The sequence below is a fragment of the Crinia signifera genome, chromosome 3, assembly GCF_055691185.1.
Source record: "Crinia signifera chromosome 3, ASM5569118v1, whole genome shotgun sequence".
NCBI lineage: Eukaryota > Metazoa > Chordata > Amphibia > Anura > Myobatrachidae > Crinia > Crinia signifera.
In genome coordinates, this window is record NC_139219.1 from 308894536 (window position 1) to 308966624 (window position 72089).

The 72089-nt window shown below is 47.9% G+C and overlaps 1 protein-coding gene across 9 annotated transcripts; it reads right to left on the reverse strand.

Moving 5' to 3' along the window:
- Nucleotides 1–494: 494 nt before the first annotated feature.
- Nucleotides 495–60403, reverse strand: PUM2 (pumilio RNA binding family member 2). Of its 9 annotated transcripts, none has more exons than XM_083178597.1 (23): nt 60233–60402; nt 44407–44671; nt 38151–38219; nt 36765–36870; nt 35636–35823; nt 34613–34785; nt 34093–34363; nt 33140–33242; nt 32561–32701; nt 30967–31115; nt 29767–29896; nt 29539–29682; nt 28788–29096; nt 22118–22354; nt 19025–19292; nt 18324–18453; nt 17312–17440; nt 15479–15616; nt 13145–13270; nt 11466–11587; nt 10919–11111; nt 10473–10532; nt 495–3117 (listed from the first exon to the last, which is right to left on the reverse strand). In XM_083178597.1, the coding sequence occupies exons 2-23, from the start codon at nt 44656–44658 to the stop codon at nt 2986–2988; spliced, it is 3570 nt and encodes a 1189-aa protein (XP_083034723.1). In that variant the 5' UTR covers nt 44659–44671; nt 60233–60402; the 3' UTR covers nt 495–2985. The 9 variants fall into 9 exon arrangements, with proteins under 9 accessions (XP_083034723.1, XP_083034721.1, XP_083034722.1 ...); XM_083178595.1 differs by having other exon boundaries at nt 29767–29897; nt 30971–31115; nt 44350–44671; XM_083178596.1 differs by having other exon boundaries at nt 32576–32701; nt 44350–44671; nt 60233–60401.
- Between the last annotated feature and the right edge of the window lie 11686 nt (nt 60404–72089).

Below are 72089 nucleotides of genomic sequence, written 5' to 3' on the forward strand. Positions count from 1 at the left end.
TTTTTTTTTTTATTCTTGGTAACAATCTTTGGCCTAGGGGTGCCCTGAAAAATATTCTGATACTCTAGGGTGCCGTGATTCAAAAAAGTTTGGGAACCTCTGCCTTACAGTCTTCCACATAATTATGATAGCCATCCACAGTAATTATGTATCTATGTGATTTGGTATATTAAGTCCTTGTGTATAGTACGGTCAGCTTTCCCCTTGTATGGCACCATGTAACCCTTGTGGTGCCCAATAAACCATCAATCAGAAATGAAACCTGCGCTAGATTTGTTTTTTTTTGCTTACAATCTGAGACTTCAGGAGAGGTTTATCAAACCAAGTACCAATCAACCAACCGGCTTCTCGCTGCCACGTTACAGGCTGTATTCGAAAAAGGACAGGAGCTGATTGGTTGATTGTACTTTATGGCTCTACAAGGTTTGATTGTTGTCCGAAAAGGTCTTGTTCGATTCCGAAATAAACAAACTCGAAAAGAAAATGGCGACAAGTGAAAGGATTAAAAAGTATTTTAATTATACACATGTGGTCACAATTCTGCCTTTAAAAAGATCATTTGGGAAATGTACATAAGGCCGCTTGTAAATGTACATCCTTTATAGGTTATCGTTACACTGTTGTATGTTCACCAAAATGGACAAGAATTTACATACATTTTTTTTTTACTCCTGGCTTTTTTTGAGCAGGCTAATCAAAAATACAGTACTTTTATACAAAGCAAGCCGCCGGCCTTTCCGAGTTGAGAAAGAAATTTATATTATAATATAAATATCATACTCGTTTTTGTTTTATTTTCATTTTATCTATGCAAAATGTACTGCACCGGAATTCTATTAACATGTTACAGCTGTGGTATATAAACAAGAACAGGTTTTTTGTTTTTTTTTCAGCGGTAGATAAATAGATAGCTGGTATTTATATATTTATATATTTTACGAAGCTGTATAAAGGCTGGTTTAAAAAAAAAAACGAAACAAAAAACAACAACTTGATTTAGAGTAAAGAAATTTACATTATACAACACTATTCGCCAAGGCAAAATAGGGACACCCAAATGTACACTAAAATGCAAAATATGTTGCCCCCCCCATCCCTGGCGGGGAGGTGGAACACTTAACATGTACAGCAAAGTTACAAATGTACATCTGTACAACCAACTACAAAATAAGCAAGGCTCGTATTAAACATTGACGCTGTAAACGGTCATCTACTCATTAGTTACACTTCTACAATACAAAGCATATATTCATATAAACAGAAGGAAAATTACAAACAAAGCCATTTCAATAGATATTTTTTTTTCTTTATATTCATTTTATCATGCGTAAATGTCAAGCCGGCAAAAAGGGCTTTTTTTTAAACCTCTATCTAAAACCTACTTTTGTTTTGGCTAATCATGACAGCAAAAATTAAATTTCTAAGCTGCTATTAAAATGTCACACCATTTTATACGCAAGGGGTCAGGGGACGAAAATAAAGAGCGAGGAAGAAAAAAAAAAACTAAGCTAACATTACTACCATTGCAATGTTTTATCGTCAGTGCTTCAGTATGTGCTGAAGTTGTAAAGAGCCCTCCTTCTGGAGACTCCGGGGTTAAGGATTTCCATAGCAAACAAGAGGCTTTATAATATCTCATTTAGCAGCCTGAGGTTGCATTGAACCACGATAGTGGAATTAATCAAAGCCTCCCTTACGCGCTAGAGGTAACGGGCAGGATTATTTTTGCACCAGAACCTGTTCACGCTTGCACAGTGATTGCCGACTGAGTGTAAGGCTTTATTTTTATCTAGTTTCTTTACCATCGATCGCAGCTTAGGGTGGTGCCTGTAGAACTAGATTAAAAAGAATCGGAAAAAAAAAGGTTTGCATTTAAAAAAAAAAAAAAAATAAGTAAAAAAATTTGAGAAAATGGAAAAAAAGAAGCACCATGAATTAATTTCCTGCTGCTATGAGAATTAACATACTTGCATTAGTTGGTGGGGGAAAAACACGTTTTTTGTTTCGTTTACCGATGCGATGGGAAAGTGGGGTGCCTGTGATCAAGTCTCCCCAGCAGGTAAAGATTTATTCTGTTCTGCAATAGACCGAACTACACCGGACACTTATCTTGATGTGAGAGGAAGTCTATGATGTAGCATAATCAGTGGGCCACGAGAAGACAGCCTATCAATTAATTAGAAGCCAGTGACATTGAGGCGCTTTTCACGAGGAAACTGTGACACAATTCACCGTAAAACAGTCACACGACTGAGGTAGAAGGCACTCTGCGTACCGTGGCGCTGTGACATCACCCTTCCATAGAGAGCCGATCGGGAACGCTCTCTCATGAGCACACACACACAAAATGGCCGCCCCACCGTGACGTCACTGGTCCCTAGTGAACATGCAGGCTGCATCCTCTGATAGGTTCGTTCGTCTTGCAAAACTGGGTCTTGACTACAGTGTGTCAGTGATTGGTATGCTGTAAGCAATGGATCTATTATATTTTATGTGCCCATATCCAACTGCCTTCCTGTGGAAAGATACTTTAAAAAGGATATTAATAAAAAAAAAAAGTATAATATGCAAACAAAATAAGACTAGAAATCTATTTACAATGAACCCTCCTATAGTTAGAGGACGGGAGACGGACCCAACCGGAAAACCAGTGTATTAAAATACTTTACTTTTTTTTCCCTTTAAAAACTACCACTTTTTACAGAACTTTACAAGGTAAAAATTTACAAAATATGTGACAGTTTGATACACTTACATCATTTACAGGCTCTGGTTTCCTAATAGTGAGATGGTTGGGTAAGTCTCCCGCCGCAGTGAGGGGCCCCGAAATGTTGATCAGAGCCACAGTGAGATTGGGAGAAGAAATAAATAGCATGGTACACATCAGGTATTGGGATAGAAAGTGAGGCGGAAGGGTTGGATGGTTCCTCAAACACCAGAGGCGCCGTCTAAACACGTATTGTATTCCCCCTTTGCAGACCTTCCCTAGAGCATTCCATTTGAGGGTCCGATCATGGGCCCCAAATCAGTGCTTGTCTTCATGTAATACTTCTCCAGCTTGGCCAGTATATGTTTCCCGTACGTATATTTACGTAGTGTTGTGATGTGTGGTCGGATCTGCCAAGGAGAAAAAAAGGACATGTTCATTATTCTGAAAGGTTTACACGTGTCAAACATCAGACATAATAGTATAATACTGGTGCAACAGGCAGCGACGGTTCCGTTAAGGCCCATACACACGAGCTGATTTTGAGCTGAAAGCAGCTCCCCTTTCGCCGTTTGAGCTGCTTTCAGTTTAAAACCGGCTAGTGTGTATGGCCCGGCGATGACCGGTGATGTGTGCTCTCGCAATCATTCACCCCCAGGAAATATTACTCAGTAGTGTGTATGCGCAGAGGGATTTTCCAGCCAGCGATGTGATCATTATCGCTGGCCGTACACACTAGGAAAAAACGTTACCTTTAATGTACAACAGAGTTACATTAAGTAGACCGTAAACACGGGGACAACATATGGTCTACATGCAGTAGGTTAACAGATAAAAGCAAATGTTTAAGATCAACACTGTCTAAAGGTTGATATGACAATCGCGGACAAGTTTCTTGCGTTTTTCTGGTCACATCTTGTATATTCCATTTTATGTAGCAACCATCAGTAAAACGTGTGCCCTCGCTGGCTCGCTACAGGTTACTATTCCCAACAGGCAGCGAGGGTGCGTCAGGGAGAGGCAGCGAGGGTGCGTCAGGGAGAGGCAGCGAGGGTGCGTCAGGGAGAGGCAGCGAGGGTGCGTCAGGGAGAGGCAGCGAGGGTGCGTCAGGGAGAGGCAGCGAGGGTGCGTCAGGGAGAGGCAGCGAGGGTGCGTCAGGGAGAGGCAGCGAGGGTGCGTCAGGGAGAGGCAGCGAGGGTGCGTCAGGGAGAGGCAGCGAGGGTGCGTCAGGGAGAGGCAGCGAGGGTGCGTCAGGGAGAGGCAGCGAGGGTGCGTCAGGGAGAGGCAGCGAGGGTGCGTCAGGGAGAGGCAGCGAGGGTGCGTCAGGGAGAGGCAGCGAGGGTGCGTCAGGGAGAGGCAGCGAGGGTGCGTCAGGGAGAGGCAGCGAGGGTGCGTCAGGGAGAGGCAGCGAGGGTGCGTCAGGGAGAGGCAGCGAGGGTGCGTCAGGGAGAGGCAGCGAGGGTGCGTCAGGGAGAGGCAGCGAGGGTGCGTCAGGGAGAGGCAGCGAGGGTGCGTCAGGGAGAGGCAGCGAGGGTGCGTCAGGGAGAGGCAGCGAGGGTGCGTCAGGGAGAGGCAGCGAGGGTGCGTCAGGGAGAGGCAGCGAGGGTGCGTCAGGGAGAGGCAGCGAGGGTGCGTCAGGGAGAGGCAGCGAGGGTGCGTCAGGGAGAGGCAGCGAGGGTGCGTCAGGGAGAGGCAGCGAGGGTGCGTCAGGGAGAGGCAGCGAGGGTGCGTCAGGGAGAGGCAGCGAGGGTGCGTCAGGGAGAGGCAGCGAGGGTGCGTCAGGGAGAGGCAGCGAGGGTGCGTCAGGGAGAGTGCGTCAGGGAGAGGCAGGGAGGGTGCGTCAGGGAGAGGCAGGGAGGGTGCGTCAGGGAGAGGCAGGGAGGGTGCGTCAGGGAGAGGCAGGGAGGGTGCGTCAGGGAGAGGCAGAGAGGGTGCGTCAGGGAGAGGCAGAGAGGGTGCGTCAGGGAGAGGCGCGTCAGGGAGAGGCAGAGAGGGTGCGTCAGGGAGAGGCAGAGAGGGTGCGTCAGGGAGAGTGGGCTGGGGTGGTAGTGGCTGAAAGATAGGCAGGAGTGACAGGGAGATAGTAGATGACTGGGGAGATCGTGGGAGAGGCAGCGAGGGTGCGTCAGGGAGAGGCAGCGAGGGTGCGTCAGGGAGAGGCAGCGAGGGTGCGTCAGGGAGAGTGCGTCAGGGAGAGGCAGGGAGGGTGCGTCAGGGAGAGGCAGGGAGGGTGCGTCAGGGAGAGGCAGGGAGGGTGCGTCAGGGAGAGGCAGGGAGGGTGCGTCAGGGAGAGGCAGAGAGGGTGCGTCAGGGAGAGGCAGAGAGGGTGCGTCAGGGAGAGGCGCGTCAGGGAGAGGCAGAGAGGGTGCGTCAGGGAGAGTGGGCTGGGGTGGTAGTGGCTGAAAGATAGGCAGGAGTGACAGGGAGATAGTAGATGACTGGGGAGATCGTGGGAGAGGCAGCGAGGGTGTGTCAGGGAGAGGCAGCGAGGGTGCGTCAGGGAGAGGCAGCGAGGGTGCGTCAGGGAGAGGCAGCGAGGGTGCGTCAGGGAGAGGCAGCGAGGGTGCGTCAGGGAGAGGCAGCGAGGGTGCGTCAGGGAGAGGCAGCGAGGGTGCGTCAGGGAGAGGCAGCGAGGGTGCGTCAGGGAGAGGCAGCGAGGGTGCGTCAGGGAGAGTGCGTCAGGGAGAGGCAGGGAGGGTGCGTCAGGGAGAGGCAGGGAGGGTGCGTCAGGGAGAGGCAGGGAGGGTGCGTCAGGGAGGGTGCGTCAGGGAGGGTGCGTCAGGGAGGGTGCGTCAGGGAGAGGCAGGGAGGGTGCGTCAGGGAGAGGCAGAGAGGGTGCGTCAGGGAGAGGCAGAGAGGGTGCGTCAGGGAGAGTGGGCTGGGGTGGTAGTGGCTGAAAGATAGGCAGGAGTGACAGGGAGATAGTAGATGACTGGGGAGATCGTGGGAGAGGCAGCGAGGGTGTGTCAGGGAGAGGCAGCGAGGGTGTGTCAGGGAGAGGCAGCGAGGGTGTGTCAGGGAGAGGCAGCGAGGGTGTGTCAGGGAGAGGCAGCGAGGGTGTGTCAGGGAGAGGCAGCGAGGGTGTGTCAGGGAGAGGCAGGGAGGGTGTGTCAGGGAGAGGCAGGGAGGGTGTGTCAGGGAGAGGCAGGGAGGGTGTGTCAGGGAGAGGCAGGGAGGGTGTGTCAGGGAGAGGCAGGGAGGGTGTGTCAGGGAGAGGCAGGGAGGGTGTGTCAGGGAGAGGCAGGGAGGGTGTGTCAGGGAGAGGCAGGGAGGGTGTGTCAGGGAGAGGCAGAGAGGGTGTGTCAGGGAGAGGCAGAGAGGGTGTGTCAGGGAGAGGCAGAGAGGGTGTGTCAGGGAGAGGCAGAGAGGGTGTGTCAGGGAGAGGCAGAGAGGGTGTGTCAGGGAGAGGCAGAGAGGGTGTGTCAGGGAGAGGCAGAGAGGGTGTGTCAGGGAGAGGCAGAGAGGGTGTGTCAGGGAGAGGCAGAGAGGGTGTGTCAGGGAGAGGCAGAGAGGGTGTGTCAGGGAGAGGCAGAGAGGGTGTGTCAGGGAGAGGCAGAGAGGGTGTGTCAGGGAGAGGCAGAGAGGGTGTGTCAGGGAGAGGCAGGGAGGGTGTGTCAGGGAGAGGCAGAGAGGGTGTGTCAGGGGGAGGCAGAGAGGGTGTGTCAGGGAGAGGCAGAGAGGGTGTGTCAGGGAGAGGCAGAGAGGGTGTGTCAGGGAGAGTGGGCTGGGGTGGTAGTGGCTGAAAGATAGGCAGGAGTGACAGGGAGATAGTAGATGACTGGGGAGATCGTGGGTAATACCCCCCCAAATCTGTATGTGTGTGTGTGTGTGTGTCCAAACGGTGTTGCAGCACCACAGTAGTAAGGCTCAGCGTTGGCTTTTTTTTCTATATAGGATAGGGGAACTTTATTGTTTACCTTTGCCGGCACATACATACTACACTTAGGCTGGTTTCACACACTCCGGCTCCAGCCGGACGGTGAAATCCCGCACGGCCAGGGAGCCGTGCCGCACTCAGCAGATTACAATGGTGGGGATGGCCACAGCCCGGCAGCCGTCCCTTCCAGTGATGGGATCCGGCTGCAGCCGTGCGGCCGGGCCGTGGCCGTCCCGTGTGAATGGACACAATAGTGTCCATTCACAACTAATGTGTGCGGCACGGCTCCCTGGCCGTGCGGGATTTCACCGTCCGGCAGCAGCCGGAGTGTGTGAAACCAGCCATAAGGTACCATGTTAAATAATTAAATTTTTCTATTCCCCGTAAAATCTCCTCGAAGTCCATCTGGGTTACACTGTTATTACCACTGTATTAGAGTCTGGGCTATGGAGATTGGTATTAAACTCCTCCCCCTACAACCCCTCCCACCCTCCAGCAGCTCAGTCTATGTTTAGAAAAGCCACAAGGAGGAAGACAACCACAAAGGAACACAACCATGAATGAACCACCCCAAAGACAAATACAAATGGAAAGTAACCAAGAAATTATTTTCCAGTATAAAAATCTAATTTCGGCTTTCATCCATCTGGGGGATACTGTCCCATTACCACTGAAAATCCAACCCCCCCCCCCCCCCAAAAAAAAAAAAGCTAACTTGGGCAGATGGGTAGTTAGTGGTTTACATCTGGCAAAGGTGCATGTATGCCCAAAACTGGCAACTGCCTCCTTGAAAATGTGGAAGTGGTAGAATTTTGTTAGTGTGTGCAAAGATGACCAGGTTGATGCTTTGCACAGCTACTTCATGGCAAACCACCCAAGAAGCCTCCACAGCAGGAGTGGGGTTGGAACAGGAACTTCAAGAGAAACATGCCTGGCAGAAGTGACCCAACTAGTAATGTAATTTTTAGAGGATGACCAACCCCCGCTTAGGGGTGTCAATGGAAATCAACAAAGTTCAGGTGCATTGGATTGGGGCCATATTGGTGAGAACTGGTCTTTGACCAGCAACACAGAATCGGAGTCATGAAACTAGAAGAATGGGACAGCCTTTAAGGTCACCAGCATCTTGCCCAGGAGCTGAATGCATCTGTGAAATACAGAATGCGTTGCCACCTCTAATGGGAGGTTGCAGTGGAGGTCCACTTGTCCACTACCCTTTCTATTAGGTAATTTTTCCTCAAACTTCCCCTGAACCTCCCTCTTTCCAGTGTCAGTGCATGTCCTCAGGTTTTACTACTTTCCTTCATCTGAAGGTTTCCCTCCTGTACCTTGTTAAACCCTTGACATATGTGACAGTTTCTATCATGTCCCCCCTTTCCCTTCTCTGTTCTAAACTATACATATTAAGATCTTTTAGTCTTTCCTGGTACGTTTTGTGATGTAGGCCATGCACCATTTTAGTTGCCCTTCTTTGTACACTCTCCAATGTATTTATATCCTTCTGGAGATATGGTCTCCAGAATTAAACACCGTACTCTAGATAAGGCCGTACCGATGACCTATGAAGTCGCATTATTTTTTCTATCTACTGCTGCTGATACCTCTCCTTATGCAACTAAGCATCTGACTTGCCTTCTTCATTGCTTTGTTACATTGCCTACCTGCCTTTAAGTCCCCTCAAATAGTGACACCTAGATCCCTCTCTTCCTCAGTAGTTTCCATTAGTGCCATTTATACTATATTTATTCTTTGGATTTTTTGAGACACAAGTGCATGATTTTGTATGTTTTGGCATTAAATTGTAGTTGCCATTCTCTTGACCATTCCTCTAGTCTTACTAGATCAGTGGTAGCCAACCCTAGCCCTCGAGAGCTACCAACATTTTTCAGACAACCTGCTGCTGCACTCATTAATCACTGACACATTTTAAAAGATACACAGATGGAGCTAATTAGCTCACTTGTGATTCTGTGAGGAGACCTGCAAAACATGCACTGTTGGTAGCTCTCGAGGACTAGGGTTGGCTACCCCAGTACTAGATCATCCACCATTTGTTTTACCCCTCCTGGTGCATCTACCCAGTTGCACACCTTTGTGTCATCTGCAAAAAGGAATATTTTACCCTCAATTCCATTTGCAATGTCACCAATAAAAATATTAAAAAGTACAGATTCCTGGGGTACTCCACTGGTAACCTATCCCTCCCGTAACTGTACTTCATTTACTACAACTTTCTGTTTTCTATCCTGCAACCACGCTCTTATACATTCAACCATCTTAGTATCTAATCCCAAGCATTTGAGTTCATTTAGCAGTCTGCGATGTGGGACAGTGTCAAAAACCTTACTAAAGTCTAGATACTCTACATCTACAGCCCCACCTTGATCTATTACTTTAGTCACCCAGTCAAAAAAGTTAATAAAGTTTGATTTTTCCCAAACAAATCCATGCTGTATTTGAGAAACTTTTAAGAAAGATTGTTTCCATCAATTTCCCTACTACTGATGCAAGGCTCACTGGTAGGGAACTAAATGACAGGAGATACTGGACTCTGGACCTAACACCTTAAATATTATCCACGAAAAGAAAAACCCATGGACATGTGTTTCCGAACTGAAGACTTGGAAATACCACTAGCTGATAAGGGGCGAGAGTGAACTTAGAAGAGTTCACCAGCCAGCCAAAAGACTGAAGAGAGTCTACCATGAGTTGCAGATGCTAACGAAGGAGAGCATTATTTTTGTGAACACCTGTTGGACCATGGAAAAGTTCAAAGGGTAAGGCCTGCAACTGAAAATGCAACAGCCCCAAGGCAAAATGCAGAAGGTGACGATGACCCGTTCACATGGGAACATGGTGTTAGGCACGTTAGGTCTTTGGACCCAGAAAATACGAAGCCTCCATGACAGAACATATGGACTCCATTTTGAACTCTTTAGGTGAATCAGCTTCAGTTATCCGTTCCACTACAGTCAAGAATCAAAAAATCCTCAACAGGTATCAACCTATTAAAGCACTAGCCAAAATAGGCCAGAGTGACCCACCAAAAGAGTGGAAACAGATTTAAGAATGGCCTTTATCTTCCTATATGTAGGATCCATTAACAGTTACTCGCCAACAACGTAATGGATGTGACCACTTTTGGCTGAATCTCCCATGGTTTTGTGTCCTCATCAGCAATAGTATAAAGAGATTTACATTTTCAAAATGGGAACGCAGAAAACAGACCTGCCTCTTGTATTTTAAAGGATAAGCAGAACCTGACTCCACTATTCTAGAATTTGATAGTCATATTGCCTGACTTGAGGTGGCCATACACTATTGCGACTTCTCAAAGCAGTTTACGGACACCCGATCCCCCTTCAGCCGCCTGAGTCCTTCCTGAGCAGCAGGATCTCATGCTGTCCTTTGACATGTGATTTATTGCATTATACCCTGTTCCCCGCCACCAGTAGATGGTCTGAGTCGGAGGTCGGACATGCAAGCAGGGACCACGCATGGGATTTTAAAAACATGCGATTTTGGACGATTTCTCTGCCTCTTCCATCGGAATTGGGTGAAATCGTCCCAAATCGCAAGAGTGTATGGGGGCCTAAACGTCATCAATTACAAACTTGACTCTAGAACCTGCCGAGGAATCTTCTTCCCAATCAAAAGTATCTGGACCTTCATCTTGGAGAAGAAGTAGCTGAATCTGGATCATAAGATTAACTAGAGTACGCCATCATGTAATGTATCTTGGAGTCCGATTACAGGCCCCCTTCCCTCCCCAAAAGCAGTTTATGTGAGGAAGCAACAGATCACCACTACATAAATAAAGTGAACTGTTCCTACAGGAAATCAGAGTGGGCGTTCAACAGGAACCTGTTATAGTCCCACAATACTTGCCATTTTGAGTTCCTCGTTGTAGCCAGGAAGATGCAGCGATCCTCCACTCTGCTGTGCCGCCTGGAGAGAGAAGATGACGCAGAGTAAAGGGATCCTGTCGGCAGAGTGTTGGGGGGCAGGGCTAAGCAGATGCTGGGTGTAAGTGAGTGTAGGGGGAAGAGATAAAGAGACTCTCGTTCCCGCTATCAGCATAGGGAAGCGGAGCTAAGCACCGCCGGTGGGCACAATGAGGCTGTGTTTAAGGTAGAACACTGGCTGCGATAGTGACAGAGCCCCCGCGTCTACTCACCAGAGTGTAGGCTGTACCCTCCAGATGGATGGAAGAGGTTTATTTTAATATGCGCAGACGCGATAAGGAACGCAAATGCTTTTGTAAATAAGACCGAATTTCCCAAATCTCTGCCTAAAATAATGAACTTTCTATGCGTGTGTAATGATGTATTTACCTTATGCATGATGATTTTGCGCTGGGCGCTTTCAGCCATGTCAATCATCTTTTGCACCACGTAGTTTGCATACTGGTCCTTCATCATGGTGTATAAGGCACTGTGAGGACCATCATTTTGGCAGCAGACCTCATCAATCAGAAGGGCTCTCTCAGCACGGGACGAGTGGGTGACGCACTTCTCCACAACATTACTAAGGAGAGAGGAGCAAGTCTAATCAATGATGCGTACTCCGGCACATCTGTAGGTGGTAGCAGAGAGAGGACCTGCAACTTTAAACAGCTGCAGATCATCTAGGTACCTTGGTGCAAACCAACGCGTTTCACACATATCACTGTAATTGAGATTTACGGCATTTGTCTCTCACCCCCACACCTGAATACATACATTCTTGTTTAGTGGACAACAAATGTAACAGTTACTTATATCCTTACATGTGGGAGAACAAGTTAACTTCGTATTGGGGTAACTTTCTGAGGCTGGCCAAATTTTTCAAAAATAAATTTGGGTAGAATCACGGATTAATCTTACACAAGTGACACTTTACCTGGCAAACTTGTGCTGACTTAATGCTAGAACCTTCCCTCTGATTTCAGCCACAATCTTGCTCTTGTCTTCTGATCGGCCATGTTCCAGCACATGCTGGATGACGTAATTCCCATACTGGTCCTACAACAAAACGAAACAAAAGATTTGGTATCTGCACAGATGAGTTAGGGAATTAATATGCTACCTGCCCTCCATGGATTTCATAAAGACCAGCGTTACTTGCGCTAGCTGCAATCTGGTTGTGCATCCTCAAGACCCACTTAACCTGCACTGGTTCTGTGTTCCAGACAAGTGTTACTTACAGTATGTTCTAGGAACCAATAATAACAGCAGAGGCTGCATGTTCTAGGAACCAACAATAACGACAGATGCTGCATGTTCTAGAAACCAACAATAACGACAGATGCTGCATGTTCTAGAAACCAACAATAACGACAGATGCTGCATGTTCTAGAAACCAACAATAACGACAGATGCTGCATGTTCTAGAAACCAACAATAACGACAGATGCTGCATGTTCTAGAAACCAACAATAACGACAGATGCTGCATGTTCTAGAAACCAACAATAACGACAGATGCTGCATGTTCTAGAAACCAACAATAACGACAGATGCTGCATGTTCTAGAAACCAACAATAACGACAGATGCTGCATGTTCTAGAAACCAACAATAACGACAGATGCTGCATGTTCTAGAAACCAACAATAACGACAGATGCTGCATGTTCTAGAAACCAACAATAACGACAGATGCTGCATGTTCTAGAAACCAACAAGAACGAGCGATGCTGCATGTCCTAGAAACCAACAATAACGAGCGATGCTGCATGTTCTAGAAACAAACAATAACGAGCGATGCTGCATGTCCTAGAAACCAACAATAACGAGCGATGCTGCATGTCCTAGAAACCAACAATAACGGACGATGCTGCATGTTCTAGAAACCAACAATAACGAGCGATGCTGCATGTTCTAGAAACCAACAATAACGAGCGATGCTGCAGGTTCTAGAAACCAACAATAACGAGCGATGCTGCAGGTTCTAGAAACCAACAATAACGAGCGATGCTGCAGGTTCTAGAAACCAACAATAACGAGCGATGCTGCAGGTTCTAGAAACCAACAATAACGAGCGATGCTGCAGGTTCTAGAAACCAACAATAACGAGCGATGCTGCAGGTTCTAGAAACCAACAATAACGAGCGATGCTGCAGGTTCTAGAAACCAACAATAACGAGCGATGCTGCAGGTTCTAGAAACCAACAATAACGAGCGATGCTGCATGTTCTAGAAACCAACAATAACGAGAGGTGCTGCATTTTCTAGAAACCAACAAGAACGACAGATGCTGCATGTTCTAGAAACCAACAAGAACGACAGATGCTGCATGTTCTAGAAACCAACAATAACGAGCGATGCTGCATGTTCTAGAAACCAACAATAACGAGCGATGCTGCATGTTCTAGAAACCAACAAGAACGACAGATGCTGCATGTTCTAGAAACCAACAAGAACGAGCGATGCTGCCATGTTCTAGAAACAAACAAGAACGACAGATGCTGCATGTTCTAGAAACCCACAATAACGACAGATGCTGCATGTTCTAGAGAGAAGTGCTACATGCATTACCTGCACCAGCTGTGCTATTACTATGGAGGGGTCTAGAAGTATTACCTGCACCAGCTGTTCTGTGCTCTGATGCAATTCATCCAGGATAGGCAAGGTCTGCTCAGTTGTACAGTGCTCCAGAATACGCTGTATGACTCTACAGCCATAAGGATGAGTTGAAAGTACATACACCTGGGGAACAATACACAACAGATTAATAACACAGATCTACAGATAATCAACATTAGTGGTTCTCAATCATTTCCACTTCCCCCAACAATTGCAAAGCTATACCTATGTGGTGAATCCAATTGTAAAAGTGCTGCTACATAGGAATGCAATACGCACGCTATAAAAGTTCTTGTTTTTCAAAGATTTTTTTTTAATTGTACACGTTCCTCACATATTGCAATTCCCGAAAACTGTAAAACTGGCAATAAAACTAAAGTCCATATATTCTTTGTTTAAACATAGACTGTTTATTTTTTAAATGGTACAGATTCTTTTTTTTTGAGGGGGGGTTTGGCAGTTTGATGGTACATTACGTGTGTATGACCTATGTTGTTCAGCAGGGGTGGCCAAACCGGTCCTCGGGATCTACCAACATTCCACATTCCCCAGATCACCTAGCTGATGTACAGCTGTAGTCATTACTAACTGTCACATTCCCCAGATCACCTAGCTGGTGCACAGCTGTAGTCATTACTAACTGTCACATTCCCCAGATCACCTAGCTGGTGCACAGCTGTAGTCATTACTAACTGTCACATTCCCCAGATCACCTAGCTAGTGCACAGCTGTAGTCATTACTAACTGTCACATTCCCCAGATCACCTAGCTGGTGCACAGCTGTAGTCATTACTAACTGTCACATTCCCCAGATCACCTAGCTGGTGCACAGCTGTAGTCATTACTAACTGTCACATTCCCCAGATCACCTAGCTGGTGCACAGCTGTAGTCATTACTAACTGTCACATTCCCCAGATCACCTAGCTGGTGCACAGCTGTAGTCATTACTAACTGTCACATTCCCCAGATCACCTAGCTGGTGCACAGCTGTAGTCATTACTAACTGTCACATTCCCCAGATCACCTAGCTGGTGCACAGCTGTAGTCATTACTAACTGTCACATTCCCCAGATCACCTAGCTGGTGCACAGCTGTAGTCATTACTAACTGTCACATTCCCCAGATCACCTAGCTGGTGCACAGCTGTAGTCATTACTAACTGTCACATTCCCCAGATCACCTAGCTGGTGCACAGCTGTAGTCATTACTAACTGTCACATTCCCCAGATCACCTAGCTGGTGCACAGCTGTAGTCATTACTAAGTATCACATTCCCCAGATCACCTAGCTGATGTACAGCTGTAGTCATTACTAACGGTCACATTCCCCAGATCACCTAGCTGGTGTACAGCTGTAGTCATTACTGTCTGTCACATTCCCCAGATCACCTAGCTGGTGCACCGCTGTAGTCATTACTAACGGTCACATTCCCCAGATCACCTAGCTGGTGTACAGCTGTAGTCATTACTGTCTGTCACATTCCCCAGATCACCTAGCTGATGTACAGCTGTAGTCATTACTAACGGTCACATTCCCCAGATCACCTAGCTGGTGCACAGCTATAGTCATTACTAAGTATCACATTCCCCAGATCACCTAGCTGGTGCACCGCTTTAGTCATTACTAACTGTCACATTCCCCAGATCACCTAGCTGGTGCACAGCTGTAGTCATTACTGACTGTCACATTCCCCAGATCACCTAGCTGGTGCACAGCTGTAGTCATTACTGACTGTCACACTTTCATACATGCTGCATTCATTCCTCCTATAGATCCACAGGATCCAAATCCTCTCTCACCACAGACCAAAGACCTCCCAAGTCATTCTTCCATTGAAGTTCAATGTTTGGTGCGATGGGCTGCTTACCAGTGAGCAAAAGGTAATAAAGGGCAGAAATAAGTCCCTACAGGTTTAATTAAAGCCTAAAATATCAAGGGAAGTCAAAGCAATTGATGAAACAAGGGTGAAGAGTCTGTTAAGTGTTGTACAAAACCAATAGTGGGTATCCCAAATCTGATTTATATAGAACCCAGAGGAGTGCATTCGCCACAGATAATGAGGACTGTTTCATTTTATTACCAGCATCCTACTATGTTGCATGGAGCAATAGGTCCCTAGGACACTGCTTCCACAGTGTGTGTGTCATTATCATCTGGATGTCCCACACTGCAACGTGACAGCGTCTCACTGGAATCCCAGGATGGGAACCACTCTAGAGCAGTGGCAGAGTGATGTCACTGGTTACTAAGGCGGCCGTCTCAGATCTACATTGTTAAGTACAAGGATAAAGTGTCCACTTTTAGGAAATGGGTAGAGAGACTGTACCCACCTGTCCTTTGAAGGCATCGATAATGAACTGCAGGGCCTGCGGTTGGACACACTCAATACATTTCTGCACCACGTGGTTCCCGTTCTGATCCTTGACACACTTCAGCACGTGCCCGTCCAGCTCCTTCACCATCTCGCTCTAGGGTGACAGATTACACCACGCCGGTTACAGACGCCAAGCTCATAACTCACCCTAGTTCTACTTACGCGCAGAAATCTCAGCGGGCGTAATTAACCGCCTGCATTAAATGGGTTAAAGGCTAATTACAGCTACGCGAACCAGACAAAAGGAAATCTCAGATCTAGGAACAGGAGAGCCGTATCCACGGGATCATCCCATAAACAATTTAGCAAAAGATTTTATACAGCCGGTCATATTCTACCCACATTTTCTGCCAGCCCTGATCATATCCGACACTTGGCAAATAGATGCCAACAGTGATCAGCAACTGTCTTGGGGGCATATGTACTGGTATTCGTGCCTTTACAGCACATCTGCAGAATGATGATAGCACCCGCAGAAGGCGCTCAACCTACTAGTCTGGTCACCAGTAATCCCGTACTGGACACTTGGGACATGGTTAGTTACATTATAATTAGTTACAGTTGCACAAGGTTTCTGGCTGACCACAGATCATAGAGGAAGTAAAGTGGAAATACAGGTAGTGTTCCCGCTAGGCTGTTTTAGCGGGCAGCTGCCCCTCTGGCAGCGCCCCGCTAAACCAGCCTGCCTTTGTCCCCGCTGTTTTGACCGGGGAAGCCCGGCACCGCTGTACATAGCGATGCCCGGCACTTCCCCGGCAGTTTACAGCCTACCGGGTGGCCGGGTCCGCCCCCTGTGCATGACGCCGCTGGCCGCGCCCACCCCTGTGCATGACGCCGCTGGCCGCGCCCACCCCTGTGCATGACGCCGCCGGCTGGGCACGCCCCTTTTCGTCACGGCGCGGCCCGGGCACGCCTCTTTTGTGACGTTGGCGGCCCGGGCACGCCGAAAATAGTGACGTCGGCGTGCCCGGTCCAACCCCCCCCCCCCCCCGCCCTGCCCACCCTAGTTCCTAGAAGGAACACTATACAGGTACACCACCGATTTTCCGGCAACCGTTGGTCCGGAACCTCTTTTAATCCGGAACATTTTCTGTGCATGGGCGGAACACGCAATATGCGCAAGTGTCAGTGGGTGCAGCTTCCGCGCACACTGCAGGTGACACAGGAAGCATCGGTGGGGCTGTTATGGTGTCCAAGGTCACAGCAAGTACCGCACATGGGCGGAGCACACTGCATGAGCAAGTGTCACTGGGTGCAGCTTCCGCAGACACTGCAGGTGACACCGCAGGCATCGGTGGGGCGGTTATGGTGTCCAAGGTCACAGCAAGTGCCGCACATGGGCGGAGCACACTGCATGAGCAAGTGCCACTGGGTACAGCTGTAATAAACAGCTTGCATACACTACTGTGTTTATTCATAAAGTGATATTATATTGTATTATATATTTTACGATTTGTTGCTTTAGGAATGGACTGAAGTTGCAAAATTAGCAAAAAAAAATTACACATGAACAGATCCTCCTTTAATCCGGCAAAACCGATAATTTGGCACAGCAGTGGAACCGGTGATGCCGGAAAATCGGCGGTGTACCTATACATTCCTAGTTCAGTTCAACACAGTAGTGAAAGCCATATGCTGCTGCCCCCTTGTGGTTGTCTATAAGAAATGCTTTCTTGGCTATACCTTTGGTACACATTGAAATTTAATATGTGCCTTCTAGTAAACTGTTTACGGTTGTACACCTAAACCAGGGGCATGGGCTCAGTTCATGCGTATTCACATTAGTTACCTGCTGATCTGGAGATATGGATTCCAGAGCCTTCTGAATGACCCTGCACCCGTACATCTGTAACGCTAGTGGCAGCACGTGCCCCCGTATGCGCGTAGCCAACGCCAGCTTCTGATCCATGCTGCCAAACTGCAAAATAAATGAACACGGTTCTGGCATCAGTCAACTTTGCTTCATCTGAAAGGAGTTCCCACCAATCCACAACAACTATGACATATAGAGATATGCTCTTATCGCTAATCGTGTCAATGGGAGGACTATTACAGTATTAATGTAACTAGTTAATATGCCCGATTTTTACCGGCCAAATGTTTGCTGGGTGGAACATTTTACCCCTTTTCACCCCTCCTGGGAGTGGAATCCCTGCTTAGTGAATGGCTGCAAATAATGGTCACAGATTCTGTACCACCCAGCAGGTCACATGGTCCACATTACCCAGAAGGTGCATAGGTAGAGTTCACCAACTGTCACATTTTTCAAAGCACCATGGTGATGCATTGTAAATGGCAGGCAGGCGTTTGCCATGTGACTGAGGGGTAGATGTATGAAGCAGTGATAAGGGAGAATTGGTCCTTTATCACCGGCCAATCAGCTCCTAACTGTCCCCTTTTAAACCAAGCCTGTAACTTAAAAGTCACGAGCTGGTGACAAAGTGCCAGGCACTTTATCACTTCTCCCTTGAGTCGGTGTACCCTGAAAACATTGGGTTCATACGCATTATGCACTTTATTTAAATACACCGTTTGACACTTTATCCAGACTCCGAGTGTCACTGTTTTCCTATCTAGCTGCATCAATTACTTCAGAAGGCACCGGAGCGGCCACCCACAGGAAGGGTGAGTGCCTCTCCAATAAGTGACTATACTGGAGATATATATACTGGAGATGTATTTTCTGTGGATTTGCAGCTCTAAAAAGTAACAAACCACTATATACATAACCCTGTATAATTCTTATGCAATTACAGAACTGCTTTTTGTGGGGAATGACCAAAAAAATATATACTACTTACCTCAAAAAATTTCTGAATGACGTAATTCCCGAAAACATCCGTCATCAGCTGATAGGCGGCTTGCAGGATCTCACTAAACACCACCTGGCGCTCTGCTGGCGTGGCCCGTTCCAGCTTCTGCTGTATGAACCTGGAGAACATGAGAAGGTTACACCAACAATCTACAAATGCATCTGCAGTTTGTTTACAACCTACTGGAACTAGCCTTAAACAATCTGGCCAGTATTTCTAAATTCCTATTTAAAAATTAAAATATGTACCAACTGTGCAAAAGCAACAGGAGGCGTGTTGTGTAAGACGCCCACTGGCAGCTTCTGCGAACTCACCTAGGGCCAGATGTACTAAGCTTAAAAAGTGATAAAACAGTGACAAACCACCAATCCGCTCCTGTCATTGTTCTAACCCAGTCTGTTAATGGCCGTTATGAGCTGGTTGGCTGGCAGTTTATCTCTCTCCGCTTTAATAAACAAGCTTGGTGCACAAAGGATCTGGCAGGCCTAGCCAACCTATGGCTCTCCAGCTGTTGCGAAACTACAAGTCCCAGCATGCCTTGCCACAGTTTTGCTATTAGGGAATGCTAAAACGGTGGCAAGGCATGCTGGGACTTGTACTTTCCACAACCGCTGGGAGGAGTCACAGGATGGCCAGGCCGGGGATATGGGAAAGAGGAGAAAAACAGCGGACTCTCTAATAAAACTAACCTGGATCCGTGCTGGTCTTGGGAGAACTCCACAATGTGCCCGATGAGATCCCTGAGCTGTAGGCTGGGGAAGCGGTTGTTGCGGAAATCTTCTAATAATCTGCTGCGTCCGGAGGGCATGATGTCCGACCTGTTGTATCGAAGGCGCGAGGGTGGGAAGAGCTGGCTACTGGAACTGAAAAAGCTGGATCCGCTGGCTGCACTACGGTACTTGGCCTCTGCTCCGGGGGCTGCGGAAATATAGCGCCCGCTGCCGTTTGTCAGACCCCCTATATAACAAAGTGCTTCCGTTAGTGGGTAACATAGCAGGCGCCGATGGAGATCCAATAAGAATCCACAAATAAAAACTGTACGACTCATTTTAAATGACAGAGGGAGGTGACACGTGACTATCCCGGCTGTTGCGGAACAACTAGTCCCAGCATGCCCTGCCTTACCCTTAAAACAGTGCCATGTCTCCTGTCATAAAACGTACAGTTTGTGGAAGCAACTATACATTTAATTCATTCTCACAAACTTTAGACGCGCCACGGTCATTAGTCTAAGCCAGGCATGTCCAAACTGTGGCCCTTCAACTGTTGTGAAACTACACATCCCAGCATGCCTTGCCATAGTTTTAGCATTTCCTAATAGCAAAACTGTGGCAAGGCATGATGGGACTTGTAGTTTCACTACAGCTGGAGGGCCACAGTTTGGACATGCCTGGTCTAAGTCACCTGGGAAACATCTGTGACACAAAACTAATATAAACAATCCTACTGGATGCTCTGCTTAGTGCAGTGGTTCTCAAACTCAGTCCCCAGGACCCCACACAGTTCACGGTTTCCAGGTCCCCCTGCAGGTGCAGTCATTACCCATTGACACATTTTAAAAGATCTACAGGTGGACGAATTATATCACTTGTGAGGCGACCTCCAAAACATGAGCGGTGTGGGTCCTGGGGACAGACTTTGAGAACCTGTGGCTTGGTAAAATCAATTACGGGTGTACAACTCCGTAAGCCCAGCTAAAAGTAGATGCTTCTAGAACCTTGACAATCCAGATGTTGTTGAACTACACATCCCAGCATGCTCTGCTTCAGTTTTGCTATTTGGCCATGCTAAAACTGATGCAGGACATGCTGGTATGTGTAGTTCAACCTCATCTGGAGTGTCAAGGTTCGCCATGAAGGTTCTAGAAGCTGAAGAAAGGCAGCCATATATTCTCCCTTACAAAACATCTGTGCAAGCATTGAAGTGAAATCTCCCGACACTAGATTCCTAGTAATGCTAGTTATAGGTTTAAAACTAAGATTTCATGATGAAACCGCATGTAAACCTATGGCTAATTCCTAAAACCCCCAAAATATCCTACAAAAACAATTGTATATTTACATTTATTTCCCTTTATAGACTAGAACTGCAACCTCTTTATACCATGGCAGTGATTAATTAGGAAGAAGCAATGCACCGCCTGGTTAGGGAGCGCAGGCATTGCATCTCGGTAACACCAAAAGCTCGCACGGACCTGAGGATGCCTTATATGGGAAATTACCCACTAATATCAGCCCTTCTCTGTAAAGTTATATCACATGGGCATCGGGGCACTTTAATTTAAGCATCTCACATGAGTCCTATTCTCTGCAAACAATGCACTGAGAGGGGACGCTGCGGCAGCAAAGATCACCGGGGTTCCATCTGTACATACTAATTCGCAACCCATCAAAATGATGGATCATAATAGTTACGAATGGAGCCACACTTGAATTGCTCCATCAGATGCCACCTATAGGCCGCTGACCTGCAAAACGCTTAAACTCCTCCCATAGAGCTAAGGAGCAGCATTATCTTTTTATCATATAGGAATTTGGGGATTATTATAATTTCTAAATACAAGCCATGGACTTTTCTTATAAAGTAGCAGCAATGGTTGCAACGTGGTGAGGTTTCGGCTGTTTCTCCGGCACCCGCGACAGCCGACACTGCAGCCTTACTTTCCCATATACTGTAGGGATAATATAGGCGATAGGTGCGGCTAGACTATTCTCCCCTATTAATAAAAACAGCAATCTTAGTAGGGCAGACTGCATTTGATGGTCAGGACTCTTCAACACGTATCATCCTAAACCAGGGGTGGCCAAACCGGTTCTCAAGATCTACCAATGGTCCACGTTTTCCAGGTTACCTAGCTGGTGCACAGCTGTAGTAATTACTAACTGTCACATTCCCCATATCACCTAGCTGGTGCACAGCTGTAGTCATTACTAACTGTCACATTCCCCAGATCACCTAGCTAATGCACAGCTGTAGTCATTACTAACTGTCACATTCCCCATATCACCTAGCCGGTGCACAGCTGTAGTCATTACTAACTGTCACATTCCCCAGATCACCTAGCCGGTGCACAGCTGTAGTCATTACTAACTGTCACATTCCCCATATCACCTAGCCGGTGCACAGCTGTAGTCATTACTAACTGTCACATTCCCCATATCACCTAGCCGGTGCATAGCTGTAGTCATTACTATCTGTCACATTCCCCAGATCACCTAGCTGGTGCACAGCTGTAGTCATTACTAACTGTCACATTCCCCATATCACCTAGCCGGTGCACAGCTGCAGTCATTACTAACTGTCACATTCCCCATATCACCTAGCCGGTGCACAGCTGTAGTCATTACTAACTGTCACATGTCCCAGATCACCTAGCCGGTGCACAGCTGTAGTCATTACTGTCACATTCACCAGATCACCTAGCTGGTGCACAGCTGTAATCATTACTAACTGTCACATTTTAAAACCTGCTGCATTCATCCCTACTATAGATCCACAGGTTGCCTGGAAAAACATGCACCGTTGGTAGATCTTGAGGACAGGTTTGGCCACCCCTGTCCTAAAGTCTCCATTGCTTGGAAAATACAACTTATATAACTTATACTGTAAGTACAGTCTTATACTGTAAATAAAATCGACCTCCCCCAAACCCTACTGATCCAAGAGCATTTCTAAAACAAAAAGTTTCACATGTCACATGGCAATTTAGCTCAACATAAAACACACACACACGATCACGAATACACACAAAACATACAAAAAAAAAAAAAAGTTTGCTTTACCTAAATGCAAACTGGATGAAGATCCATGTGATGAAAGTGATGGCGGTGGCGTTAGTGAATGTCCGGGCGTTTGGCTTGGAAGAGGCATGCCTATTGGACTTGGAGAGGAGGAGAATCCCAGGCTATTGTAAAACGGCTGCACTATGGCCGCTAGGCTGCTGCTAGACCTTTTGTACAAGTCAGAGCTAGCAGACAGGGAATCTCTCCTTGAGCCACTACTACCTGCGGAATTGCCAACTGAATAAAAATAAAAAAACAAAAAAAACAAACAAACAAAAAAAAAACTAATTAAAACACAGCGCGTTAAATGGTTGAACATTCCAAACTTGTGTCCGGAAGACAATCGACAGAAAATAAAAATTATGAGAACGACGACTAAGGAAAGCGATGCAGCAGCAACAAATAGATTGATCATATTACGGGGGAAGCGCCATCATTGGGATGACGTTACTCGGAAAGCTAGGGTGGGGCTTACAGGAAAATCACTGTTACGAGTGTTTGATTCTGCCTCTGTGGGGTTTGCGCAACTTGGGGGTTCAGTCGGATAATAAGGGCATACTGGAATCGGTCAGGGTGACATCACAGCCTTCGCTGATTCAGTACTAGGAAGCACTTCTGACCAGGCACCGCGTGGGTTCGGGTAACAAAGAGACTTAAGAATCTATCGGACTTCAAAAGCGGGTATGTGTCATTGGATAGACCCAATTCAGGTCAACATGCATTGGGGGATGACCACTGAAGGTCAACACCTGACATAGGTTTATATGGGTAAGGTTTGACAATGGAAAGGTCAAAAGGTCAATGAGTTTTTACACGCCGTAGTGGATGGAAGGGCATGAAATACCGCCCGTCAACACACCGGCTCGAAAATAGAAAAAAAAAGGAAAAAACTCATATCGACCTTTTCACGGACGATCTGCACATTGGCAACTTAACGCTTATGACAACCTTACGACCTATTTCAGGTGTCGGCCAGTTGACCTTTAGTAGTTGACCATTAATAGGGTCAACCTAATGACCATATACACTTCAAACTACATCTCCCAGAACACACTGCTGCTCTTACGAGCTCCTCGCAGCACGCTGTGAACTGTCAATGTCAGGAGTGCTTCCGAACATAGGGGTTGTAGTATCAAGCAGTGGCAAGAGTGGAGAAGTTGCCCATGCTGACCAATCCATGTCTACCTATGACTTTATAAACCAGGGATGGGGAACCATTGGCCCTCCAGCTGTTAAACTACACATCCCAGCATGCTCTGTTACAGAACTGTAACAAGGCATGCTGGGACGTGTATTTCCACAACAGCTGTAGGGCCGAAGGTTCCCCCATCCCTGTTATAAACTGTACTTGGTGCTATGGAAACTCCACTGTTTCATACATCAACCCCTAGTCTGTGTCTGTAACGAATCAGGGAAGAACGTAGTCAATGGGGACAGGCAAACACATGTTACAGGCTGTGACCTAGCTGGGCAAAGTTGGCACAAATAATTGCAGGTTACTGTTCAATCTATAACATTTTCATTTAACTGTATATTAGAAAAAAAAACAACAACTTGGGAACGATTGCAGCAGAAATATCCTCAGATTGCACAAAGACTTTGATACATTGTTTTTGGAGACAGACACTAGTTGGTTGTATACCTTATCGAGGACAGAGCCCTAAAGAATGTCAAGCTGAAACACCGCCTTCCCCAGCCCCCCTCGCTGTTGGACACATAAGTCTATGAGAAACTGGGGGCTACTGAGAGGAGTTAACAGGGAAATACACTTTTTTCCTCCTACAAACCTAGTGATCAGACATAACTAGTGGATAATCATCATTTAACAAACCATACTGCAAGGTCCTCATGCAGCACCTTCCTTCCAAAACCATAGGAGGACGTCGCTATCGCCAGGATCATGTAGCAGCAACAAAGGACTTGGCTCAAACAAACATGAAAGACAGCTGACGCAATGTATGGGCCAACAGACTGCATTGCAATGGTTACACCACTATGTAACCTACAGATACTCCTCCAATTTAAAGGAATACATAACTTTCTCATTCATACTTTGGTCATCAGGAACTGCACCGACATGCTGGCACGCCATAGAACAACCCTTTGGGGTAGGTACAAGTTGGATAAAGCTTTGGCCGCACCAATGCCGAAATGCCCGCCACTGATGTGCTGGTAGATAGCTTTGCTTTTAACCCTCTTTCTATGATCTCAAGTCTACTTTTTCGGGGTAGTTCTTATGTAGTTTTAAGCCTGGTATGTTTTGGGTTATCATCTAGCTGTAGGATGAACCGCCGTCATTTCCCATTTTTTTTTAAGCCCAAACTTTAATAGGACAATGCTTTAATAGTAAAACATGGGTTATGTTGATTTTGAAGACACCCCCACAGCAGACACTTCCCCAATAGGCCGTCCATTGAAGTGCCAACATGCTAATGAGTCTGAAAGAGGATGTGGGCCGGAGTTCCTGAAAGTGGGAGGAGACATATAGAAAGTAGTATACATTAAATACACACCATATTCCACAGTGAGTGGAGGTGGCAGATAAGGTCCCCAAGAAAGAACGTGCCAATAAGTTAAGGAGGTATGGGAAGGCGAAGGAGCTCCTAGATAATTTAAGGCGTGCGTTTGCCTACAGTCTGAGCACCTTTATTCTGCTACAGATTTCCCCGTAGAGAAACAGAAAATGTAGCATTAAGTTCATAAAAATGTTCACAGCAGCATAGCGTATATCAGGAAAGGACTGGCGTCATGATGTGAGGAGGGGAATGGGGCAGCAGGAAGCCACAGACAGTTATATAGGCTAAGGATCAGGTTCCCCCAGCAGCACAGAACATATCAGGAGATGATGCGTTAGAACAGGGCTGCATGTGTCAGGGGCAGTGACATGAGGTGAGAAGCAGAATGGAGACAGCAGGCACGCACAGTTATACAGTGGGAGAAGCCGGGTCACCAGCAGCACAGAGTATATCAGGAGATGATCGATGTGTTAGCGAGGGCAAGGCTGCACGTGACAGGGACAGTGTCATGATGTGAGGAGAATGGAGGCAGCAGGAAGGCACAGACGGACAGTTATATAGTGCCCAGCAGCACAGAGTATATCAGGAGATCAGTGATGTGTTAGGGAGCATAATGGAAGCTTGTCGGAGGTACTAGTAATTGCATATTGGATATGGTTTAGCTTGGTTACGGTTAAGAAACTAGTGATTTCTATAATGTAGTGATATTAAAATATACCTGTCCTTTCCACACGATGGTAACAGACATTCTTGTTGGCCTAATAAGCAGTGTATCAAATATCTGAGCTAGGGACATCCCTGAGACGTGAGCCCAACGTGATGGGTCTAGTGGGAATACATCTGATTGCTGACACACAGGTGTGGTGGATTTATACAGCACGGTTAGTGGACCGGATTATGAACTCAATCCCAAATGTCAGATTTCCAGGTATGACCGTTGTCAATTGATTATTTAGCTGTGACTCATTCCACAGGGAAAAAGAACAATAAAAAAAAATAAAGTCCTTCAGAGAGCAGACGCTGCAAACAAGCGTTGATATAATCCTCTGCTGACAGGGCAGCAACTACACTATTCCCAGGTGATATAGAAGATGGAGAGAGCACAACCCCCACTCCACTGATGGTCACCTTGTTTTGCGCAAATCAGCACTGTACCGGCCTTGCGCTGTCAAGTAGCAAGGTGATATGATGCCAGTATCACAATTAGATGTCACCGAAAATAAACATTTTGTCATTGTGTGTAAAACAAACTCTGGAACCATCTCCCAGATGAGCAGACAGGGGACTAAGCCGTCATGTTGGTATTCCTATAATGAACAGCCCGTATCTTCCTACTACTAATACCCACTGTAACATGTGGAGAAAGAATTTAGTCAACACCCCATGATGTATAACCCAAGAAGTGCCAATTACACTTTTCAAGTATGCGATCAGTCCAGTGGGCATTGGTACCACTGGCAGAGAATAAGACATGCAGGGAAGAGGAACGTGCCTTCCAATGACCCATCGGTTCGGTCAAATGAACAAATTCTAAAACGCACAGGACTCTGAGATGAGGCTTCATTAGAGTTAGAGGCCTCTAGAACAGATCCACTGACTGTTGTCTGAAGAAACAAGTTGTTTTAATGGCCACACCGTTATAGAGATCAGCCTGGTGGCAACATTAGCAAGTACTTTGCCCAGCCGTTGATGAACAAAAGAAGATGGTTACGAGATCCAAGACAATGATCAGAAGATGACCATGTACGGTGAGCTCAATGAATAGAAAGTCTCCATTCTAGGAGAACAACCTCCATATTACCCCTCTGTCATATCAGAAATGGAAAAGGATCTTTCCATCATCCATTCAAACCACCACCGCAGGAAGGCATTCATCTTTATGACCGACACCTAGGGCTCTCAAGGTGCTCAAAAGATCTGGTCTACAAATGTAGAAGTGAACTTTTAAAGGATAGCATGCAGGGTTCTGTATGTGGCTTCACTTCCAGACCTGGAGACCATAATGATAATTAATGATAGCGTATGTGAAGACCACAAACCTTGTCCAGCACTATCAAGTATTTTGGCACCCAACATATAAATAATGCTGATGAATTTAGCTCCATAAATTCACCAGGAGATCATTCAAATATCGGGACGATTTATGGCCCTCTGATGACATAAGAGGGCTACCAGAATAGTGAGGACCTGCAGGAAGTCCTTTATAGTCATTTGTCAGCTATGTGGGAGAGTCCAAGCTGGAAAGCAAAAAGAAGAAATGCTGGTGTTCATACAAAGATACGCAGACAAGAATCCTTAATATCAAAAGACCTCAGAAAACTCTTTGGCTCGTGGGATAAATTTGAAAACTGAAGAGACTCCATCCTGAATCAATCCAGAATAAACGATCTGATAAGGGTCTTCAGCTCGGGCTTGGAACCTGTAGGCAATGTAGACTGGGACCTTTTGGAGGTATCGTTCTCCCATCAAGAGTGGTCATAAAACGCCACACTTATTTGGCCATTTACACTGCAGAATAAAGGCCCGAGCTCTCCCCATTGCAAGATACGTCCCAAGGTGTTGGAGACAACCTGCATCTGCTCCAAATGGAAGTGTCCTTCTGCAACTCATCAAGGAGTTGTTCCTCCAAGTAAACAAATGTCAGTCACCTGAGTGCAACGTGAACAACTCATATCAACCTTATTCATGTTGACCATGTCCATGTCAACCTTAAGCTGGTATGGACCTTCTGTCAATGTTGACCATTCTTAGGTGACGATCTAGTCACTCTCGGGCCATAAGTGGTCGACCTAGTGACTTTCGACCTAGACATTGCGACCCAGGGACCGCATACCAGTGAGAATTAGAATATTACGTGTCTATAGCCTTGGAGACAAATAAAGCGAATGAAGATGAAGTACCAGCCGGTAAAAAGGCTATCAGGAGCTGATTGGCTGGTACTTGATCTCTCGGTTCTAAGGAACCAAGGGGTCTGCGCACCAGGTGTGTCCTCTGATAAGGGTTCCTTGAACCATGTCTTATGGGAGATAGATCCTGGACCCTGTAAATAGCTGCTGAACACTGGACTGCCAGAGCTACAGTGGATTCGTACCACTGGAAATCTCACCAGTGAAAATGTCTCATAAAAGGTAGTGTCTGGGTCATTCTCCCCGCAATAAAGAGCAACAGGAAGACACGACTGACCATACAGGAGTTGAAGGTGCTTTTGTAAAAGCGGTAAAGTACAAGGCAACATGGATATCCCTGATGAAAGAGGAGTCAACAGAATGAATCACAAGGATGGAGGTCCACCTTCCTCGTCACTGAACCCCAGACTAATCTGAAATGTTCCTAACGAGCCAGGCTAGCGAGTAAGGACAATAATAAGCTGTATTAGGATTGGCACACAGGCTGGTTTTGGATAGAAGGATGTGGAGGGTACTGGACACTCTGTAACGAGGCCGATATGCAGGAAACTTGGTCGGGCAGGTCCTGCTTAGTTCTGAAGTAATAAACGTAGAGGTGGCCTAATGCTGGGTACACACCAGAACCATGCAGATCGTGAGAGCATTGTACAACCCACTCATGATCTGTGGAGCTCACGACCCGGATACAATCTGAGGCCAATCCGCTCGCGACCTGTACCCGGTTGAATGGTCCAAACGACCCACGGATCGGAAATGGCCCAAAACATGATCAATTTACATGCAATCGGTCGAGATTGTATCTAAATTGGGTCGTTTCGGGCCAAATCTTTCTGGTGTGTACACTACACCTAAGTCTATAATGCAATAGCTTCGGCTACATAAACAGGGGTAATGCAGAACTGGGAAAGGAAGAACACATACATGTTATTTATAGAGCTGCTCCTCAGAATACAAGTGACAGACACAGATGACAGAACCACAACGCCACACTGCAATAGGAGGAAGACGAAGAAAGTGGTAGCACAACAAAAATTTCTATATCCTAAAAACAAGAACAGCTTTACAAAAACATTAAAAGGACATAACGCTAGGATCTGTCTGTGCCATACAGGTCAAAAAAAAAAACAAAAAAAAAAAAAACATATACAAATTGATAAAAACATTTACTAACAGGTTCTCCGGGTTGCATGCACATGTTCTATATCTATATAAGATTACATGTAACGTGGACATTGCTCCAGAACATACCCGAGGAGCCAAAGCTGCCGAACGCTGAGCCGATGGCTGCTCCCAGAGAGTTGTTGCTGTTGAAGCCGAGAGAAGAGTTTCCGGGCTGCCCACCAGGCCCGTGCGAGAACAACGAGCTGTTCTGGGAGCTGTTGGTCAGAGAGTTATTCCCATAGAATGAACTGGAATGGAGGTTGGAGTTGGGCTGCTGCTGCTGTTGCTGCTGCTGCTGTGCTTGCTGCTGCTGTTGCTGCTGGGGGGCCATAGGGCGGAAGATGCCGTTTGTGGCTGCGTTGAGGCTGTTGGCGCCGGAGGCGGACGCTGCAGCAGCTGTCAGGAGAGAATAATATGGCTTCTGGTTAATAAAGTTGTAATTTGCGAGATGGTAGAAACAGTTCTCTATGGGAACATAATGGGATCCGTTCAACTAGGCATGATATGCCCAGTTTACGGTAGCCACTACATTGCCATTGCTTTCAGTGTAGTCAATATATCAAGTGCACGATGTTAGGGTGCCCATACACTAGTAAGATTTATCTTCAGATCTGGCTGGTTGGAACAAAAACATGGTTATGGATGAGTGACAGTTTGTCAGTTTTCCAGCATTTCCAAGCACATGGTCATTTGCTCTCATCCATAACCATGTTTTTGTTCCAACCAGCCAGATCTGAAGATAAAATCTGCATGTGTATGGCCACTGTTACATTTAAATCCCATTATAAGTGTTCGGTCTGCTAGTTGGCTGACCAGTCAGTGAGAATTTAGTACATACCAGCCTGTGCAGCTGCAGGACTGATGAGGACCGGGGTGGACGCCACTAGACGCACTTGGGCCGCAAGCCCTGCTCTCCCTCCGGGGTTGACCACCAAGGCACCGTTTTGATCATAATAGGCAGTGGGTGCGAGGACTTGGTAGCCTAGAACACACAAAAAAAAGTCAGAGATGTAACCACAATGACAAATAAAAGGTCATACGTCGCCCCAAGCCTGATTGACATTACCTGACATGCTGGTGGCCAGACCCTGTCCAAATGCCAGGGCAGAATTAGCGGCAGCAATCGAGTCGTTCTGCTGCCCCTGCTGGGCCTGGCTGGGTGTGAGCGGGCGCTGGTTGGCTGCTGCCCGCATAACCTGCAATGACAAGTTCCATGGTGTGATCTCACTTCAGCAAACATGTACAAATGTGTGTATGCTATGGAGTATTCAGGTCTCCATGAGGGTTCTGTAAAAATCATACAATTTGTGGATGACATCACAGTCATTGGTCTAATCGGGGGCGGAGTCTGCTTACAGACCGGCTGGCCCTGTGATGCGGCAGCAAAAACCTTGACATAAACCCACTCAAAACAGTAGAGATGGTAGTGGGGTTTAGAGGGAAGCTGACTGTAAAGTCCCCACCCGTGATCGCTGACAGTGAGGTGTCGTTGTTGGACTCCTTTTAGTTCTTAGGATCAATGATCTCCCGGAACCTTAAATGGGGGCACAATACTGTGTACATCATTAGGAAGGAACACCAGAGTTGTTAATTGGCTGATGGAATTTGTGTCTGGTTTACATTGCTAGTATACCTGGCCAATAACACTGGTTCTGATCTTACTAGAGCCAATAAAGCTTACAGCTATTACAGAGTATACAATACATTAGATGAATGTACGTGGCAAATCGCAATTGTCCCAGCATTGCCTTAACCACGGTTTATTGTAAACTAGGTCTCAGCAAAAAACGAAGTCTCAATCTATACTCGAACTAGCGTTCTTGAGCATATAACAGAAAGGAACAATCTATATTTGCACTCGGTAAGTCACTAAACTGTAACTATCGCCAACAACAACGCTAAGGGTCCACCCAATACGAATGAGGATGTAGCATATTAGTCAGGTCTTGTGTGGCTCATTGAAGTTACTTGTCCGTAGTGAACGGACAAAAAATACAGATGACCACACAAAAATGATTACTGCACGTAGGCTACATGTACAGTAGGGGGTTGATTCAATTTGGGGCGATGTCCACGATGTGCTGTTGGCAATAGCAACTTTCATCGCTCCAAAACCAAGCCTTTTAGTTTGCAGCCACATAGGGTTAAGCATTGAAATGTGCGATTGAGCGGCTGGCGTATGTACCATATGTAGGTGTGCTGCACTGCACATTGATGCCTTAAAATAAGAGCCTTATGTTTAATTGTATTTCTGTATATCCGTTACCTGTTGTTGTCCCTGGGATGCTTGTGATGCCGCCTGCTGGTTATTGTTGTTGGCGGCGGAGGCTGCGGCAGCGGCTTGCTGCTGGAACAATCCAGCTGGGTACACTCCCCAGGGAACGCCATAATATTGTGGTGGGACAACTGCGGGTCCTGTAGAGCATAGATTAACAGCTGCGTCCGTTATCAGATACAACTAAAGTGACAACAAAGCTGCAGTTTATTCACTGGCTGTAAAGTTCTATAACTGTGTTAGACGCATCTTCCACTGATGCAGCAAAACCGGATGGTGGCGAAATTGCGGCAGCTTCCCAGTATTCTATAGATCGCTCCATATATACAACGTCACAGAATGAACCCTTACAACTTGCTCTATCTTATTCTAGGTGAAGACTAGAATAAGATACCACCCTCTATAAACACCCCTAGAAAAACAATACAGAGATCTATTTAGCGGGTACAAGGCCAAAATTCCGCTGTTTGATGACAGTTATGACACTAATGATTTATGACCAGCTGTGGCCAAACCTGTCCTCAAGATCTACCAACAGTTCATGTGTCTCAGGCAACCTGTGGATCTATAGTAGGAATAAAGGCAGCATGTTTCAAAATGTGACAGTTAGTAATGACTACAGCTGTGCCCCAGCTAGGTGATCTGGGGAATGTGACAGTTAGTAATGACTACAATTGTGCACCAGCTAGGGGATCTGGGGAATGTGACAGTTAGTAATGACTACAGCTGTGCACCAGATAGGTGATCTGGGGAATGTGACAGTTAGTAATGACTACAGCTGTGTACCAGCTATATGGTCTGGGGGATGTGACAGTTAGTAATGACTACAGCTGTGCACCAGCTAGGTGATCTGGGGAATGTGAGAGTTAGTAATGACTACAGCTGTGCACCAGCTAGGTGGTCTGGGGAATGTGACAGTTAGTAATGACTACAGCTGTGCAGCAGCGAGGTGATCTGGGGAATGTGACAGTTAGTAATGACTACAGCTGTGCACCAGCTAGGTGATCTGGGGAATGTGACAGTTAGTAATGACTACAGCTGTGCACCAGCTAGGTGATCTGGGGAACGTGGACTGTTGATAGATCTCGAGGACCGCTTTTGGCCACCCCTGATCTGTGACATTTCTCCCACAAGTAAATCACAACCTACTGTTGCCTAAGGATTCAAATAAAGACTCCCGGTTAAAACGTTTTGATTATTTGTTTTCAGTAATATATTTAGAGAGGCGCATTGCATAATAACAGATCACGTTCAAGCTAAGGCTTGCTAGAATTGCAAAATGTTAAACATACAGAAATACATACACATCATCAGTACCAGTGACATAAGAATTAGCTGCAAGTTCTCAAATCCCCCCCCCCCCCCCAGGTGTTTGCAGACTTCTATGCCTCTTACTAAAACCAGAGGATATTCTGTTCTAGGACTTTTCCCCATTTCTCTGCCAGCTTACTAAGCCGAGCATCGCACATCGCCAGTACCTATAGCAACCCAACCAATGACCACTTATCAGCGCATGCAATGTCTGTGAGGCTAGTACACTATAATACAGTAGAATCAAAATGGAGTGATATTGCCAATGACCTACCTAAGGCGTACGTACCTCCTAAGGATGCCGCTGCAGCGAGGCCGGCCGCGGTGTACGGATCTGTGCCAGGGTGAGCAGTGCTGATGATATAAGGGTTTGGCATGAAGGCAGCTGGAGCCAGACCTGCTGAAAACATACCCGCTGGAAGAGAAGGAAACACATTCATAGGCTGTGATATTAACCCAGCAGCGTGCTCATTGGCAGAACATAAAGAGGCGTGTCCATTGGTGTTCCCCAATACATAGCAGGGTTACATACATGCACATGTACAGGGTTTGTTAAAACATTTTCCGCAAGAGAGGGAATCCAATTGCCCACGAAGGATTCCATGGTGCAAGTAAGTGTGGCTGGAGGCCGCTCATACAGAATGCGGTTGGGCTGCGAGCAAGAATGTGCAAGTCCGCCACTAAAGGGAGCAGGTATACGTGATGTTGGTGCGCTGCTGCAATAGAAAAATCGCACCCTTCGCAGGAAATAGGATTACCCCCTAAGTGATTGAATATACGCTATAAACAGCAGGGAGAATGATCATGGTAACTTGGTACCCTCCAGTGTGTATATACCATGGATAGTACTCACCTATGTGGGACTGCTGTGCTGCTGCCAAAGCATACTGTTGTTGTTGCTGCTGCTGGGCTGCATTTAATTGCTGCATTGTTAAAGCGTTGGGTCTCTGAAAGAGCTATGGAGGGAGAACAGAGAACACACTTTAGATTTCCAACACAAACTCTTCATAAGACTCTCCACTGGCCTCCAAACTTTCAAGCGTTCCCTGAGAACGCGCCTCTTCAGGCAAGCCTATCATATTTACGTTCTACACGCATAACCCTCTGAGGCACTTATGGATTATAAAGCTTCCCTTCTGGACTTGTAACTTGGTGGGACTGCTATGCTATTACTGGTGCCTGTCCTTGTGTTTCCCTCCTATGTCCCTATACATTGTAAGCTTGCAGCAGGGCCCTCCTACCTCCAAGTATGTCTGTTGTTACCCAGTTTAGATTTATCTCTGTTCACAATTGTAAAGTGCAACAGAATCTGCTGCGCTGTAAATAAATAAAAAATAATTGTAGTTGGGTTCTAAAACCGATTTGGTCTCCCTATAGCATATGAAGTACTTACAAATTCAGTAGTAAAAGGGTTTATTTGGTGGTCTAAAAAATAAAGCCGGCCCCTAGGGAATGTATAGGCTGTACACTGCCCCTACTGACAAATAAAGGTGTGGAAGCCAAGACTGAACTGTACATTAGATATTTATAATTTCTAGTAGAAAAAAAAAAAAAAAAAAAAAACTTTATTTTTGCAACCCCTAACTTTTTGTAACTTTTGCATCCCCAATTTTTTTTTTTTGCAATCCAGTCTGTATTAAATGAATTGTAATTGTTTTTTTTATTCAAAAATGGTCTACATTGAATGCTGCACGATGCCAATGTTCTTATTTTAAAATGCTCACCGATTAATCTGCTACTAGCGCTAGGGCTGTTGAGCCTGACTATACGCTCGAACTGAAAGGGTTAAAGTGAAGCCAAGCTAACCTGCTGCTGGGTGCTGTAGTCAAACAGCCCAACGTTCGCTCCAGCGGAGTCCATTTGTAGCTGATTCCCGGGATAGTCAAACTGCAGTGAATCCAGGCCGACTTGTTCCATGCCGTCCAGGTTCTGGCTCTCCGGGCTGCCAAACTCGTCGGTTAGGGGCTTGTTGACCATGGGGTTTGAAAGCTGTCCCAGTCCCTCATTAACATTCTGGTTCGGGCCAATTCTTTCCGCTATCTCTGTGGGAGAGGCTTGGCGGCTTCCTGGGGTACGGCTGTGTGGGGTAGCCAAGAAAATGGGGTCAGCAATCATTACAATAACTTTGTTACTGTCCATTTTAGATGCTTTTCTGTGATGGAAATAGCATGAACAATTCATAAAAACAATATACATCCTTTATAGGATATAACATAGAATGGATCTTTCTCAAGTTTAAAACGACTATTTCTGGCTACCTCCAACTGTTGGGGAAAGATCTCCTGTGCATGTAAACATTGACGCATATTAAAGTTTTTCCCCTTACTTAAAATCTTTGCAGTCGGCGTCTATTCCGTTAGGAAGCCCCCTGCCGTTCAGCTTGGAGACCTCGTCGCTGTCAGCGGATATTAAGTCCCATTTCTTCTCCTCCTCGAATGGAGCAGCTTTGCCTTTCTGCTCCCCTTTCTCTGGTCCATCTAGTTCGCAATCTCTAGCACCCTATATATATATAGGAAATACATGGCCTTTATACAAGCAGCAGCTGGTTAGTGCAAACTGTCTACGCATACACAAGTCATTTTAGTTATGGTTCCTACACGCGTAGCGATTTCAGGGCATTTTCTAAGCAATCTAATTAGATTGTTCCGCGTGTAGGGGATATAGTGTGATCGATCACTCAGCACACATCGCTGAACATTGCGGAGAGATCTAGGATCACTCAGAATGCTCAGCAAATCTCCCCACGTGTAGGCCCCTTAAGTAAAAGAGGAAGTCTTGTTCCGGGAAGGGTGAATGGAAATTGATATATCAAGTCCTTAATTGGCTGCTACTAGTAAAAGCAAGTCGCATTCTATAAAATAGTGACAGGCATTCCCCCGGGAACGCAGACGGCTCAATGCGATTTAAACCGATTTGTTCTTAAGGAGGCCATACACAGACAGATTTAGCTTCAGATCTGGCTGGTTGGAACAAAAACATGGTTATGGATGAGAGCAAATGACAGTTGACCATTTGCTTGGAAATGCTGGAAAACTGACAAACTGTCACTCATCCAATACCATGTTTTTGTTCCAACCAGACAGATCTGAAGATAAATCTTACTAGTGTATGGGCACCTTTACTTCACGAACTAATCCCTGTCAACCTTTTTCATGTGTCAACCAATAGTGGTCAACAAAAAGATCCACACACCGTTTTATATCACATTTTATACACTCCCTAATGCACTTTTCCTCTGTGGGCCCCAAACATCCTCATCAGGTGCCAAAGAGGTTTTATAAACCCCACAGAAGCTGAACCCGGGCACGGTGCACCTTTATTATAATTATTAGATTTGTCGACCACTCACGTAGGCTCCTTTCCGGAATCGTGGGTCAAGTTTATCAGCGGGAGACGAGCTCAAGACATATTCCACCATGCTCACTCCAAGTCCGCCACTCTCGGAGCGAGGGGACAGAACGGAATTGGCATCGTGGTTTCCCTGAAAGCTGTGTCCGGGTCTCCTCTGTACCATGATCGGCTGGGACATGGAATGGTCTGCGGAACAAGAGGTGGCAAATTAAAAAAAACAATATTCTAGAGCACTTACAGCGGATTGAGACAACACAGATTCACATGAGATTTTCCTTTATGTACACACGAAGCACAAACATCACAATAGCACACAAGTCTGATTTCTATTATGTAACATACATAAAGAACATTGTTTAGGCCCAAACTGCAGTGTGAAACTCCTGTCACTAGGTGGCAGCAATGGACATAAGCGGAATGGACAGGACACAAGGCATTATTCGGACCATAGGAAGAAGCATGGACAGGGAAGAAAGGGGAACTCCAGCAAGGAACAGATCAATGATCGATGTAAGCAACCAGACAACATGTCGCAGACAACAGCTGTAGCAGTCTGCAAGGAAATGTTATTCCTCCTCTAAAAATCCAATCCAAACAAGACAAAGCTAAAGCCGGTAAGCACCTTGGACAGAAGCTCGTCTATTGGGTTACAGCCGGGATGGGGAACCTCCGGCCCTCCAGCTGTCGTTAAACTACACATCCCAGCAGACCTTGCTACAGTTTCGCTATTTGGCAATCCTAGAACTGTTGCAGGGTATGTTGAGATGTGTAGTTCAACAACAGCTGGAGGGTCAAAGGTTCAAAAATCCCATACATTAGTCATTTGTATGTGGATCCTGATAATTATCAGATACAGAATCCCCAAATAAGCCATGTATTACTAAAACATGATAAAGCTGCAATTTATTAACCCGCGACAGCCTTGCTAGAAAAGCTGCATATAAGGAGCTGACTGCCAGACATTTGGGTATATGTACTGATATTGTGGCCTGGCCAGTCCACTACAGGTATAGGAACAAAGCCGTGGTACCCAAACTTCTGCAGGATGTCACATGGTTTATTGCCACAGTGCAGACAGATTTATAGCGTTTTACCCAAAAAAAAAACCATGAACAACTATCACTTACGTGATGCTCCCCACGTGTTCTCCCGCCATTCATCCGGAAGGAACATCCCCTTCTGTCCATCCTTAGCCAGGTCATCGGCCTCCCAAAACTTTTTGGCCGGTAAAAGCTTTTAAAGAAAGGAGACATAGGAGTAAATTCTTATTCAGTCTATAATGACAGACAGATTCGGATTGGTTGCTATGGGCAACAGCAACTTGATATTTAGAAGCCTTAGTAAATGTATTCCATAATGGGGATAATTCAGGCTGGATCGCCAAAGAGAGCGAACGCCACGGTGCATTCGCAGGTCCATTCGCATTTCCCTTGAACATTGAAGAGTACATGCTGTTTGAGCAAATAGGAGTTATGAGGCCAATGCATTTAGGGGCATTTTCTAGTGGGATTGCTCAGAAAATGGCCCCACACCGCTCCGTGTGCAGGGGCCATAGCGGTAGCGCAGCCCCGCGTGTTGCTATCGCCCCGGCGATTAATATCTAGCATGCTGGATAAATCTAGTTAATCGCCGGGGTCAGGGCCAGTGTTCTAACAGGAGAACACCGGCCCTGCTAGATCGCTCAGCACACAGCGCTGACACTTTGCTGTGTGCTGAGCAATCTGGCATCGCTCGGCAGTGTCGCTATGTGTGTAGGCCCCGTTAGTCTGAGGCTTTCAATAATCAGACTGAGATAGCTAGAAGTGGTCAGCAATGACCTCAGAGACCCATCCAAAGAATGCCTACACTTAAAAACACCCAGAAAACAGCTCCCAAATAGCTGCTTCCAGTCAACCTGCGACTGCACTGCAATTCTTAAGTGTTTGCATTTTCACTCACAATTTGAGTCCGCGAATGTGCAGTTTGAATGCTGCGCACACGCAGTCGGCTGATAATGGGTCTACTTGCGTTTTATCTAATTAGCGGTCCATGCCGATTTAGCCCCAATGTTGAAGGACATCATGAATCTAAAACTCTGTCACTAAGAGGATGAATGTATGTCCGGCACCGAACCTAGCGCGTCATTAACTTAAAATAAAGGACATTTCATGGAAAGGCTTCCTGCACTTGCAAGCTGAATAGCCATGAAAATCCTATTGTAGTGCTGGCAGCGCTTCTTCATTACTCCCGTTTCACCTCCGCAGGACCCACGTCAGTACGATCCTGCGGGGCTGCGGTCCTGCTGCATGCCTTCCTCCCCTGGACTAAGCACTGTCATTTAGGTTGATAATTCACATGGCCATAAGGTAAGTGTCTAATAACCCGAAGATGGGAAAAAAACAAAACACTAGTGCCGGGAACAGATACTGCAGGAATTTATGGAAAAAATATAGAGCAGGGAACGGGGTACAATACTTAGCCTTAGTTCCACAGCACAACAAGCCAGGCTTAGATACACGGAGCGCTGAACTTACCTCTCCCATTCCTCGAGATTCCAAAGCCAGCGCCTGGAAGTCATGATTCATGTCATCTGCAGACCTCACCTAGAAGTGAGAAACACTGCTGTAATTCTATCCGTCCTGACTGCACACAGCGGGAACACGCACAGAACATAACACAACACAAGTATATATCCTCAGAGGACCCCGAACAACCAAAGGGTGGCACGCTGGTCTGACAGATCCAGTAACGTAGCGTACAGTACAGAGAGAGACTGTCTGAAGGTGGGCACATGGGATTACAGCGCTGGAGATCATTTGCGGGGGTTTATCATTTGCTGTGCTGATTAATCATGCTAAGCGTGCCATAGGAGGTTATGTAGGACATTAAAGGGATTGTAGGGGATTTTGGAAGGTTTGAGGATAAAAGGCATCTTTCGATGTAAAAAGAGGGAGAGATTTATCAAGCCGTCTAAAGAGTGAAGAAGCAGACAAGCAGTTGTCCATAGCAACCAAATCAGCTTCTATGGGATGTACTTAGTAAATGCTAGCTAGAAGTCTTTCCTTGTCTCCACTCTTTAGAAGCCTTGATACATTTCTCCTTTCCTCCCCCCCCTCCCAGTGTTCTCTTAAATGTATTAAGCCATCTTTAGCCCAAGTACAAGTAATGTTCACTCTGGAACCCTGCATCTTTCCAAACCCGTGCAGTTACTCTTCCCTGCCTGGGGTGTCGCTCTCTGCTGGTGGTTCTAGCACAGGTCTGGTCTGCATCTTATTGCTGAAATACGGACCACACTGTGCTAGAAGCACCAGAACACCCCAAACAAGCAAGAGGAACTGCACAAGTTTTTGAAAAGTTGCAGGGTGCTAGACTGAACACTAGACAAGATATAGTAAAACGGGGATAAGCATCGTATGCCAAACGCAGCTACAGTCAGCATTCATAGAAACTGTAAATAACAAGGGAATGAATCTCGGGCACACAACACATCAGTGTGGACAATGACATAGCCACAAGCACACTATCTAGATCTAGAAGTGGGTGTCTAGTAGTACGTTTATTTATAAGGCGCCGCAAAGTGTCTGCAGCGCCGTACATAGCAAACAAAAAAATTACGAGGTAACGTACAGGGTGTGTTGAAAAATACAGTATAAATAGGGGTATAGCTGGTAGAACTAAAATCAGCATCAGTTCAGAAGTAGGTGTCAAAATTGTCGAGGAGACTGAAGATGAAGTAGAGGAAGGGAAGAACAGGACAGGAGCACAGGTGAGGTAAAGAGGTAGGGTGAGTACGTGAGGAAGGAGGGCCCTACTCATAAGAGTTAACATACTAAAAATAGGTGGGTGGATGAACGAAAAACAATAGGATAAGTAGGAACGGAGGGGAACGGAGGCAGGATAGGAGGATCAAAAGAGGTTAGGAGGAGGGATAGGCTAGTCGAAAAAAGTGGGTTTTAAGGGAGCGCTTGAAGGAGGTAAGGGAATCAGAAAGCCTGATGGGTGGCAGGAGGTTGTTCCAGTGCAGGGGGGCAGCGCGAGAGAAGTCTTGGACACAAGAGTGGGAGGAGGTGATTAGGTGAGAGGTCAGTTGGCGGTCAGTGATGGAGCGAAGAGGACGGGAGGGAGTGTGGATAGAGATCAGTGAAGAGAGGTAAGGCGCGGTGGAGGAGGAGAGAGCCTTGTAGGTGGTGGTGAGGAGTTTAAAGAGAACTCGGAAAGGAATGGGGAGCCAGTGAAGAGATAGACAGAGGGGGGAGGCGGAGGTAGAGCGGCGGGAGAGGAAGATGAGCCTAGCAGCAGCGTTAAGAATGGATTGGAGAGGTGCGAGGCGGGTGAGAGGTAGCCCAGAGAGAAAGATGTTGCAGTAGTCAAGGCGGGAGATGACAAGAGAGTGAATGAGAATTTTGGTCGCGTCAGTGGAGAGGAATGGTCTGATGCGTGAGATGTTGCGTAGGTGAAAGCGGCAAGACTGTGAGAGAGCACGAATATGGGGGGTAAAAGAGAGGGAGGAGTCAATGATGACACCGAGGCAGCGCGTTTGGTCGGTGGAGGTGATCTCGGTTTCACCAATACTGATGGAGATAGTGGGAGAAGAGGGGATGTTCGGGGGATGGAAGATTAGAAGTTCAGTTTTAGCCATGTTTAGCTTCAGGAAGCGTTGGGTCATCCAGGCTGAGATGGCCGTGAGGCATTCGGAGACCTTGGACAGGAGTGATGGGGATAGGTCGGGGGAAGAGAGATAGATTAGGGTATCATCAGCATAAAGGTGGTAATGAAAACCATAGGAGCTGATGAGGGTGCCCAGAGAGGTGGTGTAGAGAGAGAAGAGGAGAGGGCCAAGGACAGACCCTTGGGGAACACCGACTGGCTGCGGGGTAGTAGGAGAGGAGGAGCTCGGAGTGGAGACGGAGAAGGAGCGATCGGAGAGGTATGAGGTGAACCAGGAGAATACCGTGCCAGTGATGCCAAAGGAGCGGAGGGTGTTGAGCAGGAGAGGGTGGTCTAGGTGATGTTACTGGTGAACCTACAGCCTGCATGGTTATTAGCACGATAAAACACAGTCGTCTCTACTGGCAGGTAACAAGTACCCCTTATACATAGGAGTAATCATTATTCCTACCTTACTTAGGAGGAACAAGTACCAGAAAATGTGCATCACCCAGCTGTAAAATTAGGAGTGAATGCTGCAAAGACTATGGGGCAAATTCATTTATCCGTAGTATTTACCAGGCAGATAAACGCCACGTTTAATGTCCAGGGCTATTCAATTACCAGCCGATTACCCCAAGCAGCTAGTACTGAGTTAACCAATAGATTTAAATGTCCAGAGGCAGCTGTAAGCTCCTGAGGCCAATAAAAAAAATCTGTGTGCACCCTCTGGGGATTACCACATGGGGCATTGGTGCTAAATGAACAATTTAGGTCTGAGCTTTTTTCCCGCTGTCAAAATCCCCGTCCCCCCCCTCTGTTGGGATTTTGACCACCAACATTCCATACCGAATCCCCATACACACATCAGGTAAACCTACATTCGTAAATCGCTCAGTGTAGTGCGACAACTCCACTGCACAGTATACAAATGTCACATCTCCAAACATTGGGGCAGATGTATGAAGCCTTAAAAAGGTGATAAAAGTCCAGCCAATCCGCTCCTGTCATGTTATAGGATGTTTGAAACAATGGTCGCTAGTAGCCGATTGGCTGGACGTTTATCACGGAGCCGGTGCAGTTTGCCGGGGCAGACGCCTGTGTAAAAGGTAACAAATGCCGGGTCACACCCGGGTTGAAGCTGGGTCTAACCGGCATTTTGGTGTAAAAGGGTAGAATATAAATGGGGTATGAAGCTGGGTCCAACCCTGGTATTTGAACACAGGAGTTTTCAGGGTCAGACCCAGCTTCATACTGTATTTACACAGCACTTCGACCCTGGTCGGACCCGGGACCAAGGATTTTGGTGCAAAAGGGATATTCATAAACCTCTATATCACTTCTCATAATTACACAAATTTAAACAGATCTACAGGTTTTAAATAGACAGGCAAAAGGTCACATGCAGAAGGTCAACAGGGTCAACAGTAAAAACACTGTCTCAAGCCCATTACACACTAGGTCAGGCATGTCCAAACTGTGGCCCTCCAGCTGTTGTGAAACTACACATCCCAGCATGCCTTGACATAGTTTTAGCATTCCCTAATAGCAAAACTGTGGCAAGGCATGATGGGACTTGTAGTTTCACAACGGATGGAGGGCCATAGTTTGGAGGTGATATGAGTGATATCGCTCAATTTGGCCTTTCTGAGAGATCGCGTTTATTCCATCGCCAAGTGTGTACGCCTCTAACGGTGCGCCCAGCGCGCTACCACGTGACATTAATAGTGTTCACTCTAGGATTTTTTTAGGGCAGGGTGCTGACCACCAGGCAGTTCACTGACCACCGGGCAGGGCACTTTTTACAATTATGAGTGCACATTTTCTATTAAAAATTAACATTAGAAACAAGAAGTTGCACACCACACTAATACCCCCATTCACACCACAAAACAAATGACCGGGTTAAAGCTTTTCAACCCGGTAATTTGCTGGGAAACCTGGGTTTTTTGGTGGTGTGAAAGGGTCAACACGGGTCTTAAATCCCAGCACTACAACCCTGCTCTTGACCAGGGTCGGAGTGCCGGGATTTAAGACCCGTGTTGACCCTTTCAAACCACCAAAAAACCTGGGTTTTGTGGCAAATTACCGGGTTGAAAAGCTTTAACCCGGTAATTTGCGGGTGGTGTGAATGGGGTCCAGCTGCACCCGGCAAAATTACCCGGCATTTAAAAATGCCGGGTAATTGATGGGTGGCTGGTGTGAAAGGGGTAGAAGATTACGCACATTAAACATGGTCATCTGTTTCTCTCACAGAGGCAACTAGCTTTCAAAGCTTTTTATTCGAGCGGGGGCTTTCTAGTTTTGTATATACGGTATGCTGACCTGGCTGAGTGTGCTGCCCTCCGGGGGCCTGAGACCAAATGATGTTCTAGGCCCCTCTCAGGGAAAGAAGTGTAAAAGGTGCCAATACGCAGGTCCGATTTGGTGCGTTTTCATCCTATTATGATAGATCGGCCAGATATATTGGATGAAAACTGACCAAATCGGCTGTGTGTGACATCATATCAGATCTGATGCGCGTTCCCGAGTGCATCAGATCGGATCCTAGAGATCTTTTTTGTTTATAAAGTTTTTTCATGGGTAATACATGTAAGAATAAAGTTATATAAGCATATGATATAGCTTTCAGCATACATAGAATGAATAGCTAACATAAAAAGAATATACAGAACGGGGAAAGGGGGGGTGACTTTGGGTGGTTTGCAAAAGCGAACTCCTTTAATTATATGCACTGCAGGTGGGGCAGATGTAACATGTGCACAGAGTTACATTTGGGGGCTCTTCAAAAGCAAAATCTAAATTGCAGTGCAAGAATAAAGCAGCCAGTATTTACGCTGCACAGAAACAAAATAACTCACCCAAATATAACTCATTGAGTGCAGCATGGCTTTGTCCATTAAAGAAGGAGACTGCTTTTGCAAACCAACCTGAATCACTCCGCACCTGTGTATTATTGCTACGAAGAACAGAACAGCAATGGAGGGACCACCACTTCCAAAGCTGGGATCATACAACAGGATGATCCTGTGCTGCCAATCTGGTCAGATCCCATGTGGTATTTTTGAGGATATTACGTATTTGTTGGCGTGTTGTAAACTGGAGAGAAGCTATGTATGAACCCCATAGCATAAAGAATTTTTTTTAACCCTTTTTCCTTTATCTATTATGGCCCCCACCCAGTCCATTCGGAATATAAAGTGTCATTTAGACAGGACTAATGGGATTTGTGGTGGAAGCGATCAATCCAGCCCTGTAGTATTTTTCCCCGCTGCGCTTAGAGCAGGCATGACCAAACTATGGCCCTCCAGCTGTTGTGAAACTACAAGTCCCATCATGCCTTGCCACATTTTTGCTATTAGGGAATGCTAAAACTATGGCATGCTGGGATGTGTGGTTTTACAACAGCTGGAGGGCCACAGTTTAGACATGCCTGGCTTAGAGCCAGCAGTAACTTTTTGCTACCCCTAGTCATTCTTAAATTGGGACCAAACAACCCTAATATTGCCCACTCAGGAGTAAAGGGTACAAAGGTTATAAACTTCTATTCCTCGTACCTCCTAATAAGATGCCAGATGTGTTGTACAATAGGGCAAGCCCCAAAAAAACATAATCAAGATCCGCATTGGGCTGATGGGTGGAGCCTAGAGATCTTGTGGGTGGAGCCTAGAGATCTTAGACGCAGCACATAAGATAACTCTGAACCGGACCATCAGCAGCTCATCGTGGGGGCTTTTTAGCACCTGCGATGTATCGCATCCGATTTCCCTCGAGTCCATTTTATCGCATGTAAAAAAAAAAAATGTCGGATGGCTGCCGATATAAAAGGAATGAGACAGCAGGTCTGCAGTGAGACCGCAGGTCTGCAGCCTTGTGCCTACATTATATTATACAGAACTACTATATAATATGCTGATATCACAGCCACGTCGCTGTATGATCAGCCAGTAACTGATAGGAAGGCCTCTGCCGTTCCCCCTGCTTGGGTAATACAGAAGACCTCTGCTGACATTCCCTCTCTCCAATAGCAACAAGCCAGCCAGGACCATGCACGTCAGAATAAGGATCAGAACCAGGTCTACATACCGAAGCCTCTACGCTATCCCCTGTTGGCCAGCGGTGCTTATTGGTGTAGCCGTTCACCTGTTCTCCAGCTTGCCTCTGGAAGAAATATCCCACCGTGGCATCATCCTGAGAGCGGCCACTCATGGGCACCTGCGCGATGGAAGCCCCGGGAGGAATGCCATGTGGGTGATTTCCAAGGGGCCCCGATGCTGCTCCTCCAGAGGGGACCATCCCCACCCCAAGGGCTTCCTGCCCATTGCTCGTGTGCATCATTCCTCTCGTCTCTTGCCAAGCCACTTCATTCATGCCTACAACGCATGGGATGTTCATTCCACATAGGCACCTGCAAGACATAAAATAAGGAGATGTGTAAGCAACATAGTAATACACTAATACAAAACACACTGGGGCAGATGTATTAAGCCTTAACAAGAGATAAATGCAAGGGTGATAAGGAGAGGTAAACGTCCAGCCAATCAGCTCCTTACTGACTTTTTTCAAACACAGCCTGGGACATGGCAGTTAGCAGGTGATTGGCTGGATGTTTATCTCTCTTTATCACCCTTGCATTTATCTCTTGTTAAAGCTTAATACATCTGCCCCATTGTTCTTAACCTGCCAAACACAGGAAGCGCTCAATGCCTCAGTATTATGAATTATGAAGCAGACACGACGCTCACACCTTCTATTAAGTAACACTATCTCCCCTTCCTGCTACCAGGACAGATACCCTATTCTATTGTCACGCTATGTGCAAAAGTATTCCCTGCGAGTGAGAACATTTACACCAGGCATGTCCAAGCTATGGCCCCCGAACTGTTGTGAAACTGCAAGTCCCATCATGCCTTGCCACATTGCTATTAGGGAGTGCTAAAACTACGGCAAGGCATGCTGGGGTGTGTAGTTCCACAACAGCTGGAGGGCCACAGTTTGGACATGCCTGATTTACACTGATGTTCCGGTGATCACTACACTGATATTCATGTACATGGCCTGTTCCGCTCTACAGTTCCTTCCATAATGCAGCATTTAAATAGCCGTCCGCGGGATCTTACCTGCTTAACCCTTCATCTGCCAAACAAGACACAGAAATACCGGTCATTACACTGCAGCAGCTACTTGTACACTTTACTTTTGAACTTCCCCTTTTTGGATTGGACAATGCTACTCGGATCACATATAGCCAACAGTGCAGAACCAAAGTACCCCCCATTAAAATGAAAAGTGGGCATCGCAATCCGGCCAATAGGCCGCATTTTTCAAACGCCATGGTGAATGGATTTGGACAATCGCAGTTTGGCCACATGCTTAGGATGTTCTCTTTTCCAGCTTTGTACTGAATGACCGACCGACACGACCCGATAACATCAGACTGTTGCCCAGCTGATACACTGCGTGTGGATTGGCACATATGTGATGGACAGGACATAGCAACTGCACTCTACACAGCTTCGCTGGCAAACACTGTAGCACTCACGAAGCAGGCGGTATCTGCGCAACGTGTCAGCCAACCAATACAAAGGGAGAATACAAAACAGATCTCAGCGTGACTGGTCGTGAATCATTTAGTAAGCAAACCTACGGTAGCTCTCACAGCATCTCATCTTCTAGCTCTGTGTGTACAGTTCATATCTACGGCCCCTTTCCTAGGAACTATAGTTTGGCCAATCTGCCAAGGCACTTTGTGCAGTTGTCGTCGGTCTACTGTATTACTATTATTTTAACCGTCTCTCCCCCGACGTGACGCTGCACTCTGGGAAATAAGCCAAGACCGCTACCCACTACCACACCTGACCTAACCCTGTGTACGGAGCATTCCATCCTCAGCTAGCCTATTCAGAAGACTCAGGTAAGTGAGGGGACACGGAGGTCAGGTTAGGACACTGATCTATTGGTTGCCACGGACAGGATTCCGGATGTTCTGCACCTATGACCTCAGAGAGTAAAGAAAAGAAAGCAGCGATTACTGCTGCAGACACTGGTCCATTCCCACAGCCACATAATGCACAGAGGGATGGGATACAAGACATCACAGGACCCTCCCATGTATAAATCCACCAACCAGTGGTTCTGAACCTCGGTCCTTAAGTACTCCCAACAGTGCACGTTTCCCAGGTCACCCGGCAGTGCACAGGTGCACTCATTATTCACTGACACATTTTAAAAGATCACAGGTGGAGCTAATTATTTCACTTGTGATTCTGTGAGGAGACCTGGAAAACATGCACTGTTGGGGGTACTTAAGGACCGAGGTTAAGAACCACTGGTCTAAAGCACAGCTGCCGGTCCTGTAACATGGCAACCGGCCAGTGACAGGGAGTACGATACAAGGACATGATCTTCCTGTACATCTATCATGTAGTCGTCTGCTTTATATCCTTCCAACAGATAGTGGTAGAGACACTCCAATATCTGCCTCAGTAACATGAATACGCGTCTTATTTCCGTACCTTTACTACACTTGTACTTATATCTATGTGACTGGCAATCCAGTGCTGACAAAGTGGTACACGCCCTGCAAGCATCTAAGCACCAAGGACACAGTACAATCTCCCCTAATACTACTACCCTTAGCACATTGCAATTCCAATACCTGCACAGAGCGCAGGATATAGGCCCCCCAAACCCAATACTCGGCTGCCATCAGCGTGTATTTGCCCTGACTCCTAGTAATGCAGAATAAGTTTTGGTGCGTTATAAAATAAAGGATAACGTATCAGTAAATTTCACAGGGCTTTTGGTTTGGGAAAAAGGTATCTGGCCTCTGGGTTGACAGTCTTTAAGTTGACCACTACTGGTTGAACGTAACTAGGTCCACACAAGCTTTAGGTCAATATGGTCATGGTTGACAGGAGTTTTTCATGTTTTTTGGGGAAGCAGACCAACTTGGTCTAACTAACTGCGTGGGAATAGAGGGAGCGCAACAAGCCTGAAGCATGGTGAGGGGACGCAGTACCCTAACACGGTGTCCATGACGACAGATGTCGACAAAGACACCCAAAAACCACGAAAAAGTTGCTTTAAAGCGCGAGTTGACCTTCTGTCAGTGTTGACATTGGGTCTGCCGACCATTAGTGGTTGACCTAGACAATAGACTTCTATACCAGGCATTGGCTAACTGTAGCCCACCAGATGTTGTGAAACTACACATCCCAGCATGCCTTGCCATAGTTTTAGCATCACCTGATAGAAAAACTGTGGCAAGGAATGATGGGACTTGTAGTTTCACAGTTTGGCCATGCCAGTTCTATACTATAACCTGGGAAAACTGGAGTTGGGATCAGGCTTCGTCTACATATGACATGTCAGACTGTCCTGATAGACATTTGCCCCCGAAGGAATTCATTGACCAGCTATTTTTTGGATGCGATCAGTCACAAACAAGGCGCTAATACAGAGTTTCCCCAACAGCCTTTATATCCGGCCTGAGCCCGTATTCGGTTTCCATGTCACGGACTACACCGTATCTTGGCAAAATGACAGAAGGCTTGTTACACGGATCTCTAGCTGCTGTCTGGACACGTATGGAACTGTTGAAGATGTCATGTTTCTTATTACAGAGGGAGAAAGATGGTTCAGGTTCTCTGTTCAGCTCCTGTGTTATTACTCGCCGGGTGGGGTACACGTCTGATTTGTGGGGTCAGAGGGCGGCTGAGGACTATAAATATAACTTGTACCTCATTTGTGATCTCTGACGCCCTAGCCAAAGTTTTTACCCACAATACAATGCAGCACAGTGACGCTAATGGAGTAAACACAAAAGGTCACTGAAGCCTGAGCTTAAACAACGCTTGATACAGTATCACTGTGATTTACAGTGGAAGCGCACCATATGCGTATAAAGAACCAGGGGGGGGGGGGGGCGGGCGCGCTGTGGCTGTTTCACTTGTCCAACAGCCATGACAACTATTCCATTCTAAGCTAATATGGGGGTAGATGTATGAAGCAGTGATAAGGGAGGAGAAGTGATAAAGTGCCTGGTACTATCACCGGCCAATCAGCTCCTGACTGTCCCCTTTTAAACCAAGCCTATAACTTAACAGTCAGGAGCTGATTGGCCGGTTATAGTACCAGGCACTTTATCACTTCTTCATGCATCTACCCACTCAGTTCTAAGTGATGTGCCACCCAACACTAAACCGATGCTCTGCTGTGCATACTTCAGCTGTATAAACCAGTCCAGTCATGGGCTCACAGGCAAATGTTTGACTATGGAGTCCATCAGCATACCCTCCAAACATGACCCATTTCATTAGGTACAAAGGGCGGGATGTATTAAAATACATTGGCGCCTGGCTGCCGCGATGCCAGCGCATATGTACTAACATATGCGGCTGGCATCGCAGTGCAGTGACTGAGACCCCCCCAGACCCCTGTATTGTGGTTTGCGGGGGGTCTACGTCGCCTCCTGGGCTCTGCCGAGTGCCCAGCACCTCCTCCTCCGCCTGCAGCCGCAGGCTGCAACATTCTGCTGGGGGAGGAGGAGGAGCAGCACGGAGGACAGGGGAGGGGGGTGCGGACGCCGGGCAGTGATAGAAGCCCATAGGCGATACCCTGCCCGCTGAAGACAGTGCGGCCGTGTTTTAGTAAATTTGAAAATGCGGTAAAACCAGGGTTTTACCGCATTTTCATCATAGTACATCCCGCCCAAAATGCTCTGTTCCTGGACTTCCCTGCCAGTGCTAGTTACAGAGGTTGGACTCCAGCACAGTCCAAAATTCAAAGAGCAGGGGGGGGGGGGGGGGGGGGTCATCACAGCAACTGCCAGTGAGTCCAGGACAGTGATGTTTGGAGTGGCAGTAGGTGTGGCTCCCCTTTTTTTAATATTGGACGGTGCTCCAGCCCCAACTCTGCAACTGCCACTGGTAAGGAAGTCCAGAAACTGAGCATTTTTTGTTCCTAATGGAATGGGCCATGTTGGAGGGTATGCGTCAGGTGAAAGCGGCTAAACTACAACAGCTGAATGGACAACTTGCACTAAAATGATGCATTTGCCGTATACAGACGACAGTCTGCATATCCTGGGGCATTGTGGGACTAGAGGAAGTAGCTGGGAAGACACCCCTTCGGGTACGCTGGTGTCTTGTCCATGGTTCACCTCTGTGACATTTAGCCCCAGAAGGGTTTTATTTACTTTCCCATGGTTTTCAGCCTTCAGTTTGTGCTTTTCTTTCCTGGAACCTGTCAGCGGTACAATTGTTTCCTCTTTTCCTGCCTCATGCCAACATAATACAAGGTTAGAAAGCACAGAACTTGCAATCTTCATTTTCCTGGGGGTAAGACACGGCCTTTGTGTCATTCAATTGATCCTTGGGTTGTACTACAGAGCGGCAAATAAAACAAACATTATAGCTGATGGGTAGAGATGTCGCTGTGCGATCTGAACAATGTAGTTCGCTCAGCAACACGGCGCTGCACAGCAATGTGTGCTGAGCGTTGTGCCATAACACTTGGCTTTGGCATTCAACATTACGGATGGGCTCATTTCAGATGAGGACGTTTGATTGCTGCTGCTATCTTCTGCAATATACAGTTGCTAATATGGGCAGAAGCTAACCTGGGCATAAGGGCGCCCACTGCTGTGGCATCATTTCCATCTGATGGTGTATAATTGCCGATACATCGACGATGCAGGCTGAACTGCTCTACAATTAATTTTCATTCTAGCACCGTGCTCCTTGTAAAACCCTTGCAATTCCTCCTTCCTGCCTGTGGTGTCGCTGTCTGCTGTGGTTTTTGAAGAACAGTCTGGTTCGTATCTCAATGTTGAGATACAAACCAGACAGTTGTAGAAACACCACAGCAGACAGCGACGCCCCAGGCAGGAAGAAGGAACTGCAAGGATTTTTCAAGGAGCAGGATGCTAGAATAAAGACTAACAAGAGCAAGTAAAATTGCAACTGCTAATTTATGCATGATCATAAATCGCTAACTGAACATCCACGACAATTGTGCTTATCCGACCTATCCCGGTTACCACCACTAAACGTTGTCTGCCTGTCACTCATTTTGCGACTAATAGCTTGTTGTGTCAATGAGGATGGGACGGATCCGATCCCAAATGCTCCCTATATCTGACACACAAGGCTGTGCGGAGAACGTCCTCCTCTATCTATATTTCACAGTGCCATACATTCAGCGCAGGCCTCAAACAGAGCTTACAATTTAATTTACTGGCACAAAGCCTGGACTGTGAGATGAAACACAAATGAAAGGGGAAGAACACACAAACTATATACAGACAGTACTGTGGGTGGAATCAATCCCAAATACCCAGCGCTGACTGAGAGCAATGCTAACCACTATGCAACATGCTGTCACATGTCTACACTACAAACTAGAACACAAAAGTTTTTTTTTTTTTTGCTTCAAACAGATATGTGAAGGATGTGACAGTCAGAGAGTATTCTGCTTTTCATCTGTAACACAATATGCCCACACACGGATAGATATCGGATCCAATCCCATATCTATCCAATTTCCTTTGAAATCCAGAACACCCCTGATCATGGCCACACAGAGAACGATTGAGTAAACAATCAGAGGGTTTACTCAGTTGTTCAGTGTGGCCATGATCATGTGTCTGGTGCTTTGCCGGTCACTGGCAGACACAGAGAGAGGCCGGCGGCGGACAGGAGATTTCAAATTAATAGGGCGGCCGCTGATCAATCAGAGATGGTCTTATTCAAACGGTGGGGAGGGGGGGCGGGACATGGCCACATTGTTCATCAAGCCTACACATGGAACAATGCAGGCATGATTCTGCACGATGGGTCGTTCATCTTTCCACCTGCTGACAGGATCAGCAGGTTTGATGAATGACCCGCATGTACCCGCATCGGATCGTCATCAAGCTCACACACGTTAAGTTTTTAAGCGATTGGCCAGAAACCGCCATATAGTATAAAAGAAAAAAAATCTTACCGTGTGTGGGCACCTTAAGAGAACATGTTTTCATTCTAGAAAGTGACTCTTCCTTTTGAAAACATCACACCAAAGGGAAGAATGAGGTTTTACGAGGATATCGGTTAAGATAGCTGTTGCTAGGATTTGATTAATCAGGTCTTAAAGCGCCACTAGGTGGCTAGCACGTGGTCATACCTCAGCCACCCGGATATCATCTGTTTCCTTGTAATCCAAGTGGCCACCCATCACCAAATGACAGCAGTATCTTGTGGTCTAATGTATAGCGATGATCAGATAAGCAGGTGACGTGCAGCTAGTGTTACAGGAACGTATAGGTTTCAACTCTGTTACTTAAACATTTTAGGATTGTTTTTCGGAGTATGAATCGATCATATACCACACTAGCCGGTTCCTACATTCCACCACCCCCATATTATATTGTGCAGTATTAAGTGTCAGAAGTAACCAAAATATGCAGCATACATGATTCTGACATATATAAGACACTAGTGAGGATCTCTCTTTACATGTATACCAGAACAGAGGACAAAGGGTACAGGCATGGACAGAAGTGTGGTTTGGCCTGCTTTTTATAAGAGCTGCCTACGTCTACGTAAATAGTGTTAAAGGGTCTATGACCGTATATCTGAGGCATTCCCATACTATCAAGGTGCTGTCTGTATTAACGGACTATTGAACATTCCATCGACTAATTTGAATAGAAGCAATGTGGCAAAACTATATAATTGCTCCTTACTGGGAACAAATGAGACAATCCCACCCCCCTTAAACAGCAAGTGAAGTACTTTTTATGTATGCATGGCAAGGAGATAGAGAGGATGCAACAGAGCATGCTGAGCTCAGAAGGATGTCCCAAAGCCTCTCTGCTCATTACATCTTGTGCTGTGTGACAGTGGTTGCTATCGCAGTGACAAGACAGTGGAAGCTTTTCAGGATTGTAAATTATTAATAGCACCCTGACCTAACAATCCAAGTAAAAAATAAACAGTGTATACCAAGGTACCTCTAATAACGTGTCACAGTGATTTAGTGATGGATTCACATTAAACTCACTTGTTGAATAAAAAAAAAAAAAAAAATTCGTTGCACGTATGCAGAAAAAAATAAAAAGTTCTACAACGGTGTGAAAGTAGCCAACCGTTGGTAGACCTCAAGGACCGGTTTGGCCACCGCTGCATTATAGCCTCACCATGGCCCTTATTCTGGTTGGTGCGGTCGAGCCGCATATGCGGCTCCGACCGCACCAGACGAATCCCCGCCTACAAGACGGATCGGCACGGCCGTCCGTACACGGACGGCTGCCGATCCGCATGAAAATGGTGGAGGCGTACGCCTCCACCATGGTGGGAGCTGCCCCCTGCATTCGATGGTCGTCGACCATCGAAGGCAGGTCCGCACGCCGCGGCAGCTCCCGCAAGCTGAGACCACACGGACAATCGTCCGTGTGGTAGCTTGTATGGGGGCTGAAAGCTGACATCCGGCGACGTCAGCTTTCCGCCCCCATGAGTTGCGTCATGGCCTCATTACCATGCGTACGCCCCGCGTTTGCATGGGAACGCCCATGAAACGCGGGGCGTATACATAGGGAAATGAGGGCATGAAGCCCCTCACGCCCCTATACGCCCCCTTTGCGGCGTACTAACGTTATGTGCGGCGAATTCGCCTGCACATGCGCAGATTGACCTCTGCGCATGTGCAGACGGAAAACATCGGCGGTACGGCCGCACGCGGGCCGTACCGCACGAACCAGAATAAGGGCCAATGCCACTTAAAGGGATGTAAGGAAATAAGTGACAGCCACTAAATGCTATATTTATAGTTATTTTCATGTAGAACTTTTACACTTTAACAAGAAAAAGGAACAAGTAACACACAGTCCAACAAAGGACGCCCATAAACACACACAAAATCCTAGTTACTGTACACACACACACACATATATAAATATAATTTTTTTTTTTTCTTAACAATGTAAGAGCTACAAACTTTTCAGCAAAAAGAGTTCATGCACAGAATCACCAGTATCACAACTGCTAAAGTTTAAGACGCCTCCCGGCCTGCACCCACTGCCAGATGGGGAGGAAATGATGTATAGACTCTAGTACAAGTGCAACCAGACCACCCGCAAAACTGCTGACAAGGGTGTACCTAGTGGTCTGCTGTTGTGCAACAGCCTCTATTATCACTGTGTGAAGTGCACAAGGTAGGCACGGTCTCAGAGGGAGATTACAGCTGCTGCTAAATTTAGTTGGGGAATTGTAGGTCACAAGTCTCTCCAGGGTTGCCCGAATTTTACCTAGTTCTGGCCACCTCTACAGATAAATGCACAACCACTAAAATATACAGAACTAGTACATTCACAAACAAACTGCAAACTGAAATAAAAGGATAGATATCTATCTATCTATCTATCTATCTATATCTATACACAATTTAGCAAAGGCCCCTTACTCACTGCCATCAAACATCCTGTTAATGCATATAGGGATCTATTACGGGTTCTATGTACTAAGTAAGCTTTGTACAGAGATCTAGTCAGATTGCTTAGAAACTGGTCTTTAAATGCCCCATGTGTATACCCCATTAGGAGCTGACCGGCTTTTAATTAATCTCCATCCACTTTATCTCGCCCCAGTGCTTAGTACATAAACCTAATAAACAGGTTCCGAGGATGGAAACTTATTTTCCATGGCCACACAAACATTTGCCTGGGGTCCGAAAAGTAGCCATCACCGTCTTTAGAAAATAGCATGCCTAATTTAATTTGGTAAAGGGGTCAACTGAGTGTCCCCCATTGACCCCTAGTGCTGATTACTGGGATCTTAATCACCAGCCCATGTCCACCAACGGGAGCTTGAAATAAACTCAAAAATGCTCCTTATGAATATCCACAATATATACTTAGAGCATAAAGCAAACATATATCACTTGGTAATCATTACATCCACATCGTTACATCACAAAATGAGTGCCAACAATAATTTCCCTGCACATATTTAGTGACCGCTACAGATCCCGTCCCCAGCAGTGACCGCTACAGATCCCGTCCCCAGCAGTGACCGCTACAGATCCCGTCCCCAGCAGTGACCGCTACAGATCCCGTCCCCAGCAGTGACCGCTACAGATCCCGTCCCCAGCAGTGACCGCTACAGATCCCGTCCCCAGCAGTGACCGCTACAGATCCCGTCCCCAGCAGTGACCGCTACAGATCCCGTCCCCAGCAGTGACCGTTACAGATCCCGTCCCCAGCAGTGACCATTACAGTTGTACTTTTTTGTGCTAAACACCTGCTGGGGAGATTTTGGAGACTATGGTTTTCGGAATATTTTGGATAAGGGATATTCGGTCTGTATTTGGGTTTTGTAATACTGATTCTTTCAAGGGTAAAAAACTATTTTAAGCGATGGGCCACCAAGCATCTTAATAAAGCTCGGGTGAGCATGTACCAGACATACATGGTACTGCAGTCATGTCAGGTTTTCCTGATCACCTCTATGGACTGCAAGATACAACATTGGAGGGGTGCTTCCACCTGAGCATACAGCAAATTCAAAAATGAAACATATACTATGACCAGTCTCAGGAGTAAAGGTGCCCACACACTAGAAAGATCTGCGATCGTAAGATGTGCGCATAAATTAGCCTTGAAATCTTTTGTCCGTCCTGGACAAAAGATTTCAAGCAAGCGCACATCTTTAAAGGGGTGTACACACGGAGCAAATTTGTGCTATTTTCTAAGCAATCTGACTAGATTGCTTAGAAAGTAAGCACAGATCTCTCCGTGTGTATGCTCCAAGAGATTAAATATCTCTTGCTAACTAAGTCAGTGCATGCAGTCACAATCTAGTAAGATTGCTTAGCAAATGACTGCAAATCTCTCTGTGTGTACAGAATGAGAGATACTGGTCACAATCTCTCATTCTGAACCATTACCCTGACTTTTTTTGCTTAAGCAAAATCGCTTAGCAAAATCACTTAGCACAAAACTCTGCATGTGTATGTGCTCCCCATGGGAGATCTTGACACCAGTAAAATTGATTAGCAAAATAGCTTAGCAAAATTGCTCAGCACAGATCTCTACGTGTGTATGCCCCTTAACAAAGATTTTTCTTAAGATCCCGTGTGCGTTCCTATGGATCTTTTGTTAAATCTTCTGATCTTTCGTGCAGCACGTAAAATCAGAAGATTCAGCAAAAAGATCCACAGGAGCGCGCATCGGGCCGATATCGGCCGATTTTCGGTAAACATCGTACGATTTATCGGAAATGGGCCCAAAAATCGTTCTAGTGTGTGGGCACCTTAAGGAGAAAGTTTTAAAACCTTTACTACACATCTTCTTCTAGTGTGTAATGAACCACAAAAGAATGTCTTATTATATGTGATATCCAAGATCTGTGTGAGCAATCTGGATAATGACCACATTAGTCACAAAACACACATAGGCACAAACAGGCTCAAAGTTAAGACAACTTTATAATCTGCCGTGAGGTTTATTTGCTCTAGAAATGTGTCTACATGGCTCCTGCTGCAGCCATATTACTTTCAGGTGACTTCATTGCCACCTCAAAGCCTATATGCTTCTGCAACAGAAAGAGACCATTGTGGGAGCGGTGGGAAGAAATTATAGATACAACCCCTCCCCCGAGTTCCCTTTGTGAGTTATTTTAAGTTTAACAAACACGAGCGAGGCTGCACAGTACAAACGATCAACACTTGAGTGCAAAAAATCCCATGAAGTGAGTGGACCAGCAAACAAAACTGTGCCATCAGCAAAGCAGTGTAACCGTAACTGGGCGCCCAATGTTCTATATCCCGGGTGCCGGCCGGACACTACCAACATCTCCTTTAACAGCCTATGAGTGGAATCGATCAAGATTTATGAACGCCTTTGATTGGGCGTTCCCATGAAAATGCTGGGTTCTCCCTTGGGAACACATGAGTGGCGTTCCTGCTCGTCTTTGGCGGAAACAAAAAAAGCACATTTTCACTGACTTATTTCTGGGGAGAGCAATCATTCAACGGCCGGTGATCATCGAATGACTGTTTTTTTCCCTTCGGCCGCATGCGTGGGGGATGTGTTCTCGGACACATCTCATTGCACGTTACCGAGGGGATGCGGGCGGTGCTGGCGGGAGGGTTGGCTTTCGGCAGGGCAGAGTTTAGCCGCTTAATAAGCAAATAATAAGGGAAAGAACGCTGCTTAGCAAGCGAATCTGAATAAGGCCCTGAACACAACTGGCAGCATAGTCTCAAAATATCGTTATAGAGCCTACATACATTGTGGCGGCGAGGTGAGACCGGAAGCTGGCATTGACATTTATATACACACTTGTCGATGCCAGCAACGACAGAGCTTGGGCACAATGCAGCATGGCACTCGTTTATCGTCCGACGGAGGATCACACATCAGCTACCTTATTCTGGTTCACTCGCAAATCTAAATCTCTCTGCGCATGTTATACCTTCCCCCCTGCAATTTGTGAAGGAATTTGCCTTTGCGAAGGAATTTGCCTTTGCGAGTGAACCAGAATTTGGGCCGGTGTGTACGCACTACACAATGTGAAGATGGTCGTTCCTAACAAACGGAATTGGCAAGAAAAATTTTTTTATCGTCTGGTGCAGCGGTTCTCAAATTATTTTGCTCTGGGACCCCATCAAACAATAAAAATTATCACAGGACCCCAGCAAGTTACCGCAGAATGGTGGCCACGTGTGTGTGGTCAGAAGATGGCACATGCGTGGCAGCACTGTGGAGGCACAAAATGATGCGAGGGGCAGGACGTAATGCCACCCGAGTTCTGTGGCCCCGCAGGATGCCAGCCAAACTCAGATTTGTTTTTTTTTTAAAGGGGCAATCACACACAAGACAGGGCTGGAACATTCACTTAACAGGCAAAACACAGCGGGTGACTAAAAGCTCTCGTACAGTGTCATCATAGTATAAAGTGATGGAAAAGGTAGTAAAAGAAATAACTATGCGCGATTTACAAAACAAATAAAGAAGTCATTGAGAACGTGGTCCCTAAATACACAAAATACATAAGGAAAAGGAGTCAATCAAACTAGCAAACAAAAAAAGTTGTGTAACCAGCACATGCCATAGTGAGTAAACACACAACGCAGGGAAAACACTTACTATACAAAGCATTAGACACACTACCTCTCTGGACTCAGAACACACCCAGGGGAAATAAGCCAGGTCCAGCGACGTGGGATTTCAACTCGGGGAGTGAGCATCGGTGAACACGAGTTCAACCCAGCTCGCGGTGCAGTGTGAACTGGTAAGTCGATGCACCCGTTCACAGCATAGAAATAGCCAGCACTTGGAGGATATCGTTGACATAACCAAACTGGCAATAAGTCGAGTCGGGTCACCAGTCTGAAAGTGGTCTCACCTGGGATGGACCCATGAACAAATGATGTGAAAGGGGTATTACCTATAAAAAGGTACCAACCCTGGTTAGATAGTAGGCGCCCAATAAAAAAGTACACCAGTTGAAACCTGCTGAAGGGGATATAAACAAAAGAACACAGGAAGTAGCCAAATGTCACAACAGGGAGACAGACTGGTCTGTACAGACCAGCATTCAATGCAAATGAAGGGTTAACAATGAGCCCGGGAAGATGCACTGTTTATCTGAGTACATGGCTTGTCCTGCTTTCACATTGGATACAGGTGGATAATCATGGTATAGCCAGTATCCTAGAAGTGAATAAATGGGAATACTCACCAAATTTTGTCAGGATTGGGACCGGCGGTATCCTGCTGTCGGTATCGTGACCGCCAAGATAGAAAACCACCGGATTGTCTTGCAGCTAATATGTCATTATTGTGATGTGGATTTTAAGCACAAGGTACCGGAGAAAGCAGCGGTCTCTGGCCCTTATTCAGATCTGATCACAGTACAAATTTGTTCTCAAAATGGGCAAAACCATGCTGCACTGTAGGTGGGGCAGATGCAACATGTGCAGAGAGAGTTCGATTTGGGCGAGTTATTTTGTTTCTGTGCAGGGTAAATACTGTCTGCATTATTTTTACACTGCAATTTAGATTTCAGTTTCAACACATCCCACCCAAATTTAACTCTGCACATGTTACATCTTCCCCACCTGCAGTGCACATGGTTTTGCCCATTTCGAGAACAAATTTGTACTGCGATCAGATCTGAATAAGGGCCTCTGTGTACTCATGATATGGATGCAGAGATGATTGTACTCAGTTACATGTGGCGCTGCACAGACTTCAACGTGTGTAAGCAACAAGTGTGAGCAACAGAAAGGGTGAGAATCGCACGGCTATTTCACAGTATGATCATGCTACATACGCCTTCCATGAGCACACTGCCGGCCACATGCTGACATCTGGTGCACAGCAATTTGGCCACACACTTTAAGGAACAAACTGGATAGGCCCTATAGGACTAGGTGTGAGCCGACAGACCTCCTACAGCAGTGGTCAGGGAACTCGGTCCTCATTACCCCACACAGTGCATGTTTTGCTGGTAGCCCAGCAGGTGCACAGGTGTACTAATTACTCAGACACATTTTATAAGGTCCGCATGTGGAGTTAATTATTTCACTTGTGATTCTGTGAGGAGACCTGCAAAACATGCACTGCGTGGGGTAATGAGGACCGAGTTCCCTGACTACTGTCCTACAGCATCACCTGGGCCCTGAAATGTGGTTGGAAGGCGACTACACTATAAAGCCATAATAGGAATCTGCTCATTTTCCAACTGCATTTACTATTAGGCCAGATAAAGATCCAATTGATCCTCATCAGATTATCATCAAGCACTGGGGTCAGTTTAGGACACCAATGCTATGAAATCAGGTCAACTTGTGAACGGAATGTGGACTGTACGAGTGTGTATTTTTGTAATTTTTTTTTGTAATAAATAAAATTCCACCAATCCAACAGCAGGATTCCCCATTCCACAAGGCAACATTATATAAAAGTACCTACACCCTGCCAGGTGCATACCTGTAATTACCTCCCCCCCCCCCCCCATCTGCAATAGAGCCCCACTCCCGCCAGGTGTCCACCTGGGACGGCACCCCACTAGGTGCCCCTCCTGAGATGGACCTTGGTACCAGCTGGGATCCCCCCTGGGGTGGCACCCCCACTCTACACCTGGAACCCATCTGGGATGGCACCCACTCACCACTTCTGGGATGGTACCCATTCCCCATCAGGTGCCTTCTGCGATGGGTTTTAGTCCCCGCCGAGTGACTCCTGGGATTGCGGTCCTATCGGAATGGCAGTTCACTCAAGGCAGGAGTTCCCACCTAGGATAGTACCGCACCAGGCAATACCTTCTGAAATGGATCCCCCACGCTCCAGTCCCCACCAAATGCATCAAATGCATACCCCACTCAAAGCAATAGTTCCCACCTAGGATGAAGCCCCACTGCCCACCAGATGGCCCATTCTGTGATGGAGCCCCACTGCCCACCAGGCATCCCTTCCTGGGATAGAGCCCCACTTCCCACCAGGCACCCCCTCTTTGGATGGAGCCCCACTGCCCACCAGATGCCCCATTCTGTGATGGAGCCCCACTGCCCACCAGGCATCCCTTCCTGGTATAGAGCCCCACTGCCCACCAGGCACCCCCTCTTTGGGTGGAGCCCCACTGCCCACCAGGCACCCCCGCAGCGAAGAGGGGGCCTTGTCCAGGGGGAGGGGGTCTGCCTAGCACTGTGTGGGTTCTCCATCTAGCACAATACTGGGTAGTGGGTAGAGCCCCCTGACCCACACAGTGCTAGGCAAACCCCCTCCCAACTACAGAGCCCCGCCATGGGCATGCTCACCAGCATCACCCCTCGGACACTGAGGCAGCCCTGTACCCCCCCACCCCGGCAGCGGGCACTCGGTTCCCTCATTCAGCAGAGCCCCCTCCCCTTCCCCGCCGGGCCCAGTGCGGCCTGCTCCCTCCGCTGCTCCCCGCGCTGTGCCCCGTGCACGCCGGCTACTTACCGCCTGGCTCGGTGACAGCTCCGGAGCGGGGGTCAGGGCGCATATACGGAGGCCGGGAAATGCAGGCCCGACTTACGGCAACATGGCGAGGCGGAGATCGGCGGCGGCCCGAGTGCTGGTACACCTCCTCCTCCTCCCCCTAGTGCGCACTGCAGCCTGGGAGAGAAAGGGAGGGAGGCTGGGCACCTCCTCCATGCAGCCTCCAAGTCCACCTGAGGGGGAGACACCTCAGCATCACTTCTCACTCACTGCTTCTGCCTGCAGGGTCACCCTGCACTCCATCATCACACAGGTACTCACACTGCACTCCATACTCACTCACTCACTGCTACTGCCTGCAGGGTCACACTGCACTCCATCACAGGTACTCACACTGCACTCCATACTTACTCACTGCTACTGCCTGCAGGGTCACACTGCACTCCATCATCACACAGGTACTCACTCTTCACTCCATCATCACACAGGTACTCACACTGCACTCCATATTCACACAGGTACTCCTGCCTGTAGGGTCACCCTGCACTCCATCATCACACAGGTACTCACACTGCACTCCATACTCACTCACTGCTACTGCCTGCAGGGTCACACTGCACTCCATCATCACACGGGTACTCACCCTACACTCCATCATCACACAGGTACTCACACTGCACTCCATACTCACATAGGTACTCCTGCCTGTAGGGTCACCCTGCACTCCATCATCACACAGGTACTCACACTGCGCTCCATACTCACTCACTGCTTCTGCCTACAGGGTCACACTGCACTGCATCATCACACGGGTACTCACCCAACACTCCATCATCACACAGGTACTCACACTGCACTCCATACTCACATTGGTACTCCTGCCTGTAGGGTCACCCTGCACTCCATCATCACACAGGTACTCACACTGCACTCCATACTCACTCACTGCTACTGTCTGCAGGGTCACACTGCACTCCATCATCACACAGGTACTCACCCTTCACTCCATCATCACACAGGTACTCACACTGCACTCCATACTCACACAGGTACTCATGCCTGTAGGGTCACCCTGCACTGCATCATCACACAGGTACTCACACTGCACTCCATACTCACTCACTGCTACAGCCTGCAGGGTCACACTGCACTCCATCATCACACGGGTACTCACCCTACACTCCATCATCACACAGGTACTCACACTGCACTCCATACTCATATAGGTACTCCTGCCTGTAGGGTCACCCTGCACTCCATCATCACACAGGTACTCACACTGCACTCCATACTCACTCACTGCTACTGCCTGCAGGGTCACACTGCACTCCATCATCACACGGGTACTCACCCTACACTCCATCATCACACAGGTACTCACACTGCACTCCATACTCACACAGGTACTCCTGCCTGTAGGGTCACCCTGCACTCCATCATCACACAGGTACTCACACTGCACTCCATACTCACTCACTGCTACTGCCTGCAGGGTCACACTGCACTCCATCATCACACGGGTACTCACCCTACACTCCATCATCACACAGGTACTCCTGCCTGTAGGGTCACCCTGCACTCCATCATCACACAGGTACTCACACTGCACTCCATACTCACTCACTGCTACTGCCTGCAGGGTCACACTGCACTCCATCATCACACAGGTACTCACGCTTCACTCCATCATCACACAGGTACTCACACTGCACTCCATACTCACACAGGTACTCCTGCCTGTAGGGTCACCCTGCACTCCATCATCACACAGGTACTCACACTGCACTCCATACTCACTCACTGCTACTGCCTGCAGGGTCACACTGCACTCCATCATCACACAGGTACTCACACTGCACTCCATACTCACGCACTGCTACTGCCTGCAGGGTCACACTGCACTCCATCATCACACAGGTACTCACCCTTCACTCCATCATCACACAGGTACTCACACTGCACTCCATACTCACACAGGTACTCCTGCCTGTAGGGTCACCCTGCACTCCATCATCACACAGGTACTCACACTGCACTCCATACTCACTCACTGCTACTGCCTGCAGGGTCACACTGCACTCCATCATCACACAGGTACTCACACTGCACTCCATACTCACTCACTGCTACTGCCTGCAGGGTAACACTGCACTCCATCATCACACAGGTACTCCTGTCTGCAGGGTCACCCTGCACTCCATCATCACACAGGTACTCACACTGCACTCCATACTCACTCACTGCTTCTGCCTGCAGGGTCACACTGCACTCCATCATCACACGGGTACTCACCCTACACTCCATCATCACACAGGTACTCACACTGCACTCCATACTCACTCAATGCTACTGCCTGCAGGGTCACACTGCACTCCATCATCACACAGGTACTCCTGCCTGCAGGGTCTCACTCACCCTGCACTCCATCATCACACAGGTACTCCTGCCTTCAGGGCCACACTGCACTCCATCATCACACAGGTACTCCTGCCTGCAGGGTCACACTCTCACTGCACTCCATCATCACACAGGTACTCCTGCCTGCAGGGTCACACTGCACTCCATACTCACTCACTGCTACTGCCTGCAGGGTCCCACTGCACTCCATCATCACACAGGTACTCACACTGCACTCCATCCTCACTCACTGCTACTGCCTGCAGGGTTACACTGCAACCCATCATCTCACAGGTACTCTTGTCTGCAGGGGTAACACTCACACTGCACTCCATCATCACACAGGTACTCCTGTCTGCATGGTCACACTCATACTGCACTCCATCATCACACAGGTACTCCTATCTGCATGGTGACACTCACTCTGCACTCCATCATCACGGGTACTCCTGCCTGCAGGATGACACTCACACTTCACTCCATCATCACACAGGTAGTCCTGCCTGCAGGGTCACACTCACACTGCACTCCATCAAACACAGGTACTCCTGACTGCAGGATGACACTCACTCTGCACTCCATCATCACACAGGTACTCCTGTCAGCAGGGCCACACTCACACTGCACTCCATCATCACAGGTACTCCTGCCTGCAGGATGACACTCACACTTCACTCCATCATCACACAGGTACTCCTGCCTGCAGGGTGACACTCACACTGCACTCCATCATTACACAGGTACTCCTGTCTGCAGGGTCACACACTGCACTCCATCATCACACAGGTACTTTTGCCTGCAGGGTCACACTCGCACCGCACTCCATCATCACAGGTACTCCTGCCGCAGGGTGACACTCACACTGCACTCCAGCATCACACAGGTACTCCTGGCTGCAGGATGACACTCACACTGCACTCCAGCATCACACAGGTACTCCTGCCTGCAGGGTGACACTCACACTTCACTTCATCATCACACAGGTACTCCTGCCTGCAGGGTGACACTCACACTGCACTCCATTATCACACAGATACTCCTGCCTGCAGGGTGACACTCACACTGCACTCCAGCATCACACAGGTACTCCTGGCTGCAGGGTGACACTCACACTGCATTCCATCATCACACAGGTACTCCTGCCTGCAGGGTCACACTCACACTGCACTCCAGCATCACACAGGTACTCCTGCCTGCAGGGTGACACTCACACTTCACTTCATCATCACACAGGTACTCCTGGCTGCAGGATGACACTCACACTGCATTGCATCATCACACAGGTACTCCTGCCTGCAGGGTGACACTCACACCGCACTCCATCATCACACAGGTACTCCTGCCTGCAGGGTGACACTCACACCGCACTCCATCATCACCCAGGTACTCCTGCCTGCAGGATGACACTCTCACTGCACTCCATCATCACACAGGTACTCCTGTCTGCAGGGTAACACTCACCCTGCACTCCAGCATCACAGAGGTACTCCTGCCTGCAGGGTGACACTCACCCTGCACTCCATCATCACACAGGTACTCCTGGCTGCAGGATGACACTCACACTGCACTCCATCATCACACAGGTACTCCTGCCTGCAGGGTCACACTCACCCTGCACTCCATCATCACACAGGTACTCCTGCCTGCAGGGTGACACTCACACTTCACTCCATCATCACACAGGTACTCCTGCCTGCAGGGTCACACTCGCTCCGCACTCCATCATCACACAGGTACTCCTGCCTGCAGGGTGACACTCACCCTGCACTCCATCATCACACAGGTACTCCTGTCTGCAGGGCCACACTAGCACCACACTCCATCATCACACAGGTACTTCTGGCTGCAGGATGACACTCACCCTGCACTCCATCATCAAACAGGTACTCCTGGCTGCAGGATGACACTCACCCTGCACTCCATCATCACACAGATACTCCTGCCTGCAGGGTCACACTCACACTGCACTCCATCATCACACAGGTACTCCTGCCTGCAGGGTGACACTCACACTTCACTCCATCATCACACAGGTACTCCTGCCTGCAGGGTGACACTCACACTGCACTCCAGCATCACACAGGTACTCCTGGCTGCAGGATGACACTCACACTGCACTCCATCATCACACAGGTACTCCTGCCTTCAGGGCCACACTGCACTCCATCATCACACAGGTACTCCTGCCTGCAGGGTCACACTCTCACTGCACTCCATCATCACACAGGTACTCCTGCCTGCAGGGTCACACTGCACTCCATACTCACTCACTGCTACTGCCTGCAGGGTCCCACTGCACTCCATCATCACACAGGTACTCACACTGCACTCCATCCTCACTCACTGCTACTGCCTGCAGGGTTACACTGCAACCCATCATCTCACAGGTACTCTTGTCTGCAGGGGTAACACTCACACTGCACTCCATCATCACACAGGTACTCCTGTCTGCATGGTGACACTCACTCTGCACTCCATCATCACGGGTACTCCTGCCTGCAGGATGACACTCACACTTCACTCCATCATCACACAGGTAGTCCTGCCTGCAGGGTCACACTCACACTGCACTCCATCAAACACAGGTACTCCTGACTGCAGGATGACACTCACTCTGCACTCCATCATCACACAGGTACTCCTGTCAGCAGGGCCACACTCACACTGCACTCCATCATCACAGGTACTCCTGCCTGCAGGATGACACTCACACTTCACTCCATCATCACACAGGTACTCCTGCCTGCAGGGTGACACTCACACTGCACTCCATCATTACACAGGTACTCCTGTCTGCAGGGTCACACACTGCACTCCATCATCACACAGGTACTTTTGCCTGCAGGGTCACACTCGCACCGCACTCCATCATCACAGGTACTCCTGCCGCAGGGTGACACTCACACTGCACTCCAGCATCACACAGGTACTCCTGGCTGCAGGATGACACTCACACTGCACTCCAGCATCACACAGGTACTCCTGCCTGCAGGGTGACACTCACACTTCACTTCATCATCACACAGGTACTCCTGCCTGCAGGGTGACACTCACACTGCACTCCATTATCACACAGATACTCCTGCCTGCAGGGTGACACTCACACTGCACTCCAGCATCACACAGGTACTCCTGGCTGCAGGGTGACACTCACACTGCATTCCATCATCACACAGGTACTCCTGCCTGCAGGGTCACACTCACACTGCACTCCAGCATCACACAGGTACTCCTGCCTGCAGGGTGACACTCACACTTCACTTCATCATCACACAGGTACTCCTGGCTGCAGGATGACACTCACACTGCATTGCATCATCACACAGGTACTCCTGCCTGCAGGGTGACACTCACACCGCACTCCATCATCACACAGGTACTCCTGCCTGCAGGGTGACACTCACACCGCACTCCATCATCACCCAGGTACTCCTGCCTGCAGGATGACACTCTCACTGCACTCCATCATCACACAGGTACTCCTGTCTGCAGGGTAACACTCACCCTGCACTCCAGCATCACAGAGGTACTCCTGCCTGCAGGGTGACACTCACCCTGCACTCCATCATCACACAGGTACTCCTGGCTGCAGGATGACACTCACACTGCACTCCATCATCACACAGGTACTCCTGCCTGCAGGGTCACACTCACCCTGCACTCCATCATCACACAGGTACTCCTGCCTGCAGGGTGACACTCACACTTCACTCCATCATCACACAGGTACTCCTGCCTGCAGGGTCACACTCGCTCCGCACTCCATCATCACACAGGTACTCCTGCCTGCAGGGTGACACTCACCCTGCACTCCATCATCACACAGGTACTCCTGTCTGCAGGGCCACACTAGCACCACACTCCATCATCACACAGGTACTTCTGGCTGCAGGATGACACTCACCCTGCACTCCATCATCAAACAGGTACTCCTGGCTGCAGGATGACACTCACCCTGCACTCCATCATCACACAGATACTCCTGCCTGCAGGGTCACACTCACACTGCACTCCATCATCACACAGGTACTCCTGCCTGCAGGGTGACACTCACACTTCACTCCATCATCACACAGGTACTCCTGCCTGCAGGGTGACACTCACACTGCACTCCAGCATCACACAGGTACTCCTGGCTGCAGGATGACACTCACACTGCACTCCAGCATCACACAGGTACTCCTGCCTGCAGGGTGACACTCACACTTCACTCCATCATCACACAGGTACTCCTGCCTGCAGGGTGACACTCACACTGCATTCCATCATCACACAGGTACTCCTGCCTGCAGGGTGACACTCACACTGCATTCCATCATCACACAGGTACTCCTGCCTGCAGGGTCACACTCGCACCGCACTCCATCATCACACAGGTACTCCTGCCTGCAGGGTGACACTCACACTTCACTTCATCATCACACAGGTACTCCTGCCTGCAGAGTGACACTCACACTGCACTCCAGCATCACACAGGTACTCCTGCCTGCAGGGTGACACTCACACCGCACTCCATCATCACACAGGTACTCCTGCCTGCAGGGTGACACTCACACTGCACTCCAGCATCACACAGGTACTCCTGCCTGCAGGGTGACACTCACACCGCACTTCATCATCACACAGGTACTCCTGCCTGCAGAGTGACACTCACATTGCACTCCAGCATCACACAGGTACTCCTGCCTGCAGGGTGACACTCACACCGCACTCCATCATCACACAGGTACTCCTGCCTGCCGGATGTCACTCTCACTGCACTCCATCATCACACAGGTACTCCTGTCTGCAGGGTAACACTCACCCTGCACTCCAGCATCACACAGGTACTCCTGCCTGCAGGGTGACACTCACCCTGCACTCCATCATCACACAGGTACTCCTGGCTGCAGGATGACACACACACTGCACTCCATCATCACACAGGTACTCCTGCCTGCAGGGTGACACTCACACTTCACTCCATCATCACACAGGTACTCCTGCCTGCAGGGTCACACTCGCTCCGCACTCCATCATCACACAGGTACTCCTGCCTGCAGGGTGACACTCACCCTGCACTCCATCATCACACAGGTACTTCTGTCTGCAGGGCAACACTAGCACCGCACTCCATCATCACACAGGTACTCCTGGCTACAGGATGACACTCACCCTGCACTCCATCATCACGCAGGTACTCCTGACTGCAGGAAGACACTCACCCTGCACTCCATCATCACGCAGATACTCCTGCCTGCAGGGTCACACTCACACTGCACTCCATCATCACACAGGTACTCCTGCCTGCAGGGTGACACTCACACTGCACTCCAGCATCATACAGGTACTCCTGGCTGCAGGATGACACTCACACTGCACTCCAGCATCACACATGTACTCCTGCCTGCAGGGTGAAACTCACACTTCACTCCATCATCACACAGGTACTCCTGCCTGCAGGGTGACACTCACACTGCATTCCATCATCACACAGGTACTCCTGCCTGCAGGGTGAAACTCACACTGCACTCCAGCATCACACATGTACTCCTGCCTGCAGGGTCACACTCGCACCGCACTCCATCATCACACAGGTACTCCTGCCTGCAGGGTGACACACACTTCACTCCATCATCACACAGGTACTCCTGCCTGCAGGGTGACACTCACACTGCACTCCAGCATCACACAGGTACTCCTGGCTGCAGGGTGACACTCACACTGCATGCCATCATCACACAGGTACTCCTGCCTGCAGGGTCACACTCACACTGCACTCCAGCATCACACAGGTACTCCTGCCTGCAGGGTGACACTCACCCTGCACTCCATCATCACACAGGTACTCCTGGCTGCAGGATGACACACACACTGCACTCCATCATCACACAGGTACTCCTGCCTGCAGGGTGACACTCACACTTCACTCCATCATCACACAGGTACTCCTGCCTGCAGGGTCACACTCGCTCCGCACTCCATCATCACACAGGTACTCCTGCCTGCAGGGTGACACTCACCCTGCACTCCATCATCACACAGGTACTTCTGTCTGCAGGGCAACACTAGCACCGCACTCCATCATCACACAGGTACTCCTGGCTGCAGGATGACACTCACCCTGCACTCCATCATCACGCAGGTACTCCTGACTGCAGGAAGACACTCACCCTGCACGCCATCATCACGCAGATACTTCTGCCTGCAGGGTCACACTCACACTGCACTCCATCATCACACAGGTACTCCTGCCTGCAGGGTGACACTCACACTTCACTCCATCATCACACAGGTACTCCTGCCTGCAGGGTGACACTCACACTGCACTCCAGCATCATACAGGTACTCCTGGCTGCAGGATGACACTCACACTGCACTCCAGCATCACACATGTACTCCTGCCTGCAGGGTGAAACTCACACTTCACTCCATCATCACACAGGTACTCCTGCCTGCAGGGTGACACTCACACTGCATTCCATCATCACACAGGTACTCCTGCCTGCAGGGTGAAACTCACACTGCACTCCAGCATCACACATGTACTCCTGCCTGCAGGGTCACACTCGCACCGCACTCCATCATCACACAGGTACTCCTGCCTGCAGGGTGACACACACTTCACTCCATCATCACACAGGTACTCCTGCCTGCAGGGTGACACTCACACTGCACTCCAGCATCACACAGGTACTCCTGGCTGCAGGGTGACACTCACACTGCATGCCATCATCACACAGGTACTCCTGCCTGCAGGGTCACACTCACACTGCACTCCAGCATCACACAGGTACTCCTGCCTGCAGGGTGACACTCACACTTCACTTCATCATCACACAGGTACTCCTGCCTGCAGGGTCACACTCGCACCGCACTCCATCATCACACAGGTACTTCTTCCTGCAGGGTGACACTCACCCTGCGCTCCATCATCACAGGTACTCCTGCCTGCAGGGTCACACTCACAATGCACTCCATCATCACACAGGTACTCACCCTGCACTCCATCATCACACAGGTACTCCTGCCTGCAGGGCGACACTCACCCTGCACTCCATCATCACACAGGTACTCCTGCCTGCAGGGCGACACTCACACTGCACTCCATCATCACACAGGTACTCCTGCCTGCAGGGTGACACTCACCCTGCGCTCCATCATCACACAGGTACTCCTGCCTGCAGGGTGACACTCACACTGCACCATCACACAGGTACTCCTGCCTGCAGGGTGACACTCACACCACACTCCATCATCACACAGGTACTCCTGCCTGCAGGGGCACACTCACACTGCACTCCATCATCACACAGGTACTCCTGCCTGCAGGATGACACTCACCCTGCACTCCATCATCACACAGGTACTCCTGCCTGCAGGGTGACACTCACCCTGCACTCCATCATCACACAGGTACTCCTGCCTGCAGAGCGACACTCACACTGCACTCCATCATCACACAGGTACTCCTGCCTGCAGGGTCACACTCACACTGCACTCCATCATCACACAGGTACTCCTGCCTGCAGGATGACACTCACACTTCACTCCAGCATCACACATGTACTCCTGCCTGCAGGGTGACACTCACACTGCACTCCAGCATCACACAGGTACTCCTGGCTGCAGGTCGACACTCACCCTGCACTCCATCATCACACAGGTACTCCTGGCTGCAGGATGACACTCACACTGCACTCCAGCATCACACAGGTACTCCTGCCTGCAGGGTGACACTCACACTTCACTCCATCATCACACAGGTACTCCTGCCTGCAGGGTGACACTCACACTGCATTCCATCATCACACAGGTACTCACACTTCACTTCATCATCACACAGGTACTCCTGCCTGCAGAGTGACATTTACACTGCACTCCAGCATCACACAGGTACTCCTGCCTGCAGGGTGACACTCACACTGCACTCCAGCATCACACAGGTACTCCTGCCTGCAGGGTCACACTCACACTGCACTCCATCATCACACAGGTACTCACCCTGCACTCCATCATCACACAGGTACTCCTGCCTGCAGAGCGACCCTCACACTGCACTCCATCATCACACAGGTACTCCTGCCTGCAGGGTGACACTCACACTGCACTCCATCATCACACAGGTACTCCTGCCTGCAGGATGACACTCACACTGCACTCCATCATCACACAGGTACTCCTGCCTGCAGAGCGACACTCACACTGCACTCCATCATCACACAGGTACTCCTGCCTGCAGGGTCACACTCACACTGCACTCCATCATCACACAGGTACTCCTGCCTGCAGGTCGACACTCACCCTGCACTCCATCATCACACAGGTATTGGTATGGGTCAGTAGTTCAACAGTTAAAAAGCTGACCACTATTGGTCGACACATAATAAGGTCGACATGCATTAGGTTAATATGGTCAAAAGGTCGACATGGAAATCGGTCAACATGAATCTTTCAAGACCATTGAATGATTTTTCCTTCTAGGGACACATCCCTGTGCATGGTACCGAGGGGATTCGTCGGGGTGGCGTTTCAGCACTGTAAGCAGCCATTTTCACCTTTTACTGAGCCAAGCTGAACTAGGGCCCAAGTGTATGTATAAGGTGGTCCTACAAGTGCACAGAACACTGAAGTGTATGTATAAGGTGGTCCTACAAGTGCATAGAACACTGAAGTGTATGTATAAGGTGGTCCTACAAGTGCACAGAACACTGCAGTGTATGTATAAGGTGGTCCTACAAGTGCATAGAACACTGAAGTGTATGTATAAGGTGGTCCAACAAGTGCACAGAACACTGAAGTGTATGTATAAGGTGGTCCTACAAGTGCACAGAACACTGCAGTGTATGTATAAGGTGGTCCTACAAGTGCATAGAACACTGAAGTGTATGTATAAGGTGGTCCAACAAGTGCACAGAACACTGAAGTGTGTGTATAAGGTGGTCCTACAAGTGCATAGAACACTGAATAGTTTTAGATTACTTTGTGCGTAAGTTATTACAGCTGCAATGGTTCCTCCATGTCCCCTTACATAGCTTATAAGTGAAGCAGGGTGGTCCGAGCGTGGAGGGGACCCCCCCTCTCTAGCCATCTCATGCCCAGATCTCCAGGGAAATGCCAGCCCTTTTCATGGTGACACTGGAATGAAATATGTAAATAAATGTTACTATTGAGCAATAGCATACACAGATGCAAATCGCACATTATCATTACTAAAAACCACACTTTTTTCTTACTAAAAATCGTACCAACTCGCATGCGAATTATGACTTTGACTAAAAAAATCCTTTAAAGGTTTGTCAAAAGAAACCTTTATAGGTACAACATGTTGTGATCGGGATCATGATGTGCATTTATTATAAAAGGAAATTGTGCAGTGCCATATTTCATTTATAAATGGTTTTTATAGCAGTCAGACCGTTACCCGGCAAAACACCATACCTCCCAACTTCTGACATCCCCGAGGCGGGACGTAGCTGCTAAATTTCGGGGGTGTGGCCTA

What these genes read in the sequence shown, in the direction of transcription:
- PUM2 (XM_083178594.1), bottom strand. Translation starts at nt 44,658, where the DNA reads ATGAACATCCCATGCGTTGTAGGCATGAATGAAGTGGCTTGGCAAGAG. An exon ending in CGGCAGCTTTGGCTCCTCGG is followed by an intron (nt 22,355 to 28,787) that starts GTATGTTCTGGA and finishes ATTTTTATTCAG; the next exon opens with TTGGCAATTCCGCAGGTAGT. An exon ending in AGTCAGCACAAGTTTGCCAG is followed by an intron (nt 11,112 to 11,465) that starts GTAAAGTGTCAC and finishes CTCTCTCCTTAG; the next exon opens with TAATGTTGTGGAGAAGTGCG.